We start from the raw sequence: 72,089 nt of genomic DNA on the forward strand, positions 1-72,089 counted from the left end.
AATTATGAATTGCTGAAACATGCGCATCACATGTTTAATCAAGAATGGAGTCTCTTTTGGTGAGAGCAATCTACCACCTGATAGACATGGAATGTGATAGAGAATGAAACTCAGGAGACCCTAGTTCCCAGCTTGATTCCAAAGAGGTATCTGCTCCTATGATACATTAAGGTGATTGTCATACGTGGGTGTTAATGAGGAATTTAACAGGGTAAATCCTGTGTCAGATTATGCTTTCCTGTTCAAACACTCACAAACTTCTGCACTGCCAATGATGGCAGCCTTCATTGCATATTAGTGCAATTTGCATGACAAAGAATCAAACTACTTAACTGTGATATTCAGTAATCCCCTTTGTTATCATTTACTACCCTCCATGTGCTTGGAGCTGTACAATACACAATATAGCAGGCAGTGCTTCTACAGGAGCTGGTAGGTTGCTCTCTAACTATTGGCAGCCTGGGAGACGGACTAGACTGGGGATGCTAACAATCATATTCCTTGCCTTGAAAGCCCAGAAACAAAAGCTCTCAGCAAGAAAAAGGATGTGGCCTTAAGAGACAGAGAACTCAGTCCCCACCACTCCCTGTTGGGCCAGTGCAATTACCTGATTTCTCTGTGCTAATTTTGTGTGCACAATTTTTAATAACCCTTTCAAAATATAACAATAATAGATAGTGCTTTTTCATCCATAAATCTCAAATAACTTTATAAAGGAGGTCAGTATCATTATCCCCATTTTACAGATGGGGAAACTGAGGTGTGATATGACTCGGTCAGCATCCCCCAGCAGGCCAGCAGAACTCAGATCTTCTGAGTCCCTTGCTAGTGCTTTAGCCAATAGGTAACACTGCCTTCCTTTTCAAAATGTAGATCTTAGGATGCAAAAATCAGTGGCCTTAGATTTTTGCTACATTAGAAGCTGTCTTTATAATATTGGAGTATCATATATTAAGAAGGCACAGCATACTCACATAGCCACTGTATAATCAAACAAATCTTGATCTCTTGCTCAATGGGGAAAAAAGCTTGGGATGTACATTATCAACTCTTTGCAAATGAGATTTGAATATATTTCCAAGTGCTGGAGATTCACAAAGCTACACACCTTCTCTTGCTTTCCATTTACTAGAGACTGACATGATAACCACCCAGAAATTATTTGCCTTTTCTTGTTTATTCTTATAGGTAAGGTGTTTGACTCATTAATTGACAGTGTCATTGACTGGCTTTTTAGCACTGGGAGGTGTACAACAGTGTTACACAGCATCCAGTAAAGAAGAGATCAAGGTTAGTTTTGGCTAATGTCAAACAGTTACTCTAACATTGTCTGGCAGTAAACAGTCCTCTTACAGCAAATCAAAATAAAAATGTCTCAAGGTGCTATTTTCCAAGAGTGCACATAAAATGAAAATGTTGAGATAGCTGTTTTGCCTCATAATAGCCCGCTCCCAACACTAAAATAGTAGTGTTCATCAGTATTTGTTTTATTTACTTTATTAAGGACCAGATGGTAAACACTTTCCTCACAAAGGTGAGCAGTTACTCACCCGAGTAGTGCCATTCACTCAACAGGGCCTAGGAACATAGGAATTGCCATATTAGATTAGATCCGAGGTCCATCTAATTCAGTATCCTGTTTCTAACTGTAGCCAGCTCTAGAGGAAGGTGTAAGAACCCTCACAGGAGGTATATGTGGGGTAAGAACCCCGCCAAGAAGGTATCATCCTAGCCCCTAATAGTTAGGCACTGGTTCAAACTGAGATATGGGAGGTTTTATATCCCTTCCACACAATTTTTGATACATTAACTATTGAAACTCTGGATTTTCTTGTTAACCATATAAATGCCCAATCCCTCTTTGAAACTTGCTATGACTGGCCCCAGCATAGGCACTGATTCCATAGGTGCTCCACGGCTAGAGCACCCACGGAAAAAAAATTAGCGTGTGCTTAGCATCCACTGGCAGGCAGCTCCTCCGCTCCCCCACAGCACTTCCTATCTGCCGGAAGCCCCATCGATCAACTCCTCCCCCTCCCTTCCAGCGCCTCCTGGCTGCCATCATCAGCTGTTCCGCAGCGTGCAGAAGGCGCTGGAAGGGACAGGGAGGAGCGCGGACAGGTTGCGCTCGCTGGAGAGGGCAGAAAGAGGTGGGGCTGGGATGGAGTGGGAGCAGGAAGAGGTAGGCGCGGTGGAGGGTTGGAGGAAGGGGTGGAGTTGGGCAGGGCCAGAGGTAGAGCGGGAGCAGAAAGAAGCATGACAGGGAGGCTTGGGGGAAGGGGTGGAGTGGAGGATGGGGCCTGGGACTGAGGGGGGCTTGAGCACCTCAGGGCAAAGGAAAAAGCCAGTGCCTATGGGTCCCAGCGACATCCTGTGGCAATGAGTTCCGCAGTCTAATCATGTGTGTTCTGAAAAAGTATTTCCTTTTTGTTTCAGTTTGGACCTTGGAAGAGTAACAGCTCACCAGTGTGCATACGGCTTCACACTCTAGCCCTAAGTGCAATATACTCATCTTTCTACTAGCTGTTAGTCAAAATATCGGAAGACAAGGTTAGAGTGTGTCACAACAGTGACATCACCACTGAACATAATAAACATTTAATTTTCACTATGGATGTCATAGGATTTGGTGTCTCCAAACATGAGAATAACCAACCTGGGGCATCTGATTTTTTTCTGGTTTTCCAAATGCTGCTAAAACAGAAGATTATTTCTAGGTACGTTAAATCTCTAATAATTATCATTATACATTACACTATCAGCTGAGATCAGTGCCCTAATGTTCAAGGCACTGTACAAACATATAATGAGAGACTGTCCCTCTTAACCCAATGGGGCATTTCACTTGTATAGACAATTGTTTAAGGTCATATAATGGGCTAGAAACCAACTGAGAATAGAACCCAGCTTCCCAGAGTCCTATCCTGATACCCTATCTTCTGAACCAGGCTGCCTCCTACTAGAAAGGATAACGCTCTTGGAGAATGCAGTCAGTCATTCACTCAGCCACTCCCTCTGCCAATACACACATATACCTGGGAGGGTTAAATGTCTCTATTATCCTTTTCTGTTTTGGGATTCAGCTTTGGAACTGAGCTGCTCCCTTTTGCACCAGGGCTAGACTTAGTCCTTTGTCTGGAGAAGTATCATTTTCCTAGAGGAAGAGGATTAGCCATCAGTATTAGACAGTAGTACAAAAGAGGAATATTAGGTTGCAAAGAGTTTACTTCATTTTTGACACACTTGGAGTGAGGTGCTGAGAACTGCTGGTGCTTGGTGGTGTAAAATCACTCGATCTGGTTTGCAGCTCACAGAGTTTGTAGCATTACCTTGAAGAACATTGCATCACAATCCTTTGTTGTTTGTCTCCTTTCCATCTAAATTGACATCCTCCCACAGGATGTGTGATTTAAAAAGTTCTTTGACTATTTATATAATACAAACGCGCCCTGGGTTATGCAAACCCGACTTACGCAAATCTGCATTTACGGAAAAAGTTCTGTAAGGTTGTTTTGTTTTGTTTTGTTTTTCCCCGTAATTGTCAGGTATACGTTCCTGACTTATGCAAGGCGTTCCGGAGTAGAACATTTGCGTATGTCAGGAACCATCTGTAATAACAACAATCCCTTTCCAATTATCAAGACTGTCCATTTATCTTAGTTTTCATTTTATTTTCTATGATTTCTCTGTACAGATCCATACTGTATTTCTCTTCACATTTTCCAGATTACATTATAATATATAGAAACAAGACGGGTGAGGTAATAACTTTTATTGGACCAACTTCTGTTGATGAGAGAGACAAACTTTTGAGCCACATAGAGCTCTTCTTCAGGTCTTGGAAATTAACTCAAAGTGTCACTGCTAAATTACAAGATTTAAACAGAATGTTTGGTATAAGTAGTTAAAACATATTTCAAGGGATCAGTCAAGGTGAAGTGGCCCATTAACACCCCTCCAGTCATAGGGAAGAAAGGAGGAGGAGGAAGCAGTTGGAGGGGGGTTGTTAGTGGGTTACAGATTGTTGTAATAAGTAATAAATACAGTCTCTCTGTTCAGTCCATGACTGTTAGTGTCTAGCAAAGTTATGAATTTAAGCTTCCAGGATCATCTGTGGAAAGTGTTGTGCAGGTTTCCTTTGAGGATGAGGACTGATATAGGGTGATCAGATTGTCAAAAGTGTTCACTCACAGATGGTGTTTTTGTCTTTTATCATTTTCCTATGTGAGTTCATTTGAGAGTGTAGTGATTGTCTGGTTTTGCCCATATCCTCCCTATGACTGGAGGGCTGTTAATGGGCCATTTTACCTTGAATGGTCCCTTGAAATATGTTTTAACTACTTATGCTAAACAATCCGTTCAAATCTTTTATTTAGCAGTGACAGTTTGAGTTAGTTTCCCAGACCTGATGAAGAGCTCTGTGTAAGCTTGAAAGTTTGTCTCTTTCACCAACAGAAGTTGGTCCATTAAAAGATGTTGCTTCACCCACTTTATCTTTCTAATATCCTGGGACCGACATGGCTACAACAATATTATTATATTCAGGAAGCTATGGAGATAATCTTTTTTTTTTTAAAAAGACCTATTTAGTTATCTGTACTATACTCTCACCAATGCAGGATTGTTCCCAAAACTATAGTTTCTATGGCATTTTCAGTCTATTTTTAAATATCTTAATCAATTGAAATGAGATTACATTTATAAATCATATGCTAGCTTTGTGGTTGGTGATAGATGGTATGATTTCTTATCTTTTGGGAGTAAAATCTGACTGAGTTCAGTTCCCTCTCTAAGGAGGCAACATGAAGAAATTATGCTACAGATCCTTGTGGGGGAGGGCAAGAAAATTCCTCTCTGATGATGTGAATATCCTGTTGGGCTGTGATAGATGGGATTATTCTCTGACAGGCTTCAAAAATCCTATCAACCAGCATCCTAAGAATATGAGAGTGCTCTACTGTGAAATTCTCATGTGTGTACACTTGTGTGGGGGTGAGAAACTCGGATGTGTGCGACTGAGGAATGAAAATAAGTCTCAGTGCTCCTAATTGTACATTTTACAATAAGTATAAAAAATCTGTTTCCCAGATTTACTTAACTTCCAAACCATAAATCCATACCTGCCAATCTGCTTCATTAGACAGACCCCTGCTCCAAGTTAAAGGAGCATTGGATTTTTTCCCCCTCTCATTTATTACTCCTAAATATTTATTTAGCTGGGGCTCTGCAAAATGTCAGTGTTTTAGGGCCTTAAGACAATCTAATTAATTCTATTTCATTTTTCTCTTTTCACTTTTTTCCCCTCAAAGGAAGCCTGTATTGTTTACTTTTAACGCTCCAATCAAACCTCAGGTATCTTCATGTCCTGTCCAGCAAGGCCGATCTTTAAGGATAGGAAACACAAGCAAAGGCCTTTACAAATTGGGGGAGTCTTGGGATCTCTTCCTCCTTGCAGAGGGATTAGAGGGAGAGGAAATTCACAGCTAAAACTATTCCACTTCAGAAACTTGCACCACTGAAAATGTTACAGTGCTCCAGCCTTAACTTATATCTGCACTGTGCTGAATCAGCACTTTATAAGGCGTGATACCAGTCTTCATGAGTTTTTTGTATATTCATAGCTATATATGCATACATATACAGATTCATAAATACAATGACATTGCATATGTAATGGTGATATCTATGTGATACATTGAAGACCCATATGATAATTTTTGTTTATCATGAATCTTGACTTTACTGCCTTAACTATATACTTTCCACTAATCTATCTCTTCCAAAAGTAACATTTCAAATTTCTGAACAACTTCAAACACCTAAAGCAATCTTCCAGGGAAATGATTCCTTCTTTCATGCCAAGTGTGGAATGTACCCTGTGATGAGGCTTAGAAGCCCTACAATGGCAAAGAGGCAGTTAATGAGGGCCTGTGAGACCAGCTGGCTCCATCCGCAGCAGATGCCAGATGTGGAGAGAGGAATTAAGTAGAGAAGACCTGGTTCACCTGGTGGCTGACCAGAAGATGAGCAGTGCTCTGTTCCTCCCTCTGTGACAGAAGCCTGGTTACAGCTAGAAGTCTGAGAAAGTTCACTGGGTGGATGAGCCATGTGGTGGGTGGGATGACTGGGCCAGGAGACAGACCAAAGGACTGGTTGTTTGAAGATAGGTCCTGAATTGAAAGGTAGGATCCCAATGGAGACTCATTAGCTGACCATATTTTGAGTTCTTGGTTTTCTCTTATGTTTGGAATTTAATACCTTAGAAGGGGTGGGACTCAGGAGTGTCTTAGCTGGAGGTCAAAAGCATTGGATTCTGTGAGAGGCAGTGGCCAACCATTGGAGACCCTGAGGCAAGGTTAGTAGGGCAACATTGGGCCACCAGGAGTCACCATGGAGGCAAGCTCTGTCATACATTCCTAAAATTAGGCTGGTGAAAGTTCCAATATATTGTGACCTCGAAAGGTATAGATGGGAACTTTATGTAGTTGGACTGGGGAGATTCCCAGCTTTCCAATGCAATACACAGCACTTGCTCCTAACTCCAATAGGTCTTGAGATAACAGACCTTAAAATTGTGATTATATAAAGAAATAACCATTTTATGTAACTCTTAGAAGTTTCTGAAATGTATTAATTATAAGAATTGTCATTTTTGTTTTTCCTGTGACTCCTGTACAGTTGCACTCATGGTACTACAGTAGCTTGCCTTTACAGGTATAGTGTTATAAAAATGAGTACCAGTTAAGGTTTTAAAAACATTTCTGAAATAGGTTTTATTTATTTATTTAGTAAAACATGTGGCATTCCCAGAGGAGGATGTGGTTGTGTGGTGTGAATTAAATGGTTTCTTAGCTTGAGTTTGAAATAACCTGTGTAACTCCTAAGTGGCTTCATAAAGTCACAAGTGAGGTATGCAGACATCTCCAAGTGAATGTGAATAAAACCTTTCTGCTACACTATAATATAATCCCATTATATAATTGAATTAGGTTAAATTGTATTGATATGTTATACTTAATATAAATGCTAGTGGGAGAGGTAGTACCTAGTACAACCAAGGATGCAAAAAAATTGTTTGCTAAAAATGTAGATATATGTTTATATCTTGTCGTACTGAGATAACACTATTCGTGTCAGTGAAACAGCACATGAAATTCTATTATACAAAAAGTATACAGTAAATGGTACTTATAGAACATTCTAGAGTTATTGGGCCACTTCCTTAGCTTGTGTAAGCTGGCATGGCCCAGTGGAGCTCCTCTGCTTTACAGCAGCTAAGGAACTGGTTGTAAGTGTACAACAGAGAGATAGTTAACATTTGCTAACATATGTGGACTATCTAGTTTTGCAGCTAAGTTAGCTTCTTCATAGTTATTTGCATTCTTGAATTGCATTCAGGAAAGGCTGTGTTGTTGGTTGAAAAGAAAATGTTTAGCACATGGATGTTAGCTCAGGTCTAGGCTGTACCATTTACACAGAGTCCTGCACTGGGGACCTGATGCAAAGCTCACTGAAGTCATTGGGAGTCTTTCCATTCAGTTAATGAGCTTTGGATTAGGACCTGGGATGGGTGCAGAACTACACTGGACAGGAGAAGCACCAAAGACATTCTGACTTAAAAAAGCAGGATGCTTCCCAGAACTTTCTGTTGCATAGGGAATCATGCAAACCACTGCACCTCTTCATGGCTGGCAATGCACTTCCTCCCTCCTCTGCTGTAAGCAGTTGGAGTTTTTCTCAAGGGCTCATGAAATGCTCTGAAGCCATGATGATCGTGGTCAGTATCCCTGCTCTCTATCCCCAAATCTCAGACAGTTTTGTTATTGCCCCCCGTTGGGACAAAAAGCTGCTCGGTGGGGCAGCTGGGGAGAGGGTAAAGAAAAATTCATGGTCTCCCTGCCTCCCCACATATCTCCAAGAATCTGTGGCAGCTCTTTTCACTACATCTTTAAAGAGGAGTAATGTGACAGATGGTAGTAGCATTTACTACTGGAAGGTGCTCAGTTACTATGGTGATAAGGATGCTAAAAGAACCTGTCTAGAACAGAATTTTTCAAATTAATTACTCAAATAGACCTGGCAGTGAAAAATGTCCTTTTCCATCTCACAGGAAGACTCTTCTCCTCCTTTTGGTTTCAGAGCTGGTGATTCACACACTTGTGACCGTCAGTCTTGATTACGGCAATTCTCTGTACTTAGGAATGAAACTGCTAATCAGCCCAGCTATTCAATGGTGAGCAAGTGCACCAGCCCAGATATAGTAATACTGAACCTGTAATGAAAATGATATAGGCATAAAAGAATGAAAACCACACATACATACCATAGTATTATTTGAGGAATAGCAAGGGACATTATGTAATTAAAGACTGTAATCATAGACACAAAAGGCTGGAAGGGACCTTGATTTCCTAATATCTAACCTAAATATTCCTTGCTCCAGATCAAGCTGATTACTTCTTGTCCTACCTTTAGTGGACATGGAGAACAATTGATCACAGTCCTCTTTATAGCAGAACTTTACATATTTGAAGACTGTTATCAGGTCCCTCCTCAGTCATTGTTTCTCAAGACTAAACACATTGGAATATATAACCCTAGCTACGCATACAAAATGATGGGGCCTAAATTAGCTGTTACCACTACAGAAAGAGATCTTGGAGTCATTGTGGATAGTTCTCTGAAAACATCCACTTAATGTGCAGCGGCAGTCAAAAATGCTGACAGAATGTTAGGAACTATTAGAAATGGGAGATACAATAAGGAAAAATATTATAATGCCACTATATCAATCCATGATACACCAACACCTAACTCTACTTCTGACCCCAGGGCACATGTAGTGATCAATATCTGCAGTCCAAGTTCAGGGACTGTGATTGCCTTTGGCCAATCTCATGTTAGATTACCAGGAGGGGGAGGAGAGTGCTTGTGTTCTCACTACAAACCCCTGCAAGAGACTGTCTGACTTGGAAATAGATTGATTTCCTTTTCTAACCATAAAAAAAAGTTTTCTTTAATTTCTTTAATTTAATTAAGCTAACAAAGACATGGCTGTCTCTTGGGTAGAGCAGCAACTTGAAGTCACACCTCATGGATTCTCTTCTTCATTCTGCCATTAACTTGCTATGTGATATCAGGCAAAATCACTTAACGATCCTTTGCTGTAAAACAGATGCTAAAGGACTTGCCTACCTCACAGGAATATTGAGGTGATGAAATAATATTTGTAAAGCACTTCATGGTTCTAAGATGAAACATGCATGTACAATCAAAATATTATTGCAAGTACCATTATTCTCTTTTCTTCTGAATTTTATATTTGCTTAAAGTACAGTGTCTGTGACATATTCAAGAGTTTCATAAGGGAACAAAATGCTGCTGGTCAGACTCCTATAGTCAGTGAAAGATCAGACTATTTTTGCTTGATATTTTGTGTTAAAATGTTTGCTTTTTCAGTGTTAAACGATCACATTCATTTGGTTCCAGGTATTCTTCAGCACCCTGATGCACTCCTATTTCTACTTTTTCAATTCTTTTGCAATTAATGTCTAAAAAACAAAGACAACAAAAGGAAAACACCAGAGGAGAAGAAAACCTAAACTTGGGGGATAAAGGAGTTTCTGAGAAAGGGCCTGGAGGAAAAGGCAGTGAGGTGGAGCTTGGACGAATCTGCCCCAGAACTTTTGCCCATGGCTCAAGTCTGTGAAAACTGTGGAGGCAAATTACAGGACCTTTTCCAGATTTCAATTTAAGTCAAAGTTGCAGCTGTAAAACACCTCAAAGAATCTGGTAACTTTGATTTAGGTGCCTAAGTAAGGATTTGGGTGCCTAACATCAGTCGGCCTTACATTTTAAGTAACCTGATTTTATTGTACCCATGATTATCTGCTAGCCCTGTTTGAGAGGTTGTAGAAGGTATATGGCTAGGTAAAATATAGCTGAGACCTTATTACCCAGTTTGGGTGAGGCTGTGGCTCATATTGAATCAGCATTAGCACTACTTTACATCACTCTTTCTTGATTCCTCACTTTGATGTAGGAAGCGTGTTGTGGGCATGGATCTCTGCCAGCATAACAGCCTCATTAAAAGCCAGCATAAGTTAATGCAGACATACAAGTACTCTAATTTGTGCCAATGTTAATCGGCTCAAGGCAACCTCCGGGACTAAATGGAAATAAAAGTGGTATGCAGACACCTTTATTCTACTTCAACATTTTTATGGGTCCTGCAGTCAGCTGGGCCAGAAGATCTACCCTATATTTCTACCCTATAATGGGAGACTAAAAGACTGATGCTGAATTGCTTTTCCTTCAAATAATCTATTCTCTTTCTGACAGATTTCAAGCTGGAATTAAATTCAGACAATTTACCCACTCCAATGATATGCCCTATACTTAAAAGAGGGGATATTGGTAGAACTAGTAGTAGTTCTAGAATCAGAATGAATTTTAAGTGTAGCTGTAGTAACCTGTATGGAATCTGGAGTGAGGATCATATGTTGCAGGGGGGAAGAGTTTGAAGGGGGCAGTAAGAAGTCAGGCTGTGTGCACATGGCCAGAAATGTAAAGCTTCAGTTGTTTTAATAGGAAAAAAATCCTCTAATGTTACCACCCGTCACAGAGTGGCCACTGGCCTTGTGAGGTGCTCTGTTTAGGAAAGGCATTCCCTATATAAGCAACAAATTTTGTTTACTCCCCACAAAACCTCCCTAATCCATACCTCCCAGCAGTCCCAAGTTTTGCAGGACTATCTCACTTTGAACTCCAAAGCTTTCTGTCTCAGTTGAAGCAGAACATTTCCTATGTTAACCTTGCTGCCTTAAAGTAGAATCAGTTACTATAGGGGATCAAAAATACATTTAAAACTGTGAGTATATCAGCACAGTTATATTTAATTTGTTGTGCAATGTCACAACTCCATATATTTTCTGTCAGGTGATTACTCTAACTTCTTCTTTATGACTCTCACCATCCTTGTATTATTAAACAACTCCACTTCACTACAAGGTGACGTCTAGAAGTACTCATGTGAGAGTTATAATATGAGAAGGAGTTCAGAGAGCCAGAGCTGGCAGCAAGCAATGTGAGAGTGTTAAAATGAGAAGCAGTTGGGATAGTAGGATTGTATTGGTTGTGGAATCTCAAATAATTAAAAATAAACTTGGGTATAGGTCAAAAATTGCAAGATTACCAACCCCCCCCAAATTAAAAACAACCCCCCCACACAAACGCTCCAAGAAACAAAAGACTCAACATCAGCAATGACAGATGTAGACTTTAAGGCTATACTAAGGAAAAAAGTGAAAAGTTATCATCACTTTAAGGCACCATTTTCTACAAACATCAAAGTGAGGCATAACATTTTCTTTTTTGTGAGTAGTGCAGAGCTGATTTTTCTGTTAGTCATGATGGATACAATGATATTTCAAGACATATTGCCATGGAGAAACATGCAAGCTGTGTTAAGGTTCTGGCAGCATTTTTCCAACCTGCGGGGTTAATAAAAGATGAAGCTTTATTTACAAGATTTCTTTTGAAACATAACATCTGTCTTGCCAGCATAACACTGATAGGCCCTCGTTGTCAGCAGGTGGGATTTACCCTGGGACCTCTGAAGCTTAGTATATAAATCTCTACTGTAAGCCACATGGTTTTTAGACAAGGCTGTAGCAGACTCATCAATCTCTGCATGATCTAGGTGCCACTAGAGGGGATAGACCATCACACCCCACAGGCATGAGTTACACCAACAGTGATCATCTTAGATCATGTTCTTTATTCAAGAAAATGTTCCCAGATTCCAAAATTGCCAAGAGCCATAAGAGTGGTTCCACAAAAATGACCGATATTATATAATGGGCAATCACACCTAAAGAGCCTGAAACGTGTACAAAGTATGACAGATGCCCATGAACAATATTTTGGTTTGGTTCTGGATGCTAGTTTAGATGAGTTCAAGAATTATTTTCCAATCATGCTTACATATAAATACCCAGAAATTGGCCTTACAATTCCTGAGTTTTTAGATATGGTTTCTTGTACATTGAATTAATCTCAGGTCTTATTTGATGCAACCATCAACATGCTATCAAAACACAGTATTACCTGGAATAAATGTACTGTGTATTCAGTGGACAATGCTACAAACATGCAGGGTAAGCACAACAGTACATTGAGTCAAATTAAGCAAACAATGAACCAGGGATTGTATGCAGTGGGGTATTCCTGCCACCTCATGTGCTTAATGGCAGAGCATGCATCAAAATCACTGCAGATGAATGCTGAGGATTTGATCACTGATATTTACTACCACATATAGAGAAGAGTCAAAAGAGGAGCATCCCTGAATAAACATATGGCATTTTGCAATACTCGCGTAAAGAATATTGTGAAGCACGTGAAAGCACTCTGGCTGTCTTTGGCAAGATCTATTGAACGTACCTTGGCTTCTTGGGATGGGCCATATGCCTAGTTTGTCAGCACCTTTGATGAATAAGATCAGAGAGGTGCTGCTGGGCCACAAGAACTAAGAATACTGTTAAGCTTTGAGAATAAGAACATAACATAAGAACATAAGAAAGGCCGTACCGGGTCAGACCAAAGGTCCATCTAGCCCAGTATCTGTCTACCGACAGTGGCCAATGCCAGGTGCCCCAGAGGGAGTGAACCTAACAGGGAATGATCAAGTGATCTCTCTCCTGCCATCCATCTCCATCCTCTGACGAACAGAGGCTAGGGACACCATTCTTACCCATCCTGGCTAATAGCCATTTATGGACTTAGCCACCATGAATTTATCCAGTTCCCTTTTAAACATTGTTATAGTCCTAGCCTTCACAACCTCCTCAGGTAAGGAGTTCCACAAGTTGACTGTGCGCTGCGTGAAGAACTTCCTTTGATTTGTTTTAAACCTGCTGCCTATTAATTTCATTTGGTGACCCCTAGTTCTTGTATTATGGGAATAAGTAAATAACTTTTCCTTATCCACTTTCTCAACATCACTCATGATTTTATATACCTCTATCATATCCCCCCTTAGTCTTCTCTTTTCCAAGCTGAAGAGTCCTAGCCTCTTTAATCTTTCCTCGTATGGGACCCTCTCCAAACCCCTAATCATTTTAGTTGCCCTTTTCTGAACCTTTTCTAGTGCTAGAATATCTTTTTTGAGGTGAGGAGACCACATCTGTACACAGTATTCGAGATGTGGGCGTACCATGGATTTATATAAGGGCAATAATATATTCTCAGTCTTATTCTCTATCCCCTTTTTAATGATTCCTAACATCCTGTTTGCTTTTTTGACCGCCTCTGCACACTGCGTGGACATCTTCAGAGAACTATCCACAATGACTCCAAGAACTTTTTCCTGACTCGTTGTAGCTAAATTAGCCCCCATCATATTGTATGTATAGTTGGGGTTATTTTTTCCAATGTGCATTACTTTACATTTATCCACATTAAATTTCATTTGCCATTTTGTTGCCCAATCACTTAGGCCTTGTCTACACTACAAGACTATTTCGAATCAACTTAGTTCGAATTTGTGGATTCGACCTTATGAAGTCGAATTCGTGTATCCATACTAAATACACTAATTCGAATTTCTGAGTCCACATTCACGAGGCCAGCGTCGACTTTGGAAGCGGTGCACTGTGGGAAGCTATCCCACAGTTCCCGCAGTCCCCGCTGCCCATTGGAATGCTGGGTAGAGCCCCCAATGCCTGCTGGGGGCAGAAATGTGTCTAGGGTGGTTTTGGGTAAGTGTTGTCATTGAACTGTCAATCACAACCTCCCTCCCTCCCTCCTTGAAAGCGCCTGCGGGCAATCTGTTCGTGCACTTTTCTGGTCAGTGACAGCGCGGACGCCACAGCACTGCAAGCATGGAGCCCGCTGCGATCATCGCCGTTTTCTCCTCCTCACACTTTATTGTCCACCTCTTCCACAGTCAGCTGATGAGAAATTGGGCTACTTTTCAATGGTGCTGCAAGCACTGGGGGACCATAGGGGATGTTTTGCAAACATCAATGTCGGGTGGCCGGGCAAGGTTCATGATGTGTGTGTTTTCAGGAACTGTGGGCTGCTCAGACGCCTGCAGGAAGGTAGTTTCTTCCCGGACCACGAAATAAATGTTGTGGATGTGCAGATGCCTATAGTCATCCTCGGGGACCCAGCCTGCCCGCTAATGCACTTGCTCATGAAGCCCTATACAGGCGCCTGGGACAGCGACAAGGAACTCTTCAAATACCAGCGAGCAGCGAGCAGCGTGACCTGTGACTGTTCAGTTTCTTTACAGAGAAGCTGAACCTGCCCCTGTTTCTTTACCCAGTTACTGTTGACTCTCCTCTTCGGTTACATACCCCGTTCACCCCGTTTCCCCCACTTCCAACACACATGTAAAAATAAAATACATGTCCCATTGTTACTTAAGAAAGGTTTCTTTATTCATGACTTTGTGTTAAAGGGTTGAAACTGGGAGGCAGACTGTGCTGGGTAGGGTGTGCGGTGATGTAAAGACCGCCTCTAAACTCAAGGAATGACAGGCTCCTGCTCCTAGAGCGGTCCGCAGTGCCGGAATGCTTCTTTCAACGGAGCCTGCCATCCCTCTTTATGGAATTCTGTGTGCGGGCGGATATGTGACCTTGTGGTGGAGGAGGACGGATACAGATTCCTCAGCTGCGTGACTCAGCGGTCCAGGACAAGGACCGCTGTATAAGATCTGTAACCGCCCTCCCCGCTGCAAAGTCACATCTCCCCCGCCCACACAGATCCTGGAAACCACCTCCCATACCGACCAGGGTGCCTACTGACTGCACCGTGTGTGTGACCCGCTGCTGATCCTGCCCCCGTGTCTGTACCCTGGGAAAGGTGACTGTCCTATGCAATTAACCAACCCCTTCCCCACGCCCCCCATTCAAACACAGTCTTCTTTGAAAAAACATAACGGAAACAATAATTAACAGCAAAGCATTTTTATTAATTAAGTAGACAGTTAGGGGATGGGACTGGGATTGGGACTACTGTGAGTCTGGAAGTGAAGGACTTCGGCAAATGTAGGGTATGAGAGCTTTTGGGTACTTGAGCACTGTGCTGTGGTGCAGTGACAGTATTCACATCCCCGGCCGCCCCTCCTCCTGATTATTTTCGGTGAGGGGGGTATGGGACTTTGTGGCGGGGGAGGGCGGTTGCAGATACACTGCAGGGTGTCTCTGTCCTCCTGCGGTCCTGCAGAAAATCCACAAGGCGCCTGAGCGTGTCCGTTTGCTCCCTCACTAGTCCAAGCATTGTTTCAGTCACCTGCTTGTCTTCCTCACGCCACCTCTCCTCCCGTTCGCTGTGTGAGCGCTGGCACAGAGAGACGGTCTCCCTCCACTGGCTCTGCTGGTCCGCCTCTGCTAGGTAGCAGCCCATACGTTCCTCGAACATCTTGTCCCTTGTCTTTTTCTTTCGCCGCCTAATCTTTGCAAGCCTCTGCGAGGGGGATGCTGTGTCAGGTCTGGAGACAGTGGAAGCTGTGAGATGGGAAACAGGGAGTGAATTCCTTGCAAATATTCTTTTTTGCAAACAATTAACTGAGTCTAGGCTGTCTGTGTGAATTCTGGGTTGAGACCCCTGTGCCTGCTAGGGCACAAATCATTTTCGCGGTGGATTCTGGGTAAATGTCGCCAGTCATTCCTTCCTTCAGGAAAGCAACGGCAGACAATCATTTTGAGCACGTTTTCCATGAATTGCCCTGGCATACGCCATAGCGTGGCAACCATGGAGCCTGTTTTGGATTTTGTGTATGTCACCGTATGTGTACTAGATGCCGCTGACAGAGGCGGGCCAGCAGCGCTGCACAGCAGCATGCTTTTGCTTTTGCATGACAGCAGCGATGGTTACCAGGCATACTGCACCGTCTACCATACCATAAATTGGTAAGAAGACGGTAATAAGATGGTCATGGTTACCTGTCCTTTTGCACTGCACCATTTGGTGCTGTCATAAGTGCCCCTGGCCGATCAGCCAGGGGCGCAAAAGCCAAAATTGGGAATGACTCCCTGAGTCAATCCCTCCTTTTTGGTACCTAAAAATAGAATCAGTCCTGCCTAGATTATGGGCAAGTGTACTAGAGAACCACTGTATCATAGAACCAGAGAGCACAGCTGCTCTGTGTCCGATCCTGCATAAATTATGAGCTGTATGCTATTCACAGGGGGTGCTCCTGCAACAACAACACCTGTTCATTCCGTTCTTACCCCAGCCTTCCTGGGCTACCATACCATTGTCCCCCCACTTGTGTGATGAAGTAATAAAGAATGCAGGAATAAGACACAGTGACTTGTTTGTGAGAAATGAGTGGAAGGAAGCCTCCAGCTGCAATGATAGTCCAGGCAGGACATTAAGGAGTGTGGATGAAGGAGCCCATCATCCCTCTGCTAGTCCAGGGGCAATTGAATCTTTTATTTACAATGAAGGGTGGGGGCTGATGGAGCTCAGCCCCCTGTTGCAATGATGAGGACGGTTACCAGCCATATTGCACCATCTGCCATGAAAAATTAGGGACAGGCGCCCTTGATTGACCTTACTGATGCTAGTCGGCATGGTTACCAGCCCTTTTGCACTGCCCCATGTGCCAGTAGGCTGACGATGACGATGGGTATCAATCGTATTGTACCGTCAGCCACCCATGGCGGGGGGGGGGAGCAAGGATATTGGTGTTGAGTGCTGCAGCATCGCATCTATCTGCAGCATTCAGTAAAGATACGGTGACATGTAAACGAGTCAACAGAGGATTGATTTCCCTTTAACTTCTCGGGTTCGGGGGGGGTGCGTAAATTGCAGAGGTGTGCCCTGAACCAACGCGGACACGGTGTTTTTTTCCATAGAAGCATTTGGAGCTCATCCAAGAATGCAAATGATTTTCGGAGACAGCAGGAACTGTGGGATACCTTGCGTCCTCATTCCCCCCTCCCTCCATGAGCGTTCATTTGATTCTTTGGCTTTCCGTTACGCTCGTCACGCAGCTGCGTGCTGAGTCTGTGCTATGCCGTCTGTCCGTGGATTTATTAAAAATACTTTGGACCAGGCGCACCATAACAGTAATTCCACTACTTAGATGCATGAGTCTCCTAGCGAGATCACCATGAGGACGGGCACTGAAGAAGATAGAGAGCGCATGCTGCGTGAAATCTATCACGAACCACGGACCTATGCAGCCGTGCTCGGGGAGGCAGTGCTCCCTGAATACCGCATGAAAGCCTCGCGCGGAAAAGGGTGCTATCACGGAGCACCCAATAAGGCAGCTCTCCCCAGGAACCTCCTGCTGATGCTTATTGATTAACGGAAGGAGAGCTTCGTGGAGATCTCCCAGGAGGATTTCTGTTCTATCATCATATATAGAGAGACCTCCTTCTCACACACTTCAGATTCCTGTTATATTAAGAATAAAAGTTAACATGGTTAAAGCACTTACCGACTGCTCTTTCCCCTGATTCAGGATCCGGGTACATGGCCGGGGAGGGTTGGTAGGGGATCTCCGTGACGGTGATGAATAGATCCTGGCTGTCGGGGAAACCAGTGTTGTAAGCGCTCTCGCCTGCCTCGTCCTCCACAAACACTTCCTCATCTTCCCCGTCCGTGAACATCGTCGAGGAACTGTCCGTCGACACTGTCCCATCATCAGAGTCCATGGTCACTGGTGGGGCAGTGGTGGCAGGCTCCGTAGCGTCCGTTTGCCGCTTTGATTTTTTGGTAGCCTTGTCTGGGGTCCTTGGTTTTCACGCGGCGATGCGTTGCATGACGGCTGTATCCTCTGTCTGGATCATGGCTTTGGAGACCTTCTCGTAGGTCTTTGCATTCCGTTTGTTGGAGCGCAGCTCCGAAAGCACAGACTCCTCGCCCCACACACCGATCAGATCCAAGAGTTCCCGGTCAGTCTATGCCGGGTCCCTCTTTCTATTCAGAGATTACATGAACTCCTCTGCTGGAGAGCTCTGCATTGCTGCCGGTGCTGCTGAGCTCGCCCCGATGTCCAACCACGAAATGAGATTCTAACTGTCCAGAAAGGAAAAGGAATTCAAATTTTCCCGGGTCGTTTCCTGTGTGGCTGCTCAGAGCATCGAAGCTCGGACTGCTGTCCAGAGCGTCAACAGAGTGGTGCACCGTGGGATAGCTCCCGGAGCTACTAAGTTCGATTTGCATCCACACCTAGCCTAATTCGAGCTAGCCATGTCGAATTTAGCGTTACTTCACCTGTCGGGGTGGAGTACCAAATTCGAACTAAAGAGCCCTCTAGTTCGAATTAAATGGCTTCCTGGTGTGGACGGTTGAGCGGTTAGTTCGAATTAACGCTGCTAAATTCGAATTAAAGTCCTAGTGTAGACCAGGCCTTAGTTTTGTGAGATCTTTTTGAAGTTCTTCACAATCTGCTTTGGTCTTAACTATCTTGAGTAGTTTAGTATCGTCTGCAAACTTTGCCACCTCACTGTTTACCCCTTTCTCCAGATCATTTATGAATAAATTGAATAGGATTGGTCCTAGGACTGACCCTTGGGGAACACCACTAGTTACCCCTCTTCATCTTTCGATGAAGGTGTATTTACATTTTTTTGCATGCAGTGTTGCCATGTTTAACAAATTCAATTTAGTCCTCCAAACTGGTATTTTACATTTTGCACCCAGCAATTATGACACCAAATAAAGATATTCTCCTGAGATTTGTGCAATCCTTTGTGGTAGCTAGAAGTGAAAATGTTATTGAACTGAATTACAAGGCCTTTTCTGTGAAGTTTCCAGCCTCTGAAGGGTCTGTGAGCTTTTGAGACACATAACTATGCAAGAAAGGAAAACATGATTGATACATGGCCATATAAAACATTATTGGTTGAAACCGTGCTATTTTTTTGTAAAGCACTGGATTACATGGAAAAGACAATGCCTTCAGAAGACACTTTACTTAAGAGCCTGGGTCTGTTAATCCAACTAGTGGTTCATCAGCATCTTTCCATGATATAAAGGTGATAATTGATCTATTTCTTGATGTGATCAGTGTGCCACAAACAGATCATCTGCTTTCCAAATTTAGGGATTATCAAATCTGTGATTCACTTCCTGAATATGATAGCACTGAGAACTGATGAATTTTGGCATAACAGATCTCAAATGACTAACCCAGTAAGTGGCCAGGCAAAATTCTCTGTTCTTTCAAAACCTGTAAAATTCATGTGTTTAATCCCTCACAGCAGTGCTTCATGTGAGACTATTCAGCATGGTAGGGAAAATAACCAACATGAGAAGTTCATCAGGGAAAAAATCCACTCATCCAACCTGGAGCCAATGCATATAAAGAGGCAACACTGGTGAGGAATATATTATGTGCTCTACTGGCAGCAAAATCAATAACTTTTCCCACACAAAATGTAACCAGGAGTAGACTTCACTTGAACTGTGCAGAAAAGCAAAATCTATCACAAATCCCAGTTTGTCCACCCAAAAAGAACACCCTATAGAGTACTGGAAGCAGTTACTTTTATGTAGGTTAATACTTTTGTTCTGTCCAAAACCTGTCATTAAAAATATAAATCTGATAGCTAACAGTCATTTCAAAATTTGTCAGTGGTGAAGTCATATAAAGAAACATTTATTGGGCTTAATTTCCTTTGTTATTTTGAACATGTTACTGTTATAGGCATTACAACAAACCTTCATCATAAACATAATTACTGTATTGATTTTGTTTATTGTGTCCCATTTTAGCCACTTGAAATGTTGAGGGGTATGCAAATCCAATTTACTTCAAGAGTCAAAGGTGTGTTCCTGTTTTCTCTCCAGATGTCCTTATTTATGTCTGTTAAGGTTGATTCCCCACTCTGGCACTTCAAGTGCAGAAGGTGGGGGCCTGAAAGGACTTTAAAAATTAATACTGTCCACTTCAGGCTTGTATTAAACTTCCAAGGTTACAGCTTTTTTCTGACCTTGGATTGGTAGATGCTGCCACCACTCAAATGCAAAACCCCTTTGAGAGCCCAGGAAGGCACACTTGGGAATTCCTTCCTGTGGGGTACCCTTAAGAAGAAAACAAAGGAAATGAGCTGTTGCCACCAACTAATTAAACAACACGTGCACAAACCTTTTAAGACACAAAAATTCAATTTTGTTCTTAAAAAAGGTAAATTTTATTAAAAACAAAAAGAAAGAAAATACATTTGGAAACTCAGGCAATTGCTAGATTTAAAAAAAAGCACTTACAAGGATTAAACATTCAGGTTCAGCTTAAAGGTTACAAGGAAAACAAAAGCATTTAGGTTTAGCACAGACAAGTCCACAAGCCATAAAGAAATAAATAATCATGCCTTTCTAGACATTTCTGGATTTACTTACTGTGACAGGGTCAAGCCAGATGGCTACAAGAGAGTGGCCAAAGGTAGATACATTAGCTCCAGGTTAAGCAGGTCCCTTTTCCCTGGGTAAGATAACAGGGACTATTCCAGAACACCGAGGAACTTTCTAGAACTAATTAAGGCAGGCAGGCTAATTAGGACACCTGTAGCCAATTGGGAAGCTGCTAGAATTAATTAAGGCTAATCAGGACACCTGGTATAAAAAGGCTCTCACTCCAGTTAGTGAGATGTGCATAAGGAGCTGGCAATGAGAGGATGAGCTGCTGGAGGACTGAGGAGTACAAGTGTTAACAGACATCCTGTGGTGAGGACAAAGAAGGTGTTGGGAGGAGGCCATGGGGAAGTAGCCCAGGGAATTGTAGCTGTCGTGTAGCTGTTCCAGAAGGCACTCTAGATATCTGCAGTCCACAGGGCCCCGGGCTGTAACCCGAGATAGAGGGCGGGCCCGGGTTCCCCCCAAAACCTCCCAACTCCTGATCCAACACAGGAAGATCTCTGAGGCTAGCAAAATCCGCCAATAAGTGCAGGACCCACCAAGGTAGAGGAGGAACTTTATCACATTACATATTTGGGGTTTTAAATAAGTAGTTTTGAGGTATAATCTGATGATTTTTTATACCTGGCCCAAAGCTTTTTACAGCAAAGTTACTGCCCTGTTTCCTTTTTTTGGGAGAACCACTACAGAGAGACAAAATAGGAGTTTTGTTTCAATTTTAAAAAGTTTTGGCCTTCCCATTGGCTCTTATGGCTGGGTGCTCATTTACTTTCTTTTCCCTATGCATTGAAGTGACTTTTAACCCTTTACAGGTAAAGCAAGTAGAGAACAGCTACTAAGAGGGATTTTATAGCTAACTGGCTGGCTGGGTCCATAAAAGAGAGCTACCCCTCCTCCCCCTTCATTTATCACAATGAAGAGAGGAGGTCTTTTGTTGTTGTTTACTTAGGCCCAGATCCTGCAAAGGGATATGCACTGCTTGGCCCCTGCATGAAGCCTCATTTAAGTCAATGAGGCTTTGGGGTCCATCTATGTGGAAACGATTCCAGGAGAGGAATCAAAATGTTCTGTGGTGTCTGAGGTGGCTTGTTTTATAGCACCTTGACCTCAATGATGACAACTAATTGAGTATACAGTAAAATGGGTTGCAGGTTAGAAGTGAGGATATCGCAGAACTGGTATAGTGCATGCTTATTACAATGCATTACTATTTGCTATACAAATAATAATAATAATGCTTGACAGCTTTGTGTGAATCACTTCTATCCTTCAGTAACTACAATCAGAAAAACAAGAATCCCCAAAGAGGCAGATTCCATGTGCTGTACAGTTAAATACACCATCAAAACATACAACTTTTGTAAAAGTAAGAAACAGTACAGTAATATCAAAAGAGCTTCTGTGAGTCACTATTTCTCCATGTAAATGCTTTTTCCATTACAAGCATAGGCATGAAATACTGAAGTCACTAACATAATGCACTCTCTTGGTTGTCCTTGACAGCCTCCCACATTGCATTTATGGCATATAGCACACATTCCTCTGAGGAGATTCAGAATGTATTTCAAGTAGCGCAGAAGTTATTCAGAGCCAGCTTTTGCATTTGTATGTTGTCAGTTGGCTTTCACTCCTTTGTCTGCTAATACCAGGTAGCAGAGGAGAGGAGTGAAAGACTGGGGTGGATTTTTTTCTCTCCGTTAGAACTTGTCCCTCTCCCTTTCAGCTGAAATAGTTTGACATAAAACTTGATTCACTAAGTAATCAAATCCCCCCAAAAAGAAAGAGGCTCATCAAAACCAGTATATCAAGCAACATGGAAAGAGCAGTGCTTGTTCAACAATTCACAGAAGAGGCATTTTTAGTGTTCTCAAAAATAAGGACACAGACAAAAATCATCACAGCAGTCCAAATATTTGCTTTCTGCTATGCTGCACTAAATCAATCACTGCTTGTTTTTCTTGCCCACTGAGCTAATGGTTTGTTCAGTTTTTGAAAGAATCAACATTAAGGAGAATTGACCAGTATGTGCTTCAGGATCTGCTTCTGTGGTGCTGAGGTTACTTGATTGGATTGAAACAATAATGACTTTATCATATGAAACACGACTTGATGAAAAATAATAATGCTATTACTAAAAATAAAATGAAATAATACTCACTTTCTGTTTGTGTTCATTCCATTTAGGAATGAATAGTTTCTTGAGTTTACTGGAAGATTGGTCCAGTTCAGCTGTCACTGACATCTATGCAAGATTTTCCATTCACTTTAATGGGAGTTGGATCAGACCCTTAATTAGGGAGACCAGATAGTAGCTGTGAAAAAACGAGACAGGGGGTGGGGGGTAATAGGTGACTATATAAGAAAAAGTCCCCCAAAACTGGACTGTCCCTTTAAAAATGGGACATCTGGTCACCCTCTGGGCCACGTTCTGCTTGCCATTAAATGGCTGTAAATCCTGTGTAAACCATTATAATCACTGAGTTATTTGGAGTTTACAGTGCTGTCACGGAGAACAGAATCTGTGCCTCAGTTTACTCTAAAATGGCTTATAATCGTTATTGTACCTCCTTCACAGCAGTGTAACTTGTGAGACCTGCTCATAGTAATCATGTTCTGTGGAATTTGGAGACTGACATGCCATGATTCTTGTGAGGGATAGGGCAATCTTTTATGACTTGAGGAAATGCTAATGAAATAGCCAAAGAGGTAGGAAAAGAACCAAAAGAAGATGTCATTGCAAAGGTCAAGGAAAAAGAAGATTTCAAGGAGTCAGTGATCAACAGTGTCAGAAGGAGTAGTGAGGTAAAGGAGGGTGACAAGGAGTAGATACCCTGAGATTTGGTAGTAAAGAGGTTGTGATAGACTTTGTGAAGTTTGCAGAAATCTTCTTGAGTGAGACCTTGTTAAACATATAAGTTATTTGTCTTATGCCAGACAGAACTTAATTTCAAGTGGCAAGTTATTCATATACCGAATTCCAGACACACATGAGATAGGTTATATTTTTATCATAAAACCTATGTTGGAAATGTCATAATCTTTTAATGAGCAGGAAAGTGGCATTTCAATTTTTTTCTGGGTGAGAACTATAAAACTTTCTATCTTGCCCTAAAATCTCCAAATTCAAATCTGTGTTGGCATAAACAAGTATACTGCTTCTGGAATTCTATCCGTGAGGGAAAACTCTCTAGTCATCATTTTACATGGTCTGTCCATTTTATAAAGGAAAACATATACTTTGTTGATCAGGGTGGCATCTGAGCTGAGGTCTAGTCCCACATCATTTCTAACTGATTTGGCAGAGGTTACACCACTGACAAAATCAGCATATTAAGTTTATCTCAAAGGATTTCTAATAATTTTGTGATTTAGACAGGTATCACCGTGCTTGCCATTTAGAATTTAGCTATTTCTGAGGTGAAACACAGCAGGTAATGAAATACTAGCAGAAATCTATATAACATTTTAAGTCAGAACATTATACATTATAATAGGACATGGATTATAGTGCATATACATGAAGAAGTAGAGATAAGACTTCTAGGTACAAACTTAATTTGGACTTTCTTAATTTTGGTTATTTTATAACCTCACTTAATGTTACTATGAGTTTTTTCTTTTTGTACTGAATATTTTCCTTAACATTTTGACTTCCATGCAATAAGAGACCAATCCTATCCCTGTGTCTTTGGCAATGGAGTTCCCTGGCAACAGAATAGTGCAGTTTCTCTGTGGGAAAGGGGTGGCAAGTTTCCAGGGGATGGCACAAATGGCTAAGCAACTCCTGTATAACGTAGGGTATATCCTGCAGAGGCCAGTTGCAAGGCAGTAGGCAGGGGTGAAGAAGACAGGGTGTGAGTAGCCCAGAAGAGGGATGGAGCAGGGCTCATTGTACACATCTTCCTTTTTTCTGCTTGGAACATGTAAGTGGCTGCACAGCATGAGGTGAAAATGAGGGTTTCTCCCCACTATATTCCATTGCACGTCTTCCCAGCACCCAGTCTGGCTACTTGCCCCAGCTGCTGGCCAGATGGTTTACTCCTGAATGATGGCCAAATGCACATATGCAGCACCAAATGCAGAAGATAGATATTCCTCATCTGCTTGCATCAGGTAATTTGAGATAATGTCATGCCTGGCCTAGTACTGACACTGCGTGGATTTATGGGTGATTCACTGATCCAGTCACTTCAATATATCATTCCTATGAAGTGATTTATAACTACCCTCATTTTGAGGGGAAATTCACATTTCAGAGGGGTAACAAACTTTTTTATTTAAATCGCTGAATATTTTTTCAAAAGAAGTCAATGGGAGATAGATTAATCATTGCAATAGGCACTTAATCGACAGCTTCACAAATGTATAAAAGGAGTGAAACATCAGTGATGCTAAAATAGATGTTCGTTTTATTAAATATAACACAAAAAGGAGACTAAATTAAGATGGTGATTCAGGAGCTGTATGTGTAATGACAACTAAAATGTAATTACTTAAAAAATATAACAGCTTTTGTTACAGGAAAAAAAATCATTCAAATGATGACTGTCTCTGACTATAAATAAATAAACAAATAAACCCCACCAGCCAACCCTGATATTTTTAAATGTTTGCTTGCAGTTTCCTGTAAGGAGGGTTCTGAAACACAAAGTTTTGAACTATACCCAAACTTCCACAATGCTCTGTAGTGTTGAGATCTAGAGTTCAGGTTGAGCACCTCTGTATCTTTCTTGTGATAGTGAATTTTTGTACAGCAATTTCATTTCCACACCTGGTCTTTGGTAGGGCATTTACTACTTTTGTGAAGCTAGGATCAAATGTTAAGACTTCGTGTTTACTGGAAGTATGTCTGACATTAAGCTACTGAGTAAATTAAAAAAAAATATAATACAAAGATCATTAAATGTGAAACCTGTTTATTTAATAAAAGCTTCTGTTGGTAAAAGACTGAGGACCCAGTCCAAAGCCAACAGGAGTCTTTCTGTTCACTTCAGTTGACATCAGTGGAATTTGGAAGCAGGGCCATAGGACTTGAATATAGAAAAAAAGTGCTGGAATGCCATATCTTCACATCACCATCACACCTGCCTTAATCCCCTCCAGGACATTACTGGTATGAAAAATCTCCTCTATAATTGGCCTAGAGATTCTGCTGAACTGAAAATCCTTCCCCCATCATTTATGGCTATAAACAATTGGGGAGTTACAGTGGCTTTCGTCCCTCAAAATTTAGGGATTACATTAATAACTAAAGGAAACACTGAGTTTAGAACAGAAAAGTGGATACATTTAGTTATAGTACAAAACTACTCATTAAAGTGATATTCAACAACTGGTTTTTATTAAACTCTACCCCCAGCCCCAGATAAAAAGTTGTCAGTGCCCCATTTTTTCATATTAGCCAACCACTCTGCCAGCTTCCTTTACATGTATACACAAATATGATGACTTTCCTATATTCTCCACCACTCTTATCAACTTTTCAAAATTATTTGATCTTGATTTCAGCTTCTGAAATGTTCTTTTCCCCTTTTCCTTTGTATAGTTTTTTCAAGCTGCCATCATAGGGTTTCTGAGTTAGGAGTAGGCATTGTTAAATAATGATTCTTGGCTAAATTCATATCTGCTAGCATATGCATGGACTGATGCAAATTGATGAGGAATAGGCATTCTCCATTCTCGAGGCTGAAGAAGAAAGGAAGGCGAGATGGAGGAGTATTATGACTTTGTTCTGCTCATTCCTATCCTTCCAAATTTACTAGTCATCAGATCCATCCTCATTCCTTAGGATACACCCCTTATCCTGCATTATCTCAGCTGGCAAAGCATTCTTCCATTGTACTACTGACCTGCTAGCTTGACCCACCCCATTTAGAGTGACCTTCCTCCCTCTGTTAAGCCTGCATGGCCAGAAAAGCTACTTCTTTCCCTTTGGTGGCCAGTATGAGGGAAGAGAGTGTGGTTTGGGGCAGGCTAGAAGTGGATAGAACTCATGTACTGGAGATATACTGAACGGTAGCGAGGCTTCCAGCTATCACTAGAGCCTTAAGGGGCTGAGGTCATTGCAAAGACTCCCATTGATTAACTTAAGTGGGAGTGGGATCAGACAATAAGGCTTGGCTCCACATAGGTACTTAGGTGCCTTGGCCCCCAATTTAGGTTCCTAAGTCCTGTTTTTAAGCACTACTGTGTTCCACAAAACTCCCACTCGGCTTCCACCTGACCCTATCGGTGCCTAAACTCACTTGCTGTACAAGTTCTCTAGGTGCCTATATTTCTACCTCTGTTCATGTGCACTAATGACACACTTTAGGCATCCGGACAACTTTTGTCTACTTAAACCCAAGTGTGATCCACAAATGGGGTAAGATATGTGCTGCTTTGCCTAACTCACATGCAGGGCCAACTCTGATATAGGCATGCTTGGAGGCTGCCCAACTCCACACAGTGGTGGGGGCAGCAACTCCCTTATAACCTTTAGCCTAGTGGTGAGAGCACTCCCCTGGGATGTGGGAGACTCCTAGTACAAGTCATCCCTCTGACTGATGAGAAGAAGAAGTCTGAACAGGGATATGCCACCTCTCAGGTGAGTGTTCTAACCACTGGCAATGGAGTGATTCTCACTCTGTCTCTGGCCCAATTAGTCATTTAGTTATTCATAATGCCTAAGTCCTTTTGTAGATTTAAGGGATTGAAGTCAAGAACCAGTACAGTCAGTATGGGCTGGCAGAAAAAAAAAAGTCTAGAATTACAAACCAATTCAAGCCTTAAAGAGTCATAAAGTGCAAAGCTATTGTATAAGATGAGAAGAGTGAATCTGGTAATGTTGACTAAAATTTTTTCTAAAATAAAGCACGTTCCACCATCAAGTCACTAATGGATTTATTAATAAGTAGGTTTCAAATAGGCATTAAAAGTTTGTGATATTTCTCTAGTTCATTTTACCTTATCATTGCTCTTCTAAAATTAACAACAATAACCAACATTTGAGCTGATTGGGCAAATTTCAAGGTATTACTAGTTCTTCTAAATCTTTCAGTTCTCTTCCTATGAAAGCCAGAGAATTCTAGAAGGGATCAAATATTATTTTGGTCCATTCAGTATATATGATCTAGACCACTACATTTAGGTTGCCCTTAATATCAAATAAGTCTCCAATAAGAGTTAATTGGGCTTTCATATCATAGTTTCATTAAAAAAAACCTATTGCTTTGGTAGTGACACGTGAATTTCACTTATTTTAAAACTTTACTCAGTTCCTTTGTGAATTCTGTTTGACAAGTGCATGGTAAAATGCACTAACTTTAGCCTGTTCGCCTGCTGTAATTAATTCTTGTCCCCACTGTTTCTTCAGCTCTGAGCCACTTGTCACTTTGGAGTCAACAAAGTTACTGATATATTTTTAGAACAAGAGACAGAAAGGAAATAAATAGCACAAGTTCAAGATCTCAAACAAAAAGTACATTCTGTGGGTCAAATCTTGAGCTGCTGAAATAAGTCAAAGGAACTACACCAATTTATACAGACTGAGGATATGACCTTCACATCTATATAGGTCCCTTTTACTGACAAACCCAAGAAAGACTTGAGTTTGTTTAATTGATCTGGGAATCTTGCAAAAACAATCTAATTCAGAGTATTTCTGTCAGGTCTGCTTCTGATTTAAATCAGAATTTGGAAGTTCAGAAAGATAAAAATAACTTTTTCCCCTCATCTTTTTGAAACAACAGAACATTTGGCTTGGGTTTTGTTTGAGCAAAGTTTTCAGGGGGGCTGGTGTGAAGATATGGATAATGTGTCCATGCAGCTTATGAATTCCGGCAGATTTTAAGAAGTTATTATGAAATTCCTGTCTTTTTGAATACCTCTATGTGTATGTTATGGAATGGATGTGCTGCTGGACCTGACGGTATTCCACCCACGCTGCTCACAGGTGCCTCGAACGTTGGCCAGTAACCATTGGCTTGCATCAACTGTTTTTAAAAGTCTGGGCATCAGGAAAAGTACCAGCAGAATGGAAAGATGCCATCATAGTGTCTGCACATGAGTAAAGGATCTTGTTCTGAGAGTGGTAACTGCAGGTAGATCACATTGTTATCAGTCCCTGGAAAGGTCTTTGCTCATGTTTTGATTGGTATAATGCAGATACTCTTTAACAGACTTCGTTATCCAGAGCAATGAGGTTTGACTGTTGGGTGGTCAAAAATGGACTGTGACTTTACTCTTTAGCTTGTGGCTGAGCTGCACCAAGAATTTAACTGCTCATTTCACATGGAACATATCAACACTGGAGCAGCTTCTGATTCAGTTGTCAGGTCAACACTTTGACTTACACTGAAATGAGTTAGTGTTCCAGATGTTTTGCTAAATCTGGTGAGCTTCACACTGGTACCAGTGGAAGAATGTGAGATTATTCTCTGCTTTTGCCATGTTTCTGAGGTGTGCAATAGAGAAGCATGCTTGCCTCAGCATTATTCTGTCATGCTAACAACTAGAGATTAGAACTTGGTGCTCCACACATTGGACCCAATTTTTCAGACTACTTAGCATCATATAGCACTTAATATGTTCAAAGTATTGCTCTCATTGACTTCAGTTGCAGCTATGGGTGCTCAGCACTTGGGCAAATGAGACCAAAGGTCAAATCAGGCACCCAGAAAAAGAGGAAGACACAATTAGTAATCACCTGTGAAAAGTCTGGTTTAAGCGACTCGCCCAACATCACATTGGAAACTTTTGGGGAATGCAGGGATAGAAACAGTTTCTCTAGGGCAGCACTCAAATGCCATAATGCTGAGACTGTCCTTTCATTTTCTTCTGCAATCACCTGCCTCATTCACTGTATGTAGGCTTGGAATGATTAGATTTTTGTCAGTGAATGTAGGTAAACATCAATTTCACAGCACGCACACAAACCGATGAAAAACTATTTCCATTGAAATATACAGATAGGCAAAGTAAGAAAAAATGCTGCTTGAGAACTTATTAGAGTTTGATTTATAGATATTTATTTTGTATATTTTCACATGTGGTGTTGGCCATTTGTATTTTAACGATTATAAAACTTTAACTTTTTGAATCACAATGTCTACTGTCATCAAATAATTATTGTTTAATTTCCCACCATAATTTCCCATTTCCCCCCAACTGTGAACATTTAGATAGATAAAAATTGGGGAAAAAAGCTTAAACCCCATAATTTAGGGCAAAGGTAAACAGTTAAGTGAATACAAATCTAAAAAAGATTTAAAATAATCATCAATATTGTCCATCTAAATTATATATATAAAATCTAATTCTGCCAAGCCTAAACATATGCCTTCCTCTTCTGCATCAAATGAAGCTGTCTCCTACAGATGGCAGGCTCTTTCACTACACAACCCTATTTTAAATTCCAGAGCAGGTCTACCCTCTACATTGAAAGAGGCACAGGTTGTTTGAGAGAGAAAATGGTACGTGATCATGTAATTAAAGACTGCATCAAATGCACAAGGAGGGCAACTTCAGGTAGCACAAGCAACTTCCCATCCAATTTGTCCCTGTCCCAGTCCTGTCATTTCCTCTCCACCGCTCCTCATCCCACTCCCATTCTCCTGATTTCACCAGTGCCAGTTTATACACCACATGCTTCTCTTCCCAGTCCAAGTCTCATCTCTCTGGATGCCCTGTCCCAGTACCATTTCCCTCAAGTGTCAGTCTCTGTCTCTCCACCTCCCTCTTCTATTCCTAGTTCCCTGTTCTTAGGTCCTCAGCCAATCTGTCTCTCACCATCCTCCAGTTTCCCCAGTGCCCATGTTCCCCATCCCCACTCTTAGCCAGTCCCAGTGCCCCTCCCTGGGGTCCTTATCCAATCTTGGTCTGACACCCCATCATGCTCCTTGTTCCAGTCTCTTTTCCCAGCCAGTCCCACTTCTTCCATCACACCTTGGCTCCCCATAATGTGTCTCTCTTTCCTTCCTGCACCACTGGTTCCTAGTCCCAGTCTCTATTTCTAACCAGCACCAGTCTGCCCCCACCCCTAGCTTCTTGTCCAATCTGCCTCCCCCACAACTACTGGTTCCCAGTCCTCCCCAGTTTCCCTTTCTGATTCCCAGGCTCTCCCTCAGCTTCCAGTCCCAGTCTACTCCCCAACCCAGGCTTCTTTTCCCAATCTTCTCCCCTTGTGCTTTCCTCAAGGTCCACCTTTTATTCTCTCTGCTTGTGACTTAGGTGGCTTCCTCCTCCATGTTGCCTGGGGCAATCAGAGCTTTGAGACAGCACAGGAGTGTCAGTCTCTCTGCTCTCAGTTCAGGTACCTAGACCCAGACCTGAGCAACCAGGGACTGCAATTACAGCACAAGTCCTGTCCACTCCCCAGAAACCCCTTGCTGGAGCATGCCCAGCATAGATGAGATTTCAGGAAGTTAATCTACAAAGCTCTAGGAAGTCTCTACTGTGTTTGTGAAAACTGAGATTTTTCAAAGCCCTTATAATTTGGCCAAATTTGAGCGGGTTTTCATAGGGATGATGGCAAAAGACACATCTCAAAGGACACCCACTGACAAATTTCAGGTCCCTGCTCTGTTGTATGCAGATGCTAGAGATTTTCAAGAAAAATTTAGCCAGACTTTTTAACATGGATGAAACATATTTTCTCTAAACCTTGTTTCCAGAAATGACTATTGGGTAAAATATTCCAAAAATATTCAGCCTGAGGCAAGCACCCTGCAATTAAAATTTTAGCCCAAGCAGTTAAAATCCTTCAGAATATTTGCAATTGAAAACAGGGTCTTATAATGTGTTGGGCCTTAAATATGCTACTTTGCTTACTACTCTTCCCTTTTATGGGTTATCAGTGTGATAACTCAGTTATCTATTGGATTGAAACTTTTCCACCTTTTCTACCACTGCAAAGAGGTAGGAAGCCACAAGGCACCATGAATGTGGACTGTCACTCGGTCCACCTCTCCTCGATCACACTCCCATAACTAAATTGGAAGAAGAAAGGGGCAGAAGAAGAAACTCTGCTTACTCTGTAAGGTCTTGAATTCTTTCTCATTCAACGACAAATAGAGAAAAAGGATTCTGGCTCAACTTGAGAACATCAGTGTCAGTGCCTTCTAGATGCAATTTTAAAAATTAGACCTGCTTAATACTTTTCAAATGTTGAAATACTGATGTAAAATAGGGGGTGGGGGAGGTCATATGTATTTCCTGTTGTTTTTTTTGTTTTTGTTGTTTTGCCAAGCAATAGAACCGATTGAAATTTCATCAACAGCAAAAGGCAGGAAAACATTTCAAAATAACTTGCCCCATCCCATTATTTCCCTCACTGTTATTCAACTAGTTCTATAAACAATTAAATTAAGGATGGGCCAAGAATATTTTTTGGATATCTTGAAGCCACATAGTTTTATTTCACTGACAGTGAGTTCAATTACACAGTAGTGATAGAATGAATTCAAATGCAACTATTTGTCAATTACTCTCCTAAACTACTCCCGACTACATAAATGATTGGAAGACAGTTTGAGAGGGGACTTTAAAGTCATTTTTTAAAAGTCAGAACAGAACTACCATGGGCTTACTAATATCTATCTATCTATCTATCTATCTTCTTTTTCATTCAGTAGATATCCAAGAGACATCTTGAAAGTGACAAAGAAACAAAACACTGCAGAAAAAGTGAAATGTGGATAAAATCATTTAGACATATACTTTTTCCTTATTTTTGGTCACTCACCGCAACACGAGATTTCTCCAACCACATCCAGAGATGCTATTGGATATTCCCATCAGGAGTACAGCCTTCTATATCTGTGCCTTTCAGGTAATGAGATTTGAAGCCTGCGATATAGGTGGGAAGAGATATAAGGGAAATGGGTGGATTGAACATGTGCTACCATTATGTCTTTATTATTTCCCTTATGCAAAATGTATTTTCCTGATATTCTCCTTTATGTCATTACAACTGTTCACTAATAGCTGAATAAAGTCTCCTTTTAACACAGATAAACTTCTGATTGACCAGCAGGTGTGACTGTTGAACAGCACAAGGTGAACCCTCTCCTCCAGTAGCAGAGCATGTTGTAGTATCACCATATTTGCCCATTGCTGTGATATGGCTGTTTCTTTAATATTTTATGAGCCTATACTAGATTTTGGATCGCTCTTTTATGTGCCTGTTTTTTTCTCTCCCCAGATATTGTATAAACTAAAAAGAAGAGAGAAATATTTCAACAGAAGCCTGATGGTACTATCTGGTGGAATAGCAGTAAAATGGAATTAGATGACCTATAAAAGAGCTTGTTAGGCTAGAAGACATTTTCCTATTCCTATAATTTCTTGTTTTCTGATGTGCATGACTAGGTGTTAGTAGTGTTTTGGAATGGTATATAGTAGGCAGGTCTGAGCTGTAGTAAACCCAGATAGCTTTGTATTTAAACTGCTAGGCACAGACTGATGTCTCAATAATTATTTCTAGCTACTCATCTCTGCATCTAGCTAACAGTAGAAAAGCAAGGAAATCCACATCACAATGGTAATGTTGATGTTTTTTTTTTAAATAATCCATAAAATGCTGTACAAACTCTGCTAGAGGACGTAAGGATCACAATTATAAATTGCCATGTAAACAGTACACATGGGGTTTCCTTGAGAACGTAAGCAGAAGAGTGTTCCCCCAAAGCACCTTCTCTTTGATTTTATCATAGTGATACATCATAGTAACTAATCGATACAGTTTGGAATTTCTACACTTTACAGTTACAACAGTATGGAATTTAAAATCAGAAGCCAGAGCCTCATGGGTGCAAAGCAGTAGCTTTGTGAGCTATGCCACTATATTGGAATATTTTTGTTAGCCCTCAATTCAAATGGAGGCTTTGACTAATTTACAGAACTATTTTGAAAAAGGCAGGATCATAAATTGCCACATTTAAAATACACTAATATGAAACTGACAGTCAGCTATTCTGCTATGAATAGCACCTTTTCCTCTGAGTCTGTGACAAGGTATTGTAAGGAGAAAAAGCATCATTGTCTTGATAGCTCTTTCAGTTTGTTCCTTTCATAGAAAATAAAATGGTTGAAGCAAGTGTCCTACACAAATATCCCAATTTAGAGACTGGTAAATAGTCAAATAGAACAAGGAGGAGAGGGCAATAGAGGTGGAATATCAATATCAGAGTAGGTTTGGGGTCCTTCTGTATAATAATTTGGAGATAATGGAGGAGAGAAAAAGCTCACTAAAGGTGATTAGTGGAAGATTCATGTCTAAAATTATATACTTGGATAGTAACTTGCAAAACAAAGATTGGAGCCCCAGGATAAGGGTGTTGAAAATCAAATAAAATTGAAGACACTTATTAACCTGCCTCTCCAATTGAAGTCAACATAATTCTTTCTCTTGGTTGCAATGGAAGCTGGATTGGACTTCAGTTACATATTGCTGCTGGTTTCCTTTGTAAAATATTTTCCTTTTAAAAGACTATTTTGAAGAATTTTTTTTTAAGACATGCATCACAGACACCTTATGCCAAATCGTGTTTGCAATGCATTCTGGTGCATTACGTGTAATCAGATTGTGTGCAGCAGCTATTCATAAGAGTTTTGTGTAGCATGATTTATAAACACCTGAGGGTCAGGACATTTGGCTTACTACTGTTTCATGGTTACTAGCCAAATGGTTGATTATAAATCTGTGACAGCTCATCAGGCAGTTTTCCAGGAGCCATACAATATGTAAAGCACATGATGACAAAACATCTTGCAATCCATGGTAAAGAATATGAATTAAATCCCACAGAATAATCAGTAAACTGTTCCTTTCCTGCTGCAATGTGCCAGTACAGCTTTCTCTAGGTTTTCTAATATAGAGCTTCATGTCGCAAAAAAGTTTAAAAAAAAAAAGAGTAATATATTGCATTTTAAGATAACTATTTCACTCTCATGCAGACATGCTTTCTACAGTGCTTAAACATGGTTCTTTTCTGTCCTGTGTAATAGCTGGTATAAAGTAACTGATAGTAGTGGTACATATAATGTGTAAACACTTTTGGTCACTGTCAAAACTAGAAGAATTCCTGATGAGTAACATGCAAGATACAACTTTCTGAAATACCACGAGAAAAGGGAGCAGTTCTAACACATTCCAATCAACTTCTTAGATGTCTAAGCAATTTACAGAAAGATTGATATGGTTATCTGAAGAAATATTTAAGGGAAGAAATGGCAGTTCTATTGATCTCCACTCATTAGGCTCTAATTTCCTTAAATCACTCACTCAGATAAGCAAGGCATATGTCTCATCTATAATCCCTTAGCAGCTAGCTACATTCTTGCACCAGTAAAGTATACCACAGTTAGAGACACTGCTGAAAAATTCTTCCAAGAAAACATAGCTCTTAATATAACTGTGGACTTTGGAGGGGTCAGAAATAAGTGTCAGAGGAAGGCATAGAAGTGGAGAGCCACTGACTCCCTGTATGGCTTTTTGATCCAAAAAAAAAACCTGTCAGACTGGAAAAAGAACAGAAGTACTTGTGGCACCTTAGAGACTAACAAATTTATTTGGGCATAAGCTTCTGTGGGCTAAAACCCAGATGCATGGAGTGGAAAATACAGTAGGAAATACATGCATCTGATGAAGTGGGTTTTAGCCCATAAAAGCTTATGACCAAATAAATATATTAGTCTCTAACGTGCCACAAGTACTCCTCGTTGTTTTTAATTATACAGACTAACATGGCTACCACTCTGAAACCTGTAAGACTGGAGTTTCATACATACATTTTTTCCTTCCATGGGATTTTCCCCAAGAAGGAAATCAGTTTATAAAGACTTATAAGGATAAGAAGGAGAAGAAAACAGTAAAAACAGCAACATTAGTATCAAAATTATTTCAGTCCTCACAAAGTTCTGTGCTTAACTTTCTGATCTGGGATGCTGGTGATGTGGATTAAGGTCCCAGCTTTTCAGAGACTTCCTATATGACTTTAGATCAGTCCATTCACAGGTCTGTGCCTAAGTTCCCCATCTGTAAAACAGAAATAATACTTCCCTATCTCACATGGGTGTTATGATGAGATAGCTTCTGCATTAACGATTGTTCGCTGGGACACTTATCCTCATGCCAGTGTTCCTCTGCTAAAACAAACAAACAAAAAACCCCAGACTGGTTCTATTTTCCAAAGTTATCTAACTGTAAGCCCCTAATTCAGCAAAGCACTTAATTTTAAGCATGTGAGTAGTACCCTCAACTGCAGTGGGACTACTCACATGCTTACAGTTAAGGGCATGCTGAAGTGTTTTTGCTAATAAGAATGAAAGATGGGAAATGAATATTCATGGCATGCAGTTGTATTTGTTCCATTATTTTTATGTTATAGGCTTCTCTATGGCAGTCATCATCACTGTATTAGAGAATGTCATAAATATTAATATTGCCATTGGGTTTCCCCTCTCCTTGATACCTGAGATACTACAGAAAATTAACATTCTGATCATATGATGGCCTCTATGATGACAGCTATGATAGGTTCTTGAGTCAAGTTAGGGAAAAAAACCCAATAGCTATTAGTTTGGGACGTGAAGGTTTGCCCTGATGCATTGAGCCATAAGTCTCTTCGGGTTTCCTTTTGTGAGTTTGTGGTTGTTTGGACAATAAATGGAGCCAGAAACAAGTGCTGATTTGGGTGTGGCTGATAATTCCTCAGGCTGGTGAGCAATGTTGCCAGTGTACAGGCACTCAAACGACAAGTCCCAGGAGAAACATTTCCAAATTGAAATATTTAGGCTTTCAGCCAAAAAATTTTGGTATTTGAATTTCTGCTGAAAAACTGAACTTTGCTACAGGAATTTCTTTGTTTACCAGCTCTGCCACAGAATAATTTTTTGGAATGTACACAATGTAGTTTAAGTCTGTGATAGGTATTGCTTATTTCTTGGCAAGATTTAATTAGTGTGCAAAACACCCGTGCATCAGAATGTTAGGATGCTTACAGCAGAACAGTGGTTTAATCTATTTTAGTGTATTTTTGGCATTTGAGCAAATGGCAGATATAATTCTTTTCTGAGCTTTTTTTGGATGACTGTTTCAGTAACTTGGACACACTATTCTGCAATTTTCTTTTTCAGACATAGAATCAATATCACTGAGTAGGAACACATTTTTACCTGTATTGATGACTCTAATCATGGATGGAACTTTTCTCAGGGGTGGTAGTGCACCACAGAAAAATAATTCCACCTCAGAATGTATTATCTTTTTCACCTGAATGCCTTAGGCCCAGGGATAGAGTAACATGTATCTCCCCTTAACTCATTCATAGCATGCCCACACCTGCCAGTGATTTGCTTGGTCTCCATCCTCTTCCCCTCCATGGACTCTGGACTCATGAAGAGACCTCCATGATGTCTGGATGTGGTGGGGGAACAATGCTGCAGAGATTCAGAGTCTGCTGACCTGATGTGAAATAGTTAGAGATCCATGGGAGACTCTTGTTAATGTGGGGGATTATCCAGTGTGCTTAGTTCAGAAGTCTCTACATACTAGCTATGAATTCAGAAGATGGGATATTATTAAGTTATTTGTAATGGGAGTGTATCTTTTTAATTAGTGAGTTTGCTCCCTTTTCATAGAAAAAGAATGTCAAAAGTTTGCCCAGTTTTGCAGGGTTGTACATTTCCTCTTCTAATCCACCAATTGAATGAAAAAGTGAAAAATTAAGGCACCAAAGTATTGAAACAAACAATTTCTCCAATTCTGAGTGCTGACAAATAAACAATGGTAATATCTTTGTGCTATGAGTATGTATACAATAGATATTTAGTAATCTGTAGCACACATCAGATGTTTTACCTTGCAAGCTGAGCATGAAATACCTTTATTTATTTATGCAGTAAGTGGAAAAACTTTAATAAACAAAATATTTTGCTGTCCTTCTTGATGATCTTCATTCCTCTTGTTTTTCTGTTTCTGTTTTATGCTATGACAGTGATATATTACAAAGTGATAGGTATGAGAACCAGAGGATTACTTTAAGGAGAGCTCTCTAGGCGCAGAGATGGATTGGCTGATTCACCCGTATTCTCTAGGGTTCTGACCCAAATTGCTCCCTGGAAAAAAAATCAATATATTTTTCATAAATGTTATTAAAAGTAATAAACAAGTAAGAATAAAATAAAAAAATATCACTAAGGCTGAACTGTTAGAAATTCTATCAGGCTAATTGAGTTAAATCACAGTTATCAAAAAGGTCAAAATAACATTAATTAAACAAGCTAACAGCAACGTTGGTTTTATATCATCAATTTAGTCAAAACACATTAACACAGCAAGTAATTACTTCTCAGTCCTAAAACAGGGAGTTCCATAGAGGAGTTGTTCTTTTAGCTATAAACAATCAAAGAACTTTTTATTCAGAGTGATGACCCAGTCATTAGCTGGGTAAATATTTTAGTATAGAAGTCAAACTGGCTCACACCTTAGAAGCCAATTAGCATTTTTTCTCTTGGAAGTTAACTGTACCTAGTGGCTAATGTATTTCCTTTCATCTCATCCCCTCTATCCCGAACAAAGCAACCAAACAAAAGCCTCCCTCTGCAGAATGTGTAAGCTTTACAAGGTACTTACATTGATAAGAGAGAATTTAGCAGCTTTTTCACTGGACAGTGGCAGCTTTGTTTCCACAAAGAATGAGCTAAAGACTAAAAAACATACTCAGTGTAATGATTTTTAAGGTCAGAAGATTTTTTAGGGTTATTTTAAAGAATATTCTGAGGTTCCTTCCTGGATGTAACATACACAAGCATCCAACCACACCACATTCATACCCTAAACGTAAATAACTTTTGGAAAGGCTCAATTAAGATAAAGGGAAAAAGGAACTTATATACGGTAAAAAGGTTTAAACTTCTTCAGCTCTTCAAATGATGTGGTATAACAAGCTGTACTGCTGTCATGGAACAGACAGTGTCTTCTGGCACTTACTGCTTCTTACTGGCAAGTGTCTTTGGATTCACAAAGGACAGGTACCAGGTGCAGGTGTTGTCTTCTTTCCCTCTCGATGCTGTTGGTTTCAGAGACTTAGAAGGTCAGTCTTGTGGTGAACGGTGACCCTGAAGACACATACTCTGCTCAGTGTGTTCCTTGATCTGATTCTTATAGGGCATGATTTGCCCTTACTCTGCCTCGCAACACCTTCTTTTGGCGCTGCAGGCAAATCAGGGGTGCATGGATGACATGGTCCAATCATAGTGTCCTGGATATGAACAACATGATCCAATCATATTTCACTGACCAAATGCTGGCCTGTGATCAGTAATGAAAGTTCCTTTTTGTCTGAAAGCTCCTTAAGATGCTTTTCACTGTAACTGAAGACAAAGGTGGCTTCAAAGAAGACAATACTTGATGCAGTATCTTGGCAGCTATACCAGTTTATATCTCTGGGAAAGATGTCCAGTTTTCACCATGCACTATAAGTGTCTCGTGTAGATTTAAACAAATTCTCTAAAAAGAATTAATTGTCCGTCTAACCATTCATTTGCTCCACTTTAACACACATCCATTCTAATTCTCAGAATAAATCTACCCAGAATAAACCTAAATATAACTTGTGACAGCTGTCAAACGAGTGCTTTCATCAACAGGATTTGGGAAACTGGTTGACTAACTGAATGAGAATTTGCAAGACTTAAAGGAATTAAGAGCTAGATTCATCAAGAGACGTAGATATTGCAACACATAACTTTTAGGCAACTTGCCTAATTGCCACCCCTATTAGGCAGAGAGGGGCACCTATCTCTGCTTGGAATTTTTAGACATGAATCCTTTCCTAGAGGCAGGCACTTAATCTTTTATATATAGACACACAAAATGTAAAAAAATTCCCCTCCCTGCCTGATGGGACGCACTGCATTATGGGTCTTTTTCAGTCTCTCCTGTTGAACCTTTCCCACTGTATTTAAAATAATAAAATACTGTTTGCATCCTTTGCCATATCAGGCAGAGGAGGTAATTGAATGCAGCCTGGGTGAGTGCCTTAACCATTGGGCTAAAGCTTCTAAGGGAATCAGCCTCCTCCAGCTATTCCATTTAGTGTGGGGTAAGGTGTTTTACGAGAATGCCTGCTGAATGCCTGCGGGTGAGATAAGTGGGGCAATGCCTAGTTTGAGGATTCCAATGGGGATTAGGTGTGAGATAGTTGCCTAGACTTCACATCTGACGCATCTTGCACATGCTTGTTTGCAGAAACTTAGGGAGACGCTGAGCAGGGTTTTTGAAGACCTCAGTGGCACCCAAATGTTGGGCTTAGGCACCTATGTCCTTTTGTGGATGTAGCTCTGACTGTCTGGGTGAAAGTTCACCAACTGTGATGGAGGCAAGACCTTAATTATGTTAAAGGTCGGGGCCTATACTCCATTTCAAAGCAAAAATCTGCTTAATAGTTTAAAATATAAATTCTATTTTAAATAAAGTAGTTAAAGATTATATATTTACAGATTATCTCACACAGGGCAACTTGGCTAGCTAGTACAGTCTGTCTTACAACGTTCATAAAGTTGTGCATACTGACATCCTTGCCCTGAATAGTCTTTGTCTGGTAATAAACTCCTTTATCTGATTATTAATATAACAGAATGTTAAAGCAGGTATCTTTTCTATGCTTGTTGGTAAGAGTGAGCAGCAGGTGTTTCTGATCTGCTTTAACTATATTATAGTGAAACATTAAACCTCCAGTGTGATTCTGACAGCAGAATCTAGCACACTGAAAACTTTGAATGTTATACTGTTGTCTAGCACTGTATATGGAAAGGTCAGAGTTGTCGGACTTTTGGCAGTACCGTGCACTACAGTACATTAGGAGTCAGAAGATATTAAGCATTGTATTTTGTGATACTTCTTTCCAAGGCAGCTAGTCAGGACTAATCTACACTGGCAACGCAAAAGCGCTGCCATGGCAGCACTTTAATGTGCCTTGTGTGGTCATGGCACATCGCTGGGAGAGACCTCTCCCAGCACTCTGATAAAAACCACTTCAATGAGGGGTGTAGCTCCCAGCACTGGGAGCCTGGCTCCCAGCACTGGGGCACTGTTTACACTGGTGCCTTCCAGCAGTGGTTCTCAAAGCCGATCCGCATCCCTCGGAGAACCGCGGCCAGTGGGAGCCACGATCGGCTGAATCTGCAGATGCGGCAGGTAAACAAATCGGCCTGGCCCACCAGGGGCTTTCCCTGAACAAGCGGCGGACCAGCTTTGAGAACCACTGCCTTACAGCACTGCAACTTGCTGCGCTCAGGGGTTGGTGGGGGTGGGGGGATGTTTCCCCACCCCTGAGCGATAAAGTTGCAGCACTGTTAATTGCTAGTGTAGACAAGCCCTTAGGCCTGGTCTACACTGGGTGGGGGGATCGATCTAAGCTATGCAACTTCAGCTATGAGAATGACGTAGCTGAAGTCAACGTATCTTAGATTGACTTAGAATCACTTACTTCGCATCCTCGCGGTGTGGGATTGATGGCTGCTGCTCCCCCGTTGACTTTGCTTCCGCCTCTCGCCAAGCTGGAGTTCAGCAGTCGACGGGAGAGCGATTGGGGATCAATTTATCGCGTCTACACTACATGCGATTAATCGATCCACGATAGATCGATTGCTACCCACCAATTCGGCGGGTAGTGTAGACGTACCCTTACGCTCCATAGGCAGGGGAGAAAGTTGCCATGAGAAATTTAAAATGCACAATTATTCCTTTGATCATTTAAAATTGTAATTAGAGATGTGTCCAAGAAGATTTATTTGGATCACTAATCCCAAATCCAAATTCCAACACCCAAAAGTATCTGGAATTTTGAATTAGTCCATTTGATAGATTGGAACTGACAATAAAATTTGTATCTACTTCCAGGTTCCGCATTTAGTCACCTCCAAAGTGTTGAGGATGTTAGAATCTAAGATTTTGATTTGGGCCCCTCTCTAATTCTAATCTCTTTAGGACAAAGGACACATCTCTGCCTTCTGAAATGTGGTTTTTGTTTGTTTGTGTCTGTTTGTTTATAAGGGAATTTGCATTTCAAAGTGTGTGAACACATCTTTTCTTTTAAATTACTTCAAACAACTCAGATAAATAAATTAAATAAGCTGCAAATCTAGTGCATAAAGACTTTTCTCTCTTCTGTTAACATGAGGGCTCACACTCAAAATATCTTTGAGCAATGTTATAAGAAAGCATTAACAGGAAACTGAGACCTATGTCTGTCTGCCTACTAAAGTTGCTTTGCTGTCAGCATTACTGTAGGGAGTTTGTTTTCACAGCCTGACGGTACTGCACTGAACTTTCAATGTGTGACATGAGATTTAGGGAGCTGAGATCCACAACACATCTTTTTTTTTTTTTATCACTATTAGATTCTTTAAATAGTTTGGAGTTGAATTCAGGAGCAGCAGCAGCACAGAAGTCAGCAAACAGAGCTGAAAATAGAGGAGTTTGAGTAGAGAGCTGTTGGAGAAGAAGGATGAAGGCTGGTGAATTGCACTAACACCAGGAAGAGGCTGGTCTACATGATTGGGAACTCCCCACTAAGAATAACGGACAGGCCTATCACCAGAGCTGATCTGAAAAATAGAAGGGCATGTTGTCTGCTGGGAGCTAAGATACAGTATGTGGACTTGAGTCTGAAGAGGATCCTAATGGAAGCAGGAAAGAATCCACTGATTGTCCTTCATTTGGGAACACATGATACTACTAGATTCTTTCTGAAACACATCAACGGACACTATACCAGGCTGGGGAAGATGCTTAAAGAAATGGAGGCTCAGGTGATCTTCAGTGGCATTCTACCTGTCCCTAGAGGAGGAGAGAGAAGACAAGGAAAGATTATGAAGATCAACAGCTGGCACAGACAATGGTGCTATCAGGATGGCTTTGGGATGTTTGACCACTTGGAGGCATTCATGGACAGAGGACTGTTCTCATGAGATGGACTCCACCTGAATAGGGAGGGAAATAGACTTCTGGGGTGGAGGCTGGTGTAACTGATTAAAAGAGTTTAAATTTGGAATTCAGGGGAAATAGTTGGGAGATGCTTGTGTAATCGCCACACCTGATTCTAATATAGAGAGGGAGAAAAATCAAGTATGAGAGGATACAGCAATGGAGAAAGGGAAAAAAACGGGGTAGAAGAATGTACAATAAGAGGAAAGATAGTGCCAATACCAATGACACTAACAGTCAGGTAAGCAATAATGGCTGTAGAATGACTGTACCTAATCCGGCAAGGAATCTGGATGAAGCCCAGCAGAAACAATTAAGATGTCTGTACACCAACTGCAAGGAACCTGGGTAACAAAATGGAGGCACTAGAACTACCGGTAAAGGAAGTGAAATCAGGGCCGTCCAGAGGATTCAGGGGGCCTGGGGTAGGGCCGGGTCTTCAGCGGCAATTCAGTGGCAGGTCCCTCTCGGAGGGAAGGACCGGCTGCTGAATTGCCGCCGAAGAATGAAGCAGTGGTGGTAGAGCTGCCGCCGATGGCGGCTTTTTTTTTCTTTCTTCCTCTCCCCTGCCCCCCGCTTGCAGCGGCACTTGTACTCACTGGGTGGCACTCCGAGGCTTCAGCAGCACTTCAGTGGTGGGTCCTTCACTCGCTCCGAGTCTTCTGCTGCACCGAAGGACCCTCCGCCTAAGACCCGGAGCGAGTGAGGGGCCTGCCGCGGAAGTGCCGCTGAAAACCCGGAGCGACTTGCGGGGCCACTGCGGGCCCGGGGCAAATTGCCCCACTTGCCCCCCCCTCAGGGCGGCCCTAAGTGAAATTAAAAATTATAGTGATGACAAAAACATGGTGGAATAGTAGTGATGACTGCAGCACAGGTATTGAAAGGTATGTTCTGTTCAGGAAAGACAGAAATAAAGGTAAAGGTGGTGGAATAGCATTGTAGTTTAATAGTGAAGTAGACTGTAAGGAAATTAGAAGTTATGGAATGGATAAAACAGGATCTGTTTAGGCCACAATCACTTTGGAGAAGAAAACTAACAGAGGTTGCACTGGGATAGTGTTTGTGGTATGCTACAGACCCCCAGGATCCAATTTGGATATGGATAGAGACCTCTTTAATATTTTAATGAAATAAATACTATTTGGAATTGTGTGATCATAGGAGACTTTAATTTCCCAGGTATAGATTGGCGGACAAGTACTACTAATAATGGTAGGACCCAGATATTCCTGGGTGATAGCTGACAGATTTCTTCACCAAATTGTCACCAAATCAACAAGAGATGATGCCATTTTAGATTTACTTTTTATAAGTATCAATGGCCTCATAGAAGAACTGGTTGTAGAGGACAAACTTGGTTTGAGTAATCATGAGCGAATTCAGTTTAAAGTACATGAAAGAATAGGCAAAAATAGGTCTGCAACTGGAGTCCTTGATGTCAAAAGGTCAAACATAAAAAAATTAAGGGTGGTAGTTAGGAAGTGGATGGGAATGAAGAAGTCAAGGATCTGAATATGGAGAATGCGTGGGATTACTTTGAGAAAAAGTTGTAGAAACTATCTGAAACCTGCATCCCAAGCAAGAGGAAAAGATTTTCAGGTAAAGGTTGCAGACCAAACTTTTATATAAAAACAACAAGGAGTCCAGTGGCACCTTAAAGACTAACAGATTTATTTGGGCATAAGCTTTCATGGATAAAAAACCCACTTCTTCAGATGCATGGAGTCCATGTTTTTTTACTCACAAAAGCTTATGCCCAAATAAATCTGTCAGTCTTTAAGGTGCAACCAGACTCCTCATTGTTTTTGTGGATACAGACTAACAAGGCTACCCCCTCCAAAACATTTATATAGTGGCATCATTATATTTATTGTCTTATTAAACTTTTCTAATGGTTCCTAACATTCTGTTAGATTTTGGCTGCTGCTGCATATTGAGCAGATGTTTTCATGACTCCAAGATCTCTTTCCTCTCTCTTCATTTTGAGTTTCTAGTTGGAATTATGTTTTCCAGTATGCATTACTTTGAATTTATCAATATTGAATTTCATCTGCCATTTCGTTGCCCAGTCACCCAGTTTTGTGAGACCCCTTTGTAACTCTTCTCCCTTCCTGGTGTTTATGCCTCTGGTGTATTTATAGAAAACAATCATATCTGAGGGGAGATATGATTGAATTCATCTTTCTTAAACATGTGAGACCAGAATTGCATGCAGTATTCCAGATGAAGTCTCACCAGTGCCTTGTATAATGGTAATAACACTTATCTCTACTGGAAATCCCTTGCCTGATCAATTCTAGGATTTCATTAACCTTTTTCACAGCCAATCACATCTTACCCATATCTTTTTTTAAGATTAATACTTTGAGCTTCTTTAGTTTTGGACTGTAAAACAGGATCTACAGATTCATTCTTGTATCGCTTTTCTAAACTCTTTTTATTTTTCAACATCCTTTGTAAAATGTGGACACCCAGATTGAATGCAGTATTTCAGTAATGGCTTCACTAGTGTCATCTACATTTCCTTGTACAAATACTACCCTGTCTATCCAACCCAACATGGCATTTGCTTTTAGCCACCTCATTGCGTTGGAAGCTCATGTTCAGTTAGTTATCCACCATGACCATTAAGTCCTGTTCTGGTGACTGTTTTCCAAAATATAGTCCCTTCCTCAAAGTACTATATGCATTCTTGTTTCTTACATATATGCATCTAGCACTGTTAAAACACAAGTTGTTAAAATGATCCCACCTTACTATGCAATCCAGATTGTTCTGTAGCACTAACCTGTCCTCACCATTGTTTACTACTCTACAAATCAGTGTATCATCTGCAAATTTTACCAGCAATGATTTTATCAGTGAACTGGGAGAAAATATAAAGACATTGAATAGCATTGGTCCTAGAACAGATCCCTGTGAAACCCTACTAGAAATAACTCCATTGAATGATTCTCTATTTACAGTTACTTTGAGATATCAGTTAACCGGTTTTTAATCCATTTAATATGTGCATTGATTTTGTATAGTGTTTATTTTTTAAATCAGAATGTCTTTCACAATTAAGTAAAATATCTAACAGAAGTTGACTTGTAATCTCATTAAAAGAAATGAAATATGCTTGACAAGACCTATACTCCATAAAATAATGCAATTTACATTACTTATGGTGCCATTGTTTAATTCTTTATGGATTGCAGCCTTTCCATGATTTCACCCAGGATCAGTGGTAGGTTATCCTGTTTATCCATTTAAAATACTGAAATAGCACTTTTTTTCTCCTGTTCTCTAGAACGTCCCCTATATTTCAAGGTTTGTTAAATTGGAACAACAATCAACATCAGTGGCTCAGAGTGTCCCTTAGGCAATTCTTTGAACACTCTTGGGTGCAAGTGATCCAGGTCTGCATATTTAAAAATGTTAACTTTAACGGTGGCCCTTTAACACACTGAATAATTACTGTTTGAATAGAAAAATATTTCATGATTACTATAAGCCTTCCATTTCTTTCCAAAGAAAGAAGTATTTCTTGAACACTTCTGCATTTTCTATACTGTTATTGACAATTTTACCATCCCTGTTTTGTAATGGTTCTGTACAATTACTAGGTTTTCTTTTGTTCTTGTATATTAAAGTCCTTCTTATTATCAGTTTAAGTGGCATTGAAATGAAAAGATTGTAGACTCAAGAACTCCATCAATTCCTCAGTGTCTGTTTTCAGCTTTTTTTCCACTAGCATATATCCAGTCTTGCAGCCAATATACATAAACCCGAGAGGTTATAGAAGTACCACCACCAACTTACAATGTTGCAAGTCACTGCAGAGACATATCCACCAGGATGGAATTAAAAGTATGTTACTGTTGTAAATATGGCTCCATAGAGGGTAGTGCAGACACTGAATAATCTATACTCTTTTGCAGATTCTGTTCCTCAACATTGTTCAACACAAATAATTCAGAGAAAAGTGCCAAAAATTTTCACCATAGATTGTTTTTTCAGTGTATCTGACAGATATGGGAGGACACTCATTTTTAGAATTTTTATTTGACTCATAAAGGACATGTGTATACAACCCGAAAAGTTTAGAGAACTGTTTTAAGACTGGGCAATGTTGATGGAAGAGAATTTTTTTAAGATCAGAAGCAAATTATAACTCTCAAGTATGTGATTTGTTTGGTTAAGTAAAAGAGTATGATTAGGAATTTGGATAACGGCCTAAATTTTGATTTTCTGTGAGTTTATTTTGTAGCCTGCAAAACTGCCAAAGGCTGCGACCAGTTCTAACAGGCTAGAAATGGATCCTGGTAGATGGGTGAAAGTCAGTAAAATGTCATTTGCATACACTAATATTCAGAGATTCCTAATTTTATATCAGAGATGCATGGAGGAGCTCTAATTTCATTGCTAATGATTCCACTACAACACTGGTTGGAATAAGAGAAGAAAAGGACAGTTTTGCTTGGTATTGTTCCTAAATGCAGATTATACTGTTCGCTGTAACAGAGATAATTGATTATTATCGATTAGATTACTGAAATCCATTTGTGTAATTTTGCCAAAATAAAACTTCTCTAATATTGCAATTATGGATAGACATTTGTTTCCAATGAATACCTTGTGGATTGCAAGTGAGCATTTTATCAGAGTATGTCAGGTATATAAAATGTCAAAGATTACCAAAAGAAAATCTTCCACTTTTGAAGTCAGTCTGATCAGGGTGTATCAGTTTTATATCCATATTGAGAAAGCATGGGGCATTTAAACAAGGCAGACCATCTCCATCTTTCATAGCTATGACAGTAATTAGACTAATTTTCATATCCCATGAGAAGCTTCCAGTTTTCAATTTTCCTTGAATCACAGGCTGGAATATAGGGTTTTGCAGGTACTGAAATACTTTGTAGAACTCCGAGGGAAACCAATTCAGATCTGGAGATTTGCCAGACAGCATAGATTTAATAATAGTTTGAATTTCCTCTTCTGAGGTACAATGTAAGAGCCAGATTCTGATCCCCTTGATTATGTTGACTCATATCTTATTTCATAGATATATTATTCAAGTCAATGAAAGTATGGGTGAAGTATAGTGCTATCGGTTGTTAAAGAATCAGGATCTGGCCCTAAATTAATCATTCAAATTTGTTCTTTTAGGGTCTAGTAACTAAGAACAAATTTTTAACCCACAAAGTCTTCACTTTAAATCCAGGACCTAAGATTATCACAATGTAAAGGCCTAGTATCCTGATTTTATCACAACCTTGAAATCATGGTGCATTTGTCGTTTAGAAAGATGGTTTGGGGTGGTTAATAGCCAAGTTTACTCTTCTTGCTGGAAGAGGAATTGACATAATGGTTTTGATTCATTGAGGAGCACTGCTCTAAGGAGTTACAAAATAGCATTTTAGCAAAAGATACAGTGGTACTTACAGGCGCTGCAGTGAAACTATGCAACCTTTCAATCCATTAATCAAAATGTTTACAGTTCCCGTTTTAAGGTAGCTGAAAAAATAATAAATATTGAGCAAAGAAAATTAATCTGTTTCTGCAGCTTTCCTCTGCACCAGTCTGGGACTGTTGGATAACCTTCCCTGTCAGGAGAGGCAAAGAGACAAAAGTGAAGAGCACATATTGCATATGCTGCTTTCTCATACAGTTGTTTCTTTTCCTGAGTGGTGAAATTACAGTATAGAGTATAGAAAAATGTGACCATGTAAAATAATGGCTGCTAGCACACTGGATCCCTGAAACCCTGCCCGCCCCCCAAAAAAAAGTGAGTCAAAAATTCAAAAATTGGTATCAGACGACAGAGATGTCTAATTAAAGAGGCAACCCTGTTCTTGCTCCCTGCGGTTTTGAAAAACAGTCACTCTCCCAAACTATTCTGTGTATATTTATATCAGAGATAAAAGATGGCTGGCAAATTTCCCAAGCCAAATGCTCTGGGTCCAAGATATTCTAAAGTTGGAAAAAGAGTGAGAAAGATGATCTTTAGAAAGATAATGTGAGAGTTACAAAGAGGTAACAAATTCCAGAAAATTCAAGAAAATAGAGCGATATAATCAAAACCATAGATCTTATAGAAAGTGCTGAAGAGCATGCTTAGCTTATTGGAGGTTCAGGCCTTCACTGGCTGAAAGCTCGACTCTCAAGCTTTAGTGTGTGAATTGGACAGGGAATCTGAAGAAGAGGTAGCTGGTTTATAACCTTTTCCTATCAATAATAGCAGCTGCTCCAGTCTTCTTACATTCAAGACTTTAAGATACCCACAAGTGTCTGATTGCAGATGCTTACAGACAAGTATACTGAAATGGGACAGACATCATGTCTGTAATAGGACTGGAAAAGGTTTTAATTTGTAAAAAAAGATCAACAGATTACTAAAAAAAATATCAAATTTTCAGATTAAAAAAAATGCCTGTGGTCTGAAAAACAAATGAACAAGGATTCAGGAGACATTTCAGCCCAAAGAATAATTTTTTTCAGAAAGCTATAAGCATCTGAAAAGAGTATTTTATAATAAAATTGCTTTCTCACCCATAACTACAAGGTTATTAGCTCAAAAATAAATTCCATCATTGTAGGAAAAAATGCATGAGCATAATACAGTTCAAAAGTTCAAAAATGTAGCTTCTTGTCATACATCTCAAGATTTTCCAGCCCTGACCTTGTATTAGGTGTACTATAGAGCATATTTGAAGAGCAAAGAGCATGTGCACAGTGTTGCTGAGGAGGTCTTGGTTAACAACATTGAACACATGATAAACTGTTACTTTATAAACCATGTTTCATGCATATTAGAATTTGTTTGCACTTTATATCTTTACATACCTTGGGCACAAAACTCTGGTTTGCAGTAATTCTGGTATTCCAATAAACTTCGCAATAATTCCTAGTATCCCTCAAGTAATTGTTTTACACATTCTCTCTCTGTGCTTTTATCTTGGTATTTGTAGAATTTTAAAATTAAAATTCTTCAACATTCCAGGAGAAGTTACTAGAGCAGTCCTGAGTTCTGTATCAGACTATTTTTGTCAGGTAAAATGGAATCTGCAAAAATGAAATGTACATCAAATGCAAATGTATATGCTAAATTACCAATACCATTTGTCTTACTTCATTATTTATTCTTAGAATTATGATAGCACCAAGAGACCCCAAGCAAGATAAAGGCCCCATTGAGCTAGACACTGCACAAATATATACTAAAGCCATGCTTAAAGGGTGAGGTAGTTCATGGCAAGCCATTGTGTGAATCCACAGTACCAGAGGCGGCTCCAGGCACCAGCACGCCAAGCGCGTGCTTGGGGTGGCAAGCCGCAGGGGGGCGCTCTGCCGGTCGCCGGGAGGGCGGCAGGCAGGCTGCCTTCAGAGGCATGCCTGCGGAGGGTCTGCTGGTCCCACGGCTTCGGCAGACCTCCCGCAGGCTGCCGCCGAATTTGCGGGACCGAGGACCTACCGCAGGCAAGCTGCCAAAGGCAGCCTGCCTGCCGTGCTTGGGGTGGCAAAATGCCTAGAGCCACCCCTGCACAGTACACAGCATTGCTGCCAATTAATATTGCCATTTACTCAAACCCTAAGACACACACATTGCCTGAAGAGTTTGTAGTTTAAACTCACAAGGTGTGGGGGAAAGGAAGTATCATTATCTCCATTTTTCAGATGAGAAAGTGAAACAAAGATTAAGCAATTTGCTAAAGTGTATAGCAAGGTGGCTCTTGAACCTGCCTTTTCTGCGGCCCAGTTTAGTGTTTTAGCTACACAACTGAATGCTCTCCAGTGTGCAAGGAACATCTAATCTGCTACTTTCTCTACATCTTGTTTGCAGACCTGCTGCTACTAACTGTGGAGGTGAGTCAGGCTGGGAGGGTTCCCATCAGGATGGAAGCAAAGGAATTCAAGGCTCATTGCATCTTAATTCTGAGCAGCTAGAATCTCTCCTTTGTCCCTGGTACCATGATCCTAGCTAACCCCCCAAAACTTTTAATAAACATGCCAGTTTCTAGACCATCTTTCTGGAAATTACCCAGACTCCTAAGGGATAAATGGATTATAAAGGCATTATAAAGGCATTATGTTGTAAAATTTGGATATCAGAAAGTGGCCCAGTTTCTCAGCTGATATAAATCTGCATAATTCCTTACAGTCTTCCACTGGAAGTATATGTAATTGCTAGGCACCAAATTGTACGTACTGTTTACCTGCATCATTTTGATAGTATATACGTTACTGCAGGGCATAGTAAAAAAGGGTAAATGCATTCCTGGTATTAAATAAATAAGTAAAAATGTTAGTGTATGTACATATATACAAAATTTTGATCATCAGTTTTATTTTCTTTGCCACTAGAATCTGAAATGCCAAAGCTTGACCAAGTGTCTGGCAGAAGGTGTATCCCCCAAGGTCTCCTCCTTATCACCCTTTTTTGCAATGTATTTTAATAAATGGGTTAGAACTCCTAAACTTCCAATATTATCACTGGTGCTGTTTACCCTCTTCACCCGCCATGGCTCCTCCCAGCTAGGATATAACTGCAGACTTTCATCCACAACAGCTATCACCCATTGTGATACCCAGCTGTCATTCCATTGTGGTTTGCTCTTCCACTTTCCTTTGATTCCACTCTGGCTTGCCTCTCTCCAGCTAGCTGGCTAGCCTCTCTTGCATCCTTTTTGCTAAAACCCAATTTTGTCAGTCTCATTGATATGTCTGTCTGCTTGCATGGTAGTCAGCATTTAGACCAACTTCTGTCACCCTCAATGACATCTTTCAAAGATGATTACATGCCTTGCTGTTCATAAACCTGCAAACATGTCCATGCTGTTCTCATGTTAACAATAGCCAATAAAGAAAAGTTGAAACACTTGTATTATAGAAATAAAACTATCATCCAGTGGCTTCCCAGTTGTGATGATTCTCGGTGTAGTGTAGCCTTTATTTAGTTTGAGTTGATATATTAATCAATAGTCCTCTGTGTCCCTAGTGAGTTAGTCCATCTCGCATGCTGCTACAGTTTTAAAATCAGCAGTTTGGGAATTACCTGAGGGATGTCCTTAGGTCTGGAGACTCAAGGAGCACGTGAAAAATAAATACAGTGACCACAAGCACATCTACACTTGAGTAACTGTGCTTTTATTACACATTTCATTAAGCAGATAATCAATGTCATAATAATGAATACAAAAATGAAAACCAAGAGAGCCTGTGAAATACTCAGAAATGTACTCATACTCACATCCCCAAAGATATCATGGAGTCGGGTGGATCTCTCAGTAGGTGGTCATTGGTGGAGGATCTCCTGATGGGGGTCTTCCCTCCTTATCCATATAAGGGAACCCTTTTTATCCTGTGTTATAATCACACTCAACACTTTATGTATATGCATGAGGTGTCCAACCCCCTTTACCTTATCTATACTTACACACGTCATAAACTTTGGAGTGCCCGCTTTTCATAGCTTATCCTCTTAGTTCCCCTTTTTCTCATTATGCATCTATGTAAACAAGTCCCCATGGTAACCAGTAGTTACTGCAGAAATTCTCATGATGTTACAATTGTACATTGTGGCAGACATTCCAGAACATCACCCATTGGCCCATTCTTTACAGTAATATTGTAATTTTCCTGGTATGTTATTCCTGAGTCACCTACTTATGTCAACTCTCCTTGGCCTGAGGCCTAATATTGCTAAGCTGAAATCTTACAGGCCTCAACCTGCAGAGCTTGCATTACTTATATACCTAATACATACTCAACGAGGAGTCCTTGTGGCACCTTAGAGACTAACACATTTATTTGGGCAATTCAATCATGGTGGATGTGGCCCATTCCCAACAGTTGACAGAAGGGGTGAGTATCAACAGAGGGAAAATTATTTTTTGTAATGACCCAGCCACTCCCAGTCTTTATTCAGGCCTAATTTGATGGTGTCCAGTTTGCAAATTAATTCCAGTTCTGCAGTTTCTCATTGAAGTCTGTTTTTGAAGTTTTTTTTGTTGAAGAATGGCCACTTTTAAGTCTGTTATTGAGTGTCCAGGGAGCATTGAAGTGCTCTCCTATTGGCTTTTGAATGTTACAATTCTTGATGTCTGATTTGTGTCCATTTATTCTTTTGTGTAGAGACTGTCCGGTTTATCCAATGTACATGGCAGAGGGGCATTGCTGGCACATGATAACATATATCACATGTTCCAGTAATTAAATAAAAACAATTGGCTACAATAGCCAGGATTGTAAGTCACTTTGTTACCCTCACTTCCCCCAAATGAGTGACGCTTGTGCTTAACTGGGTATCAGCTTCCTGACACCATCGGCCTGTTAGCCACCCAAGAGCTCTCCTCTGAGCTATGCCAGCCCTTACTTTGGGCTGTAGATTGACAATGAGTGCATAATAATGAAAATAATCATAAGTTTATTATCAAAGATTCAAGAGACAGGTGAATAAACATCCGTTGTCTGCCAGGAAACCTGTTTCTCCACCTCTGCTATGCTACAGCATCTAAGAACATAGTTTCAGTATACATACGTAACTCCTTACATAATGTCTGTACATACATTGTACAACAATAACAATGACCAGTGGGACCCTGGCTTTCAGTTAGGACCTCACCTGACATTTTTTGGTGAACTAGAATGTACAGCCCAGAATCAGATATTCCTGTAACACTTTTGACAGTTGGAATTAAGGGGATTCTTGGGTCATACTAATGCAGGATGAGTCCAAAGATCTAACAACTGGCAAATGGAAGGCACCAAATGAAATCTCAGCACTACTTTTCTGTTATGATACTGAGCCACCAGGATGAGATTTCCCAGCTCTTCTCTCTACTTATTCACTTCTTGAGCCCACATCAAAGCCAATTGCCTTCTCCCCCAAATAGTGATCTGAAAGAACTGTCATTTTACCCATTTTGAGGGGCAATGGGTAAAACAATATCAATTTTTAATATTATTAGGCCAAAGAAATAGGTTGTGGGCATTTCAATCTACATTTGCTTCATTGTTTAATTCTTTTCCCTCACCAAATGGTGTTTTGGTTTGGTTTGCTTTTATCTTCTCTCTTCAGTGTTTTTTCTCCTTAGAGTGTCTCTCTCTGTAGCACTGCAATTATGATAGAGATTATTATAATGTCAAAAAAGAAAAATATATATGTGGTGCAACAAGTCCCAGAAAGCATAGTGAAAGAGAAAGCATAATCAATTAAGTCTAGATAGACAGGCAGACAGATAGACAGATGATATAGGAATTTAAAACCAGCATAATAAAATGACACAAAAGACTGTAGCTGATTTGATTGAACACTTTTTCCTCAGCCCAGGAAACGACAACAACGTGGAATTTAAATTTTAAGTGGCTAAATTCTGTTTTTAGGCTGAAGGTAATAAACATTAATTGAAAATATACAACCTAGCAATCGTAAATTAAAATGTAATCTCTTTGTGCACACTAACAGTTTATATTATTTTTTCTAGCCAGTAATGTTTTGAAGCTTCAAGTTATTTAGTAGTTTGTGCAGTTGTTAAATTACTCATTTTTTCCTTCCGATATACATCCAAACTAATTAGCCTCATGGAAGCTGAGGTGGATGTTTTTCTGCTTATCTGAATACTTTTCAGAGCATATACCCACACACCCAATGCTTCATGTAGAAGTGCCTGGCTTAGTTAAGAACATAAGAATGTAAGAATGGCCATACTGGTCAGATCAATGGTCCATCTAGTCCATCTAGTATCCTGTCTTACAATAGTGGCCTATGCCAGGTGCTTCAGAGGGAATGATACAGGTACAATATTTGATGACTTCCTGGACAGAAATGAATGACTCAAGAAAGAACGAAAGAAATCTGGTGCTTCCCATTTTGTTGCTAAACTAGGAGTTAGAAGAGGGTTTAAACTAAATCAGAGGTGATGCCTGTTTGAATAAAACAATAAATAAAATAAGTAGTGTGATTGCCATTAACTGTAAAAAAGAACAATAAGTCAGTAGTGTGCATGAACAACAAAATAGGGAAATGTCAATCAAACATTTACCAATAACTCAAGAATTTGCGTATTACAGGAATCTGCCCCTTTGATAAGGCAAAACTCACATGAGCAGATGTGGCAAGGCTATTTGTGCAGGGGCCTTTCATTCTGAAATGCTGTTATTGCTTACTTGGGTTGTAAGATTCCTGTCTGAGGTCATCTTATTTTTATCTTTGTGTATTGTGCATGGCACAAAGGGGCCTCGGTCCTGACTGAATGCAAACACAACTACATCAGGTACAGACATGACCTAGGAGTAAAGATCTAGGGACTTGGGGGGGGGGGAGGTAAAGAAAATAACTCAGGGTGCAATCGTGCTTATCTCATGGGATTCCCTAACTAGCCTGGTAGTGCAAAGGGCACCAAAGCAGTGGTACAAAGGGTGCTGGATGGGAGGGGGGACGGGGCAAAGATTTGGCCTTGTATATCAGAATAAGGTAGAAATCCAAATTCTCCCTAAAAAATATATTTGCCAATCACTAAAATTAGATTTAAATTCCTGCTACGGAAAATTACCATATCTCATCCACATGCCAGTGATCAATTCACTAACGTCTCGCTGTCTCAGATGCATCAGAAACACAAAGCGGGGGACAAATGTAACACTTTCTATAACCCCATGTCTAGTTAGAAATTCTGTAATGATGGCTACCCCCAACTGTTAAACATATATCACACAGAATCACATGGAGAACAGCAGCACATAAGGAACTATTCTGACACTGCTGCTTTGTGAGTTCTGAATCCCGTTATTGTGGCTCAGTTAATTTCCACGCCCAGAAGGACGGTGTCTCACTTGCTCAGCCAAGAAGATGGGGGTGACAGCCAAGAAGATGGGGGTGGGGAAGCAAGTCTCAGGGCTCTGGAATAATTACAACATAACACCATTGAAGCCAATGGAATGGATCACTTGGGAAAAGTTAAGCACATGTATAAGTGTCTGTAGGATCAAGGAGCTGGAGAGATTTTTGAGGGAATGCCACTAAAAAGTCTAGAAAATATTAGCTAATATCAACAACTAAGGGTACGTCTAGGCTACCTGCCGTATCGGCGGGTAGCGATCGATTTCTCGGGGATCGATATATAGCGTCTCATCTAGACACGATATATCGATCCCCGAAAGTGCTCCCGTTGACTCCGGAACTCCACCAGCGCGAATGGTGGTAGTGGAGTTGACTGGGGGAGCCGTGGACGTTGATCCCGCGCCGTGAGGATGAGAGGTAAATCGATCCAAGATACTTCGACTTCAGCTACGCTATTCACGTAGCTGAAGTTGCGTATCTTAGATCGATCCCCCCCCCCAGCGTAGACCAGCCCTGAGCCAGAGGCATAGAAGAAATATTATTATAGTTTTCCATTCTGTATTGTATGTATGTATTACAACAACATTCCACCATTTCCTGAAAACTATCTCCTTAAATATAACCTTTAAAAAAAATAGCACCTGTAATATTTACAGCACAAACTTTTCTGTAAACTCTGGTAATGAGATTCTGGAACAGAAGAGATGAGGGATAAAGTCTAATTGCTTTTCCGACTCCAGAGATTCTAAGTGAAGTTTTAACATCTGGCACTATCCCATATCCTCAAAGAGCTACTGGTTTTCATGGAAGAGTCACTACTGTGATTTTGCAAGCACGGAGCACCCTTTTGACATTCAGTATCTGTTAAAATTTGATACATTTTAACATTATGTACTGTAGATAAATTCCTGTCCTGCCCCTCAATAACAGCAGTAGTCTAGATAAATATGTTTTTGTTGCTTACCGTGAATGTAAAGTACACAAATAAACTGCATGATAAAAAGATTTATGATTACAAAATAATCTGTAATAATAATAATAAATAATAATTAATAATAGTACTGCCTCTCCCAAGACAATGCGCAAATACTGCATATAAGTGGTCTGTAACAGTAGCTATTCATTCTTATAACAGTCTTATATATCCGGTGGCTGGTTAGGTTAATCTTGGCAAATATTCCTTTTGGATACTTTGAAAATATATATTTTCTTTCTTTCTTTCTTTCTTCTGTGTCCAGGAGGTCATCAAACATCATACCTGGCCTTCTGGCCGGATTCTAGAATTGTTTTAATATAACATAATAAAATGTGAATGTATATAAATTGTTACTTTCTCTACAGTTATGAGCTAATTTTACTTTGATTTCTGTGGGTCTGTTTACATTACTATTCTCAGTTATGTCGTGTTTTTTTTCTGGTTCTTAAATTAATCTGTGCTCTAATCTGTTCAGAAAATTAACCTGGATAAGAATCAATTTTCAAAGAGCAATGTTAAAACAAAAGGTTCTTTCTTAGGACCAGGTGTTACTTGGCAGCAAACTAACGGAATTCTCTGCAGCCCTAGCATTTCTGAATTATGAACCTAGATCTTATTGAATAAACACATTTAATTTATTTTAAGATATATTACTTTTTCAAACAAATTTTCACCAGTTTTGTCTTTTCCAATATGAGGCTTTTCTTAGTGACTGACATGAGGTGTTGCTTTGAGAAATTCTGTGATATAGCATGGACTCTTTCAGTTTTAAAGATTCTCGCTTCTGAACTCAATTGTTTTGTGACTTGATCAAAATGTCACTTTGCTGTAAATACATAAACAAAGAGACTGCATAATTGCCCCAAAAGAACATACTGAGGGGATTGTTTCAACTTTCTTGTGCTGAGTAGTAACATTAGAGGACTCCATGATTCTAAAATTGAAGTAGCTGTTTCCTAAGAGAGCTATTTATAAAAGTGCTGCAACAGCAGCTAACATTCTAGGCATGTGCACACAGACTAGCTTCCTGGTGCCTCCTCCAAACTCTTCTTTCTCACAAGCTGTACTCATTCCTTCAAGTGCCATGCAGGTTGTGATGTCTTTCCTTTTAACAATTTTTGTTATTTTATCTTTTGTGCAAGCATTTGCTAACTTGCTGGGACCAGATATTACTGGTACATAGCCCACCCTAGGGACATGGGCCCAGATTTTTAAAGGTATTTAGATGTCATTGCACTCAACACTGCAACACCTAACTGATTTAGGAGCCTAAATCATATTTGCAAAAGTAATTTAGCAACTTAAGGAATCTAAATCCCATTGACTGTAAATGGGGTAATGGCTTCTGTCTATATCTCTTTTGAAAATGAGATTTAGGTTCCTAAATCATTTAGGCATTGCAATGCTGAGTACAGCAATGCCTACATACATTTAAAAAGATGGGCCATTGCCTTTACCACCATCTCATTGCAGCCTTTTTGGGCTTATAGTCCTTCAAGTGTGCTGGTCTTCTTGCTTGTTGTTATCACTGTTGGTGAGGGACTTGTTTTCACTCTGTTGCTGCCTTCATTCAGTTGGATAGCATCCTATTGGTCCCCTGCATTGTTCATATATTTTGTTTCTGACTCATGTCAGACCAGCTGATGGCTGAGGCTCTTTCTAAATCTTGGCCTTAGCTCTGTGTGACCAGATGTGCCAGTTTTCTGCCTCTACTCTGCAGTTATCTTCGGTTTTGACTCCACCACTGTACTAGTCTGTAGCTACTTCGTGTGCATGTACCCCACTCCAGCTTGGACTGTTGCCTTTTGCTATTTCATTGTGGGTCTGTGTAATAGTTGGACCCATGCCTGCTCACTTGTATGTAGTGGCCTCAGGTCCTTGGCTCCTTTGTTAAAGCAGGCTGCCTGCTTAGATTGGTATTCTCTGAACCATTCCTGTGTCCTGTTTCTCATTTCTCTGCTGGGCTGCTGCAGACTACCCTCCTGGGAAACAGAGTTTTGGTTTTCTGACTGTGACAGTCTGTACCCTTATGTTCACCCTTTTTACAGGACTATGATAAATTTTGTACAAAGTATGCTGAACATTATTGTCCTGGTAAAATATGTGTGCCAACATTGTATGTAAAGTGAGAAAATTCTACTGTTTGACTTTAATGAGACATGCTCCAAGCAGGTACAAACCAGTTCCTGAGACAAAAGGCACACTGCTGCCTCAGCCTGGTATCAAAAAAATGAAATGCACTATCATCTGATTAAGCAGCCATTCTTTGGCAGGAAGAAGGGTGTGAGTGAGAAATTTTCATCTTGGTAATGGAACACCCGGAGGTTCCCAATGTAAACAGACTGGCTGTCACCTAAACCCCATCTGGAGATGATTCTCAAAGAGGAGGAAAAGATATAAAACTTAGTAACAGAGACCCTAAATAACCTCTCTCTCCTCAGCTCTATTCATGGCGCCAATGTTTGAAAGCCTAAGGAAGCATCATTGAATTAGGGAAGGGTCCTGACTGAAGGAATTCAGCCAGACTACTGTAAGCATGTGGTAAGAAAAATCGTTTTGCTTTAAATTCATTTAGCTTGTTAAGTTAGGTAGTAGTTTGTGTTTTACCTTTGATTTCTTTGTAACCAATTCTGACTTTTATGCCTTATTACTTGTAATCACTTAACATCTATCTTTCTGTAGTTAATAAACTTGTTTTATTGTTTTAGCTAAACTGGGTTGTGTTTGGATTGAAGGGTTTTGGAACCTCCATTTGAGATAACAGTGTTTGTGCATATTATTTTCTGTTAATGAAATCATGGACTTTCTATGAGATTGTATTGTCCAGGAGGCTACTGGGCAGTACAAGACACACATTTCTGGGAACAAGTCTGGGACTGGGAATTTGCTGGTGTCACTCTGCTATATAAATCAGGAGTGACTGGCTAGAGCACTCATATCATTTTGCATGGTAGAGGCTGTGTGTGAACAGGCCAAGAGTGGTTGTTTTCACACCAAAGCAGTGTAAAAGGCCCCCAGGTTGGAGGCCCATCCAGATTGTAGTATGGATAGAGTCACACTGACTCATCAATCCCTGTGATGGGCTACTACCTAGTCCCTGGAAGGATGTATTATGATGGCTCAACATTGTCAGATAAGGATCACTTCTTGTCTATTTTGTCTAGGCCATCAGTCTCTTGGCTATCTTTACTGCTGACTCTGCCTTCCCATTGTATTGTAGGAAAACATCATGTATTCAAATTAGCATTTGGCACTGAATTTTTTTAATTCTGTTGCAATGTATTGTGGCCCAGTGTCCAAGCATAGAATGCCTTGCAAAATGTGCCTTCAATTGCATATCTCATGCAGTTCCATGCACATTCTCAGTTGGACATTCATGCCTGGCCAGTAGATACACACCCAGACATAGGCACTGACTTCCCCTCTTTCCTATGGGTGCTCGATCCCCCTCTGCCCCAAGCCCTGCCCCCACTCCACCCCTTCCATGAGGCTCCTCCTCTGGCCTGCTGCTTCCCACCCCTGACCCGCCCCCATTCCAACCCTTTTCCCAAAGTCCCCACCCCAACTCCACCCCCTCCCTGCCCCCATTCCAAATCCTTCCCCAAATCCTGGCCCCGCCTCTTCCTCGCCTCCTCCCTTGAGCGTGCCACATTCCCGCTCTTCTCCCTCCCTCCCAGAGTGTGCTAACACTGCCAAACGGCTGTTTGGCGGCGGTGAGGAGGCAAGTGCTGGGAGGTAAGCAGAGGAGCAGGAACGCGGCACGCTCAAGGGAGGAAAGAGTGGGGCAGGGGGCGAGGGGAGCTTGGCTGCCAGTGGCTGCTGAGCACCTACTAATTTTCCCTGTGGGTGCTCCAGCCCCGGAGCACCCATAGAGTTGGCGCCTATGGACCCAGGCATGTCTCTATCCCCAGGTGTGAAGCACAAATCCATCTCATGTCAGCTTTTAAATCTGATGAGATTACAGCTAGGTCTGTTTTAAATAAAACCACATCTTGCACACACAGCACATCCCTTACCTGGTAGTAGGGGTAACCTTCTGTGACACTTGGTCCTTATGATAGGGCTAACTTTGGAGTTGCAACAGATATACTTCCTGTATAATCCCACCTGTTTGGTACTTTATTAGATTGCTTTGAGCCTCCCATCTAAGATGTGATGATATTTTAGCCTCCTGGGCAGTACCTAACAGTTCTACAGTCTCAATATGCATTTTAGTAATTTAGGTGCACTCAGCAGAGGTTTCTTTATGATGCTTTCTAATGGCTTGTGATCAGACTACACAGCCATCTTGTGCCCAGCAGTGAACCTATGGACTCGTTCCATTCTAAATAGCACAGCCAGGAGCTCCTTTTCTATCTGAGCATGTCTGACATATTACATGTTGGGTAATAAGATGAGAGGACTCCATGTTTCTAAAATTAAACTCTTCCTTCCTGCAACATGTGCTCCTCCCTCCAAGTTGCATGCAGGTTGCTACCAAGTTCATTCACATTCAGATCTCACCCTTCTTGTATAGAAAGAAAAGTAGGGAGGTCAGCTACTTTTGCACACCATCTTCAACCTTCCTGAGGCTTGTGTGTGGCTTTTCATAGGGTTAAGATCCACATATGGTAAGAGGATGTGGGTTGGGCCGGCTGGGGGGCAGGAAGAGTACATAAGAGTACCTTGATGGATGATGGATGGATAGATACTAAAGACGCTAGTGGACATATATTTTCTCCTTTAGCACAGCAGAGATTAGCCTGAAGATTGAGGATTTCTGGGGCTCCTTCAGCCTTGGAGGCAAGCCCCACAGCTTGCCCATTTCCTGGGGAGGACAAACCCACCCCTTGACAGAACAATTGGGGAGGAACTCTGTGATGGGATCTTCACAGGGGTTTTATCCACTTTAATCCCCTCCCACGTGTTTTAGCACAGAAAGGGACAAGCTGGCCCATATATACTTGTTGACATGCTAAACATCGAACAAAAAATTAAAATACTGTGCCACTTGCTGAAAAATAGTACAGATCTAGGTGAAAATCTGCATATATTTTGAGGAATTAGTTAGTTCCTTGTTGACTGTGCATAGGTGCTGACTTCCCCTCTGCCCGGTGGGTGCTTGAACCCCCCCCCGCCTCACCCCACCCCACTTCTTCCCACCTCTGCACTGCCCTCACCCCAACCCCATTCCACTCCTTCCCAAAGTCCCCGCCCACCCTGCCTTTTCTCACCCCAGCCCCACCCCTTCCTGTCCCCCCTCCAGCCCCTCCCCCCGAGTTCTCGCCCCTGCCCTGCCTCTTCTCCTCCTCCTCCCCTGAGCGTGCTGCGTCCCTGCTCCTCCCCGTCCCTGCCAGAAAGTCCTAAGCACCGCCAAACAGCTGTTAGGTGGCAGGGGTGTGGGAAACACTCAGAGGGAGGGGAAGGAAGGGGACATGACGCACTCGGGGGCGGGGGGAAGAAGGAGGCGAGGAGGGGGCAGCTTGGCTGCTGGTGGATGTGGAGCACCTGTTAATTTTTCCCCATGGGTGCTCCAGCCCCAGAGCACCCACAGAGTTGGTGCCTATGTGATTGTGAATGAGAGATTTGAAAGGATAGATATAACACTGTTCTTGTTAATGCTCCCTTAGAATATTGGTTTAAATTCTTGCCAATGAGGCAGTATATATTATGGAGAAAAATTGATATTTGGAATACAATAGACATTGTTCACAAGATTATAACACAGTGGAGGTAGAATATATCATTTGGAGCTAACAGGTTGCCAGTGTCTCTCTAAGGATATGTCTACACTACCCTCCAATCTGGCGGATAGTGATCGATCCCCGAACGCGCTCCCCGTTGACTCCGGAGCTCCACCAGGGCGAGAGGTGGAAGCGGAGTCGACGGGGGAGCGGTGGCCATCGATCCCGCACCGCGAGGATGCAAAGTAAGTCAATCTAGGTCAATCTAAGATACGTTGACTTCAGCTACGTTATTCTCATAGCTGAAGTTGCGTATCTTAGATCGATCCCCCCACAGTGTAGACCAGGCCTAAGTAGGAGCATGCAAAGTTTTAAAGGACACTGTCAAAGTAATTTTGTTACTTTTTAAGAATGTTTCATTTGCTGTCATCTATAACTCCTTATAGGCTTGATACTGAAACGTGTTTTCTTCTCATTGTTCTCTTTGTTTGTCATTATAATGCCAGTTTGTTTTTTAAATTTTATTATCACGTCTGTTATTTTTAAAGGAAAAGCTCCAGTATATAAAGAATTATCTGGAGTTTGCCACCAAACATGAAGGAAAAGGAGATCAAATGCTGGCTCTTCCAGTTTTAAGTATTCCTTTAATTTAAGCATTACCAGACTCCATACAATTACTTACAGATTTGATTTTAATTCATATATGTACATATATTTTGCTATGAGCACATCTTCCATCTTCTGAAAAGGAATGCAATCAGGGCCTGATTCAGAGCCCACTGGAATGAATGGAAAAAACTCCAACTGACTTTCAGTGGGCTTTGGGATCAGCAAAGTTTCAGTTCTATATAATGTTATTCATAGGTCTTTTTGAAAACAGATTCATATGATCAAATATCAATTTCTGACAGCACATTTTGAGATAGTGCATGTTTATTGGTGATATTTTTGTGATTTATAGCCATGCTATGGAACTTGTGGAAATACTTAAATACTGTGTCTGAAACCATTACATTTACTTAGGGGAAGAAAACTGGGGTGGGGGGTGGGAGGGCTAGAAAATGTTTCAGAGCAGAATCCAGCAATCTAAGGAGAGTCATATCCTGTATGAATGAAAACTAAAGTGAGCTTTTAAAGTTAATTTCGAGTTGAATTCCCCCTCTTGAACTGGCCATTGGAAACATTCATCTGATAATCTAATCTTGGCATTATTCCTATTCTCTTAACATTTCCATATCTAATTTTAAAGAGGAGCACGTCCTTTTCAAATTAATCTATTCTGAATTAATTTAGAAAATAAACAGTTAAAACTGTCATATGCTGGTCTGTAGGCAGAGCTATAGTCAGTGGTTAATTTCTGCAGTATTTCATGATCTGGAGGCTTTTTCTTTCTGGCAATTCTTTGTACATTTTGATATACCTCCAGCAGCGAGGGAGGAGCCGAAAACCAAATCACATTACTCGCTGCATTTTATCAAACCTTACAAATTTTTAATGTCAAAACACAACATTAATGAGGGCAATGAGTTTCCAGTCCTGGGTCAGATTTTTCAGAAGAGTTCAGAACCCATCATTTCTCAATGGGAGTCTGGACACTTCCTGTTTCTCTTTTGAAAACCTGGCCCATTCTGGTACAAATTCTTCCATCATTCACACTCATGTGACACCAGAATATTTTTCCATTCTATTGTTCCTTAGCCCAATCCTAAAAACTTTTACTCTCATTGGTTTCAATAAGGATACTTGGTTGAGTAAGCACTACTTGAGTTAGGATAATTCCCTCTGTATGCCTCTGACTTAATCCAAACCCCCGATCTAAGATTCTTACACTGAATCCTAACTCCATGAAAGTAAAATGTTTGGTAGGATGTACGGTTATACTGGGGGGGATGTATCACTGAGGGAACGTGTTGGGATTGGGATCATTGGCTGCCCTGATTCTGACACCCAGGCTTGCCCTCCTCCCACCACAGATAGGACTGGCCTGTCTATGGTCAGGAGGAAGAAGGGTCCAGACAGGGGTGAGCCCCATCCGAGAGAGCAATCGGTTCCATTACAGAGAGCTGCTGTGCAATGCAGCCACCATGCTGCTGTGGCCAAGCCCACTTCCATAGGGGCAGTTGGGGTGTCAGGGATAGGACTGAGGTGTGTGTCAGGGTGGATGCTCTGAATGGAGGGTGAGGGGAGTTACTGACACACTGGCTTGGCCCTCACAGTGCCTGCACCAGGGACAGAAGAAGTTGAGAGTGGCATGTTTAGTGACATGAGTAGTATATGGAAGTTTGTTGGGAGACCTCACATGCACACAATACACAGGGAATGTTGGTGAGAAGTAAGGGGGACACTCCACAACTTCTCCTGCCACCAGTGAAAAAGACAAAAGTAAGGCAGCCTGTACAAATAGTAAGGAGGTCTACCCCATTCCAATACCCCCTCTTCCCATAATTCGAGCACAGCTTGCTGCTCAATAAAGTATCTTTGCATTTAGCTCCTTACATGCTTAAATCTCTAAAGAATTCAATTTAAAAACCCTTAGACAATTTCTACACTATAGAAATTTTATTTACAATCCCTGAAATATTAATGTCTGAGGACTTGCAAAGCACACACACATTTTATATTGCTTTTGGACACACTAGCTTTATCATGTGCACAACTTGAGTGTCTATGAAAAACAGACCAGTAGAATAAGTCTCCTTCCTTCAGGTAATTATCCAAACTGGAGTCTTGACATAAGGACGTTTTTTCACTCTATAGCAAATTTTTAGAAATGGAAAAATGTGTAGTGATATAGTCAACAAAACATGGAGTAGCCAGTAGGGCCTTGCAAAGAAATGTATAATACGGAGATGGACCATCTAAGGATATTGCAGATACCACAAATATACTGAAGAGAGAACACTTGGTTTCTTTTATTGCTGCTTTTACCTATCACATCAAACACAGTGATTTATATTCTCTCTACTGATGAATCATTGTAATTTTAAGGATATATTCAAACTCATGTCTTTATATGCTAACAGCACATTTTATTGCTCCCTACCAGCAAGTTTGCAAGTATTACAAAATCTCACATCCGCATTCTGAGGAACAATTTGATGCTGAACAAGCAGTCACATAACTGATTTTGTGGAGGGGAAAAACTGTATTTGTTAAGATTCTAGACAGTTTTTGGAGAAACTAAGGTTACTTAAAACTAGGATATACAAACATTAGTATGTGTCTAGGAGGCTGACTTAAATTCACCACTAAGGATGCAGTTGAAGACAAATGGCATATAGTAAAACTAGGACAGATCTCTAAGTCTTTGATCAGTGGGGAAATAAGTGTTTGTGAAGAGGGAAACAATCTGAAACTTATATAAAGGTGTGACCGGAGTCCCAGGGGAGCCAACTGAGGTCACTCAATTAGGGTAAACTGCAAAGAATGGGGCAGACAATCTCCAAAGCTGGTGGATATTCCAATACTTAGATTTACCAAGCCCACACAAAACACCTTCTATAATACCTCACTGGTTACCCAGAAACCAGCAACACAGTTCCCTTAAAGTAACCAAGCCTCAGGCCTGCACCCAGATACCCAAGTCAAATATGATGAGGATTATTGAAAATCTTATTCATCATATACAAAAGTTCTACCAATCCCAAAGGATTGGACATATTACCTCCCAGGAAAATGAATATTCCAGATTTTACCCAAAAGTACACTTACAGCCAATTCGTATTAACTAAACTAAAATTTATTTAAAAAGAGAGAGAGAATTGGTTAAAATATTAGTATACATACATATGTAAGAACAATCTTGAGATTCAGTTTCATAGCAGAGATGGTGAGCTTTGTAGATGCAAAAAGTTCTTTCAGAAATAGTTCAGATTATAGTCCAGTGTTTATATTCAGGGCGGTCCAGTCAGGACTGGGATCTCAGTCCTTATGGTTTAGGACTCCCCTGCATGAAGCCTCAATCAGATCTGAAATGACAGAATCAGGACCCAGGGGTCTTTTATACAGTTTCAGGCCCTCTTGTGACAGCTCGGAGTCCTTAGGCGAACAATAGGCACTCATTGGGACTTTGAAGTGGACCCATTTCCTAAGCATTGTGGATAATTATTCACACAGATTAATATAAGATAATTTTCCACCATTCGTAGATGATTAGCTATACATTTCAAAGAGAGATGAATACAGCGATATCCTATGTTTACAGTTCATTTAAATGTTCTGATGTCCTTTTGATCTCTGAATTAACACAATAGAGCATAGACAGGGACTGGTCAATTACATTGTTGACCTCTACTGATATATATGTAAATACACAAAACACAAACATTATCTACCCATATGTCTTTAAGGTTGAATTTGAGTCATTTATCCTGCAGGATGCTTAACCATTTCTGGTCATGCGTCACAAAAGGACTAGCACCTCAGCTGATGTAAATTGGCATCATCCCAATACCTTCAGTGGATCTATATTGATTTACACTAACTGACACTCTTGCCCAAGGAGTTTAAAGTAATGTATGATCTCTACTAGGAATATAATAAAATATTTGGTTTTCTAATTTTTTAAATTAGATTTTAGCCAAACTAATTGGTATATACAAGATATCCTTATGTCTTGTCTCAGTTACTCTTGTGAAATGTAATTTATTACAGTATTTGCAATATCATGTGCTAGCATTAATTTGACATAAAAGTTTTTATTTCCATTATAAACCACTATTTTCAGTCTCTGATAATTTTCTCAAAAATTCTCTTTTGGCTGAAGTTAGTCATGCTTGATTTTAGTCTGAGAGATGTTGTGTGACAGGTGCTCAGGTATATAATTTTCAGCTTTGGAATTTTACCACTCCTTCAACATTATAAAGTTTTGCCATGAATCCATACAAAGCAGTTTCCAGAAAAAAATTCTAAATAGGTTCAGCAGTTTTGTAACAAGATACCATAAATTGTAGATATTGTATTTATAAATATGTGTTCTATTCTTTTAAGATAAAGTATACAATATTATTATTCTTTAGCTATTTTGCAAATCGATACATTGTGACATGTATTATTTCCCAAAATACAGAAAAAAATAATCTTACTGTGACTTTAATATAGGGTTGCTATGTGAATGTCCTGTAGCTATCTCAGCAAGCTGTGCTGTAACATAATATGTGTATAGCCTCCTAGTTGTAAATTAGAGCATCGATATGTTATTCATTCTCTTGGAACAACTATTTTCATGTTTTGTTTGGAAAGAGCTTTAGTTTTGCAACTGACCTAGTAGGTACTTTAGTACTAACAGGCTCTAGTAACATCTGGATTATAAACAGAAGTGGCCTTCATTTATTAAGGTAGAAATTCAATGCAGGAATTACAGCAGCAGTATTAAAAAGGGCAGTTGCAGTGGATGTGGACAGAACTAACAATGATGCTAGCCAGCTGGTTATTTGGGAAGCAGTATTGGAATGAAAGGGTCTCTTTGAACATTAGGCCCCATTTTGACACACTCTGGAGTATTAGTCCATGTAGACTTCCACCAGGGAATGTCAAATGGATCTATGGTGGCCCAGTAGACAAGCGGGGTTCTGTATTAAGAACATTGGCTCAAATTGTCACTGACACAAAAGTCCTTCTCCATCATCGCCAATGCTAGCAATATTTGGAGGCCTAATGCAGACAGCCTACTGGCTTCTGCCTAGTTTTCATCACTGTATTATCTTCCTGGGAGAAGTCTAACTGACACATTGCTGAAAACACTGTTGTAAGCCAGCTGGCTGTTTACACTAGGGCACGCAGTGATGCTATCTTTACTAGGTTAGCAACAATGCCCTTTTAAGGCCACTCTGGCAGTGTAATTGCTGTGGAAGTAAATTACATGTACACCTACTTTTAGGTCGATTTATACTGACAGAGTTTGTGCAAAGGGACTAGTGTAAATGAGAATCTGGTCCTTACATCTCCTAAACTGAAAGCTCTTTTGGTTTTCCTAGTTGCTAGTGGTGTCTTCTGTTAAAGTTTACTCAAAGAGGCATACATGGTAGTTGGATACCTAACTGCCATTGAAAGTACCCGGTAATTGGGAATTAGGTACCTAGTTGCCACTTTTTACTTTGACAATTTCCCCATAAGCTCTCAAATGGAAGAGCGATCATCATTGCCTTCCCTTTGCTTAATGCTCCTCAAATGTGGAAGCAATGATGATTTTAGTAACATTGTGTGTCTGAAGTTGCTTTGTGTATATATAGTTAGTTCGCAAGGTTAGCAGTGCTATGAATAATTGTAATCCTATATAAGGATAGTAATGGGAAAGCAACAGAAGTGCAATCACTTACAACTTTAGAGGGGAGATAAAAATCCCCTAGGATAATGAATTCCATGGATTGATGCTGGAGAGTAGGCTGACTATTTGAAAAAAATGGAGACATAGAGGCTTGAAAAGAATTGTTCTTTACCCCGTCTTTTGTAATTTGATGCAGTTTCTGCAACAAACTCACTTTTTTTTTTGGTTTGTAAAAACACAGCAGGAATAACTGGAGTTAACACTAAAATTAAATAGCACTATCTGCCATCTAAATAATTTGGGCCAAATTTTGAAGTCAATGGCAGCTTTGCTGAATTAGAAACCTTATTATTTTCCCCATTATTAGCTAATAATAGAAAAGGTGATCACCAATGCTGTTAAAGAGCCTCGAGTGAATTTTAGACAGAAGTCATACAGTTGAAGGTGACATGTTCACTGGTGTGTTTGCTTATGCCCAGGCCTGGAGATGGCTAACAGAAATATTAGTGCCTAATCTCTGGTCCTCATTGTGAAAAAGGAGCTGCTAAATATAACCTGCCTCATTTACAGGGATAGCACAACTGAAGGCTTTCCTAATTTACGCATTACTTATATACTGTCAATGTGACTGCACTCAAGTTAAAGGTAACCAGTTTTAATGACTGATTGGAAGTTAATCCAGGCAATCATACAGAAAGAGGCCTAATATTATTTTATTGGCAGAGCTTCAGCTATCTTCTTCATAACCTCCCATTGCTTGTGTATATTTCTGATGATCAGTAGGGCTGATGTGTTTTATCTACTGTCTGATAGTGATCTCAAGGGGATGCCTTACATTGACCTGTGTGCGTCATCCCAAAACTGAAAGAAGGCAATGGATGACAATAATAGATGCTTATAAAGTGGATCAGAAAAGATGCTGATGTAGGTGTATATTTAGGATCTAAATGCATATGCCGGCAAAAGAGGAAAGATCACCTGTGGATAATTCAAGGACTACTTATTCAAGTTTTAATGCAACGAGCATGGGAGGGCCATAATTAGTTAAGGACAGTCTTGCATAATCTGTGCACAAGGTGATATCTTGTATTGGACAGTTGGTGAGAGGCAAGCTTTTGAGCTTCCACAGAGCTCCTCCTTGGGTAACTTCTTCAGCTTCCGTGCAAGCTCAAAAGCTTGTCTCTCACCAACAGAAGCTGGTTCAATAAAAGATATTACCTCCGCCACCTTGTCTCTCTAATATCCTTGAACCAACACAGTTACAACAACACTGTGTGGGCCTGGTCTACATTACAAAGTTAGGTCAATGTTAGCCATCTTGCATCAACCTAGTTGTGCATGTGTCTACACTTAAATTTGTCTCCCGCCGATATAAGTGCCCTGTTATGCAGACATGGTAACATCACCTCCCCAACTGGCAATGAGCCACGGTTGATGTGCTGAGGTCGATGCAGCATGAGTGTAGACACTGTGTTACCTATGTTGAGCACAACAATCCTCCAAAGCCTGTCTCACAGTGCCTAACACTGACCTCTCTGGTCACAGTTGTGAACTCCACAGCCCAGGGGGCAATATACCAGAAGGACACTCTACCCATGAAGCTCCACAAGTTTTTAAAATGCATTTTCCTGATTGCTTGTTGACCACACCTAGTAGCTCTCCAGTGTTGCGTGAAGCTGCCCAACAAACCATGCCAGCTGCACACTCCAGACACTCCCTGGCTAGGAGAAGACAGAAGATATTGGATCTCCTGGGCCTGTGGGGAGAAAAGGCTGTGCAGGCACAGCTCTGAACAAGCCATAGAAATATCAACATCTATGAGCACATTTCATGAGGGACGCAGGACCAGCAGCAGTGGTGCATGAAAGCCAAGGAGCTACGGCAGGCACAACAGAAGGCCAGGGAGGCCCACAGTCAATCTGGTGCTGAGCTACAGACTTGCTGCTTTTACAATGAGCTGTGTGCCATCCTCAGTGGAGATCCCACCACTACTGTGGGAAACCTCTGAGGAGTGTGAGTCACAGGCCCCTGGTGTGAACAGCAGGGTGGAGGAGGAGGATGGGGGACATACGACCTGGGGGTCCAACTGTGCCATAAGGCAGGACGTGTTTGAGACTCCACAGCAGGTCTAATCAGTCCTGGCAGTTGAGCACGGACGAGCTCGATGCCGTGGAAGAATCTTCGGGTAAATGTGTAAATTTATGTTGCGTTGCAGTGATGGTGCCCCCAACTTAACAGGACACAGCTATCGACTTTGCATTAATTTACTCCTGCTATAAGAGGTAGTGGTACAACAAAGATAGGTAGAGTTGTTATCTGCTTTTCATTGCCCTGTACAGTTAGATGAGGAGAACGGAGGCATGCAGAACAGTTTGTTTATGTGCATAGGGATGTCCCTTGAATCCTCATGAGAGATCTCAATGAAACTTTCATGAAGGTACTACACAATTTTCTCCCAAAGACTTCTAGGGATGACAGCCTTATTTCTTCCTCCATGGTAGAACACTTCCCCACACTACTGAATGATAACTTCAGCAGGCACCATTGCAATATACAGGCTAGCAGCATAAGGACCAAAACAGCTTTGAAATGTCAACAGCAGCAGTGCTCTTTCTGCCTTTGTTACCTGCAAAAGTGAGATTTCCACTGCCTGTGGAAAATGGTGCCAGTATTCAGTGCCTCTGTACTATACTCATAGTTTCATGCAACCAAGCAATTCCTTCCTCATGTTCCTCACCCCTGTTGGCCCATAGTCACATTGGCTGGTGCTGTGAGTGGCGCCATGCACAAGCAGTCCTGAGCAGAAGTGTCAATAATTATGTCTTGTTTAAAACTTTAGAGGAGCAAGGTAAAGGAGTGCTGAATCTGAAGTTTCACTTTCCTCTGTGACTATACTGACAATGCTACCTCTGTGTGTTTTATTTGTGGCTGCTGCCATTATGGCCTTAAGGGGTTCCCCTTCCACATCGGCAGAATGCCTGAGCCAGGTAAGGAGGACAAAGAAGAGGATGTAGGATGACATGTTCATTGAGATCCTACAAGCCAGTGCTTCATCAGACCATTAGCATAGGGCCTGGAGGATGAGCATCTGGACAGCCTGGAGAAGGAAAGAGTGGGGAGGACAAATGCTCAGGAGTCCCAATAGCAAAAGGAGAGGGAGGTGCACCAGGACATAATGGGGCTTTTCTGGCAGTGACGCAGATGCTGCAGTTTCTTGTGGCCCTATAGGCTACAGGATCCTGGGCCTGACTCCCTCTGCAGTCCATAGAGAACTTCATTGTAGCAACTCCCATCAACTTTCCATGTGGCAACAGGCACCACTGCCCTACTCCTACCACTCCACCCTGTGGATCATGAAAGACATGGTTGCTGTAAGTGCAGCTAAAATGCACCCCACGAAAGCTCATGCTGCAAAACGTCTGTTAGTCTATAAGGTGCCACAGGATTCTTTGCTGCTTCTAAAATGCACATGGAAGTTCTTTCCCCTTCATAAGTTCTGTTATATTAATTTATTACATTTTTAATTGATTTGCTATAAAATTGTACAACATATGCTGCAGAGTGTCTACCAGTTCTGAAAGCAACAAATTATTTGTTACTTTACAGTGTGACACAATTTAGAGGATCTGTGAAAAATACTGTGTAATAATCATAAATGTACAGCAAGCACCACAAAATTAATACCTGCATTGATAATGTTATATTCATACATGTACACCAAATGCCACAAAATTCCTAACAGACCCCAAAACAGGAGGGCCAGGTACAGCACAGTATACCACAATGCATTACTGTGGCTCAGTGTTAAAGTGTTCCTTCAAAGCCTCCCTGGGCTGTACAGCTCCACGTTGAGCTCTTCTAATAGCCCTTGTTCAAACTCAGCAGACAGATGCTCCACCTCTGCCCGCCACCCTGGTGGCAACTTTTCCCCCTTTGCATCACAGATCTTATGCAAGACACAGCAGGCAGCTATAACCGTTGGGATAGTCTCCCTGAAATCCAGTCTTGGGAGT

The 72,089-nt window shown here is 40.8% G+C and overlaps 1 long non-coding RNA gene across 10 annotated transcripts; it reads right to left on the reverse strand.

Moving 5' to 3' along the window:
- Positions 1 to 6,840: 6,840 nt before the first annotated feature.
- Positions 6,841 to 53,038, reverse strand: LOC123351009. Of its 10 annotated transcripts, none has more exons than XR_006573907.1 (11): positions 52,956 to 53,038; positions 51,582 to 51,692; positions 49,178 to 49,396; positions 47,777 to 47,848; positions 38,348 to 38,475; positions 37,395 to 37,473; positions 36,698 to 36,820; positions 35,269 to 35,392; positions 32,099 to 32,202; positions 22,535 to 22,688; positions 6,841 to 8,272 (listed from the first exon to the last, which is right to left on the reverse strand). It is a non-coding gene; the product is annotated as an uncharacterized LOC123351009 (long non-coding RNA). The 10 variants fall into 10 exon arrangements; XR_006573898.1 differs by having other exon boundaries at positions 47,777 to 47,937; XR_006573909.1 differs by lacking the exon at positions 52,956 to 53,038 and adding an exon at positions 51,768 to 51,857 and having other exon boundaries at positions 47,777 to 47,937.
- Between the last annotated feature and the right edge of the window lie 19,051 nt (positions 53,039 to 72,089).

The sequence above is a fragment of the Mauremys mutica genome, chromosome 1 (assembly GCF_020497125.1).
Source record: "Mauremys mutica isolate MM-2020 ecotype Southern chromosome 1, ASM2049712v1, whole genome shotgun sequence".
NCBI classification, from domain to species: Eukaryota; Metazoa; Chordata; order Testudines; family Geoemydidae; genus Mauremys; species Mauremys mutica.